At 41.6% G+C, this 72,089-nt stretch overlaps 1 protein-coding gene across 2 annotated transcripts; it reads left to right on the top strand.

The window, feature by feature from the left end:
* Nucleotides 1–43,677: 43,677 nt before the first annotated feature.
* Nucleotides 43,678–50,447, top strand: LOC131397856 (cytochrome P450 2A13). 2 transcript variants are annotated; one of them, XM_058530966.1, is made up of 9 exons: nucleotides 43,678–43,857; nucleotides 44,145–44,307; nucleotides 45,198–45,347; nucleotides 45,602–45,762; nucleotides 46,951–47,127; nucleotides 48,185–48,326; nucleotides 48,777–48,964; nucleotides 49,587–49,728; nucleotides 50,266–50,447. In XM_058530966.1, the coding sequence occupies exons 1-9, from the start codon at nucleotides 43,678–43,680 to the stop codon at nucleotides 50,445–50,447; spliced, it is 1,485 nt and encodes a 494-aa protein (XP_058386949.1). The 2 variants fall into 2 exon arrangements, with proteins under 2 accessions (XP_058386949.1, XP_058386950.1); XM_058530967.1 differs by lacking the exon at nucleotides 44,145–44,307 and having other exon boundaries at nucleotides 43,678–43,867.
* The last annotated feature ends 21,642 nt before the right edge of the window (nucleotides 50,448–72,089 follow it).

The following is a 72,089-nucleotide window of genomic DNA, read 5'->3' as shown; positions in this document are numbered from 1 at the left end:
GTCAGCACCTCGATTCAGGCTGATTGGAAGCCAGATCTCCAGGCAGCAGCTTTTAAAATATGCAAATATATACAGTCCTGTAGGACCACAAGAGTAAGTCCCATTGGCCACAAGAGCCAGGCAACCTAGTGACCCTGGGCAACAGTCACAAAAATCGAGGTGCCAGAGAATTGTACAAGCTCTTTTCCAGAAGATAGCCATCTGAAGTGAGGCAGTTAGAGAGCTTGAAGATGACATCCACTGGCATCCATCCCCACAGAGCACCACTGTAGGCCTCTAGATGTGTGCCAAACAAGAAGCCTGCCCCTCAGGTTGAAGCTCCAGGCCACAAAAATAGGCCTTTTTCACAGAAAGACTGGAGGTGTATTTCAGTCTGTTGTCTGCACTATGCCCTGGGAATAGTAATAAGCCAAGAACTGTTTCCCCTATTGTTACAGTCCCATGGGACCCACTAATGCAACCACACTGGCCACCAGAGCTAGGCAACCAAGGAGTGTCCCCTGGATGGCAGCCACAAATTCTGGGGCACCAAATATAAAAACAGATGCACACGAGGCATGTAAAAGCTCCCCTCCAGGAGATACTGGCACTCTGGAGCACAACAGAGGGAGAGTGCAAAGGTGGTGACCAGCAGCTTAAGTGAGGCAGAGATGGGGCACAAAGATTATGCCCTCCGGGGGAAGAAAGAAAGCTAGATTTTAAAAAAAGAGAGCTTAGAATTTAAAAAAAAAAGAGCTTAGTGGTTCAAAAAACATGAGCCTAGAGTTAAAAAGAGAGAGAGAGAGGACCTAGAGTTAAAAAAAAAGAGAGAGAGAGAGCCTACAGTTGTTTTGTTGAAAGAACCTAGAGTTTAAGAAATAAGAACCTAAGTTAGAAAAAAAGAGAGAGAGAGAGAGATGGCACCTGCCAGCCTTTGTTCCCAGAGAATACCCTAGCAGGCCTCCAGGTATGTATTAAATTAGATCCACATCCCTAAGGCTGACACTTGGAGATAAGCAAATAAACCTCTTTCACAGAAACTCTGGGCACTTTTCAAACAGCTGCCACTGCACTGATCTCTGGAGTAGATGAGTCCATGTATAAGTCCCTTAAGAACCATTTCTCAGTTTGCCTTATGAGTCTCACAGACATGAACCTGTTGGCTTTCAAAGCTGGGTGTTTGTGAGTCTTATTTCTCAGGTACAGGTCTTAAAAGTTGGGATGCCCAATGTGGGCTTCAGACCCTTTACTCCTGAGGAAGAAGCTCTGAGTTTTGAGTTCCCTCCTGATTGTCAGCCACTGAGCCTGGGGTGGGGTTTATAATGAGACTGTGTCTCAGCCTTTCCTACTCACTTTGGTGTTGCCTTTTTCCTGTTCAACCTGTGTGTAGGAGCCATTCAGCTAGTTTGGGGTTTTTTCACAGGAAATTGATCCATATGTAGCTGTATATTTGGTGTATAGATGAAAAGAGATGAGTTCTTTATTGATATTTACAAAGAAAAAGCTTTTAATTTAGTTGATTTTCTCCATTGATTTCCTGTTTACAATTTCATTGGTATATGCTCTAATTTTTATTATTTATTTTCCTCTGCCTAATTTTGATTTAATTTGCTCTTCTTTTTCTAGTTTCCTGAAGTGGAAGCTTAGATGATTGATTTTACATCTTTCTTCTTTTCTGATATATACATTCAATGCTATAAATTTCCCTCTAGGCATTGCTGTCACTGCATCCCAGAAATTTTGATATGTTGTGTTTTCATTTTCATTTATTTTAAAATACTTAATTTCTCTTGAGATTTCTTCTTTGATACACGTGTTATTCAGAAGTATGTTGTTAATTTCCAAGTATCTGAGGATTTTCCAGCTAGTTTTCTGTTATTGATTTCTAGTTTAATTCCATTGTTGTCTGAGAGCAGACATTGTATGACTTTTATTCTTTTAGTTTTGTCAAGGTGTTTTTTATGGCCCCGAATGTGTTCTATCTTGGTGAATGTTCTACATGAGCTTGAGAAGAATGTGTATTTTGCTGTTGTTGGTTGAAATAGTCTATAGATGTCAATTATATCCGGTTTATTGGTGGTGATGCTGACTTAAACTAGGTCCCTAGCAATTTTTTGCCTGCTGGATCTGTCCATTTCTGATAGAGCTATTTTGAAGCCTCCAACTGTAATAGTGAATTTGTCTATTTTTCCTTGCAGTTCTATCAGGTGTTGCCTCATGTATCTTGACACTCTGTTGTTAGGCACATACACATGAAGGATTATTATGTCTTCTTGGAGAATTTATTATTTTATTATTATGTAATGCTCCTCTTCATCCCTGATAACTTTCCTGGCACTGAGTCTGCTTTGTCTGAAATTAATATAGCTACTCTTGCTTTCTTTTGGTTAGTGTTGACATAGCATATCTTTCTCTATCCATTTATGTTTAACCTATACATCTTTATCTTAAAGTGGGTTTCTTGTAGATAACATATAATTGGGTCTTGTTTTTTTTTTTTTTTTTGTGAGGAGATCAGCCCTGAGCTAACATCCGCCAATCCTCCTCTTTTTTTTTTTTTGCTGAGGAAGACGGCCCTGGGCTAACATCTGTGCCTATCTTCCTCCACTTTACATGGGACGCCGCCACAGCATGGCTTACCAAGCAGTGCGTCTGTGCGCGCCCGGGATCCGAACCAGCGAACCCCGGGCCGCCGCAGCGGAGCGCGCGCACTTAACCGCTTGCGCCACCGGGCCGGCCCCTGGGTCTTGTTTTTTTATTCACTCTGACAATCTCTGTATTTTAATTGTTGTATTTAGACAATTAACATTCAAAGTGATTATTGATAGATTTGGATGAATATGTACCATATTTGTTACTGTTTTCTATTTGTTACCCTTGTTCTTTGTTTCTTTTTTGGTCTTCCACTCTTTTTCTGCCTTTTGTGATTCTAATTGGGCATTTTATATGATTCCATTCTCTCTCACTTAGTATATCAGTTGTACTTCGTTTTTTGATCGCTGCCCTAGAGTTTGCAGTATACGTTTACAACTAACCCAAGTTCACATTCCAATAGCACAATACTGTTCCATGGGTAATGCCAGTAGCTTATAATAACAAAAATAATCCTAATTCCTCCCTCTTGTCCCTTGTGTCTTTGCTGTCATTAATTTTGCTTATACATAAGCACATATGTATGGTGGTCTAGTTATTAAGACTTGTGTCTTTCACTGCCACAGCTTGGGTTTGTTTCCAATTCAGGGAAACACATCACCTGTCTGTTGGTTGTCATACTGTGGTGGCTGCATGTTCCTGTGATGGTGAAAGGGCTGCAACTGGTATTCCAAATACCAGCAGGTCACCCCTGGTGGGCAAGTTTCAGTGGAGCTTCCAGACAAAAACAGACTAAGAAGAAGGAACTGATCAGTCACTTCCAAAAAAATTAGCCATGAAAACCCTATGAATAGCAGTGGAGCATTGTCTTATATAGTGCTGGAAGGTGAGAGGATGGCACAGAAGTACTGGGCAGGGTTCTGCTCTGCTGTACACAGGGTCACTAGGAGTCAGAATCAACTGGATGGCACTAAAAAATACAATAAATATTCAAATACATTTTTACTATTATTATTTCAAACAAACTCTTATCTGTTATATCAATAAAAAATAAGAAAAGTTTTGATTTTAATTTCACTTAATGCTTCTCTGATGTTCTTCCTTTCTTTGTGTAGATCTGAGTACCTGACCCATATCAATTTTCTTCTCTCTAAAGAACTTCTTTTAACATTTCTTTCAAGGCATGTCTTCTGGCAATAAATTCCCTCAACTTTTGTTTGTCTGAGAAAGTTTTTATTTCTCCTTCATTTTTGAAAGATAATATTGCAGGATAAAGAATTATACTTTGGAGGTTTTTTCCTCTCAATACTTTAAATATTTCATCCCACCGTATTCTTGCCTTCACAGTTTCTGAAGAGAAGTCCGTTGTAATTCTTATCTTTGCTCCTCTACAAGTAAGGTGTTTTTTTCCACTGCTTTCTTGAAGGATTTTCTCTTTATGTTTGATTTTCTATAGTTTGAAAATGACATGCCTAGGTGTAGTTGTCATTTATCTTGCTTCGTGTTCTATCAGCTTCCTAGTTTTGTGGTTAGATCTGTGGTTTGGTGTCCACCATTATTTAGGAGAAACTCTCAGTCATTACTAATTCAGGTATTTCTTCTGTTCCTTTCTCTCTTTCTTCTCCTACTGTAACAATTACATGCATGTTTTACTTTTTGTAGTTATCCCACAGTTCTTAGATATTTTCTTCTGGTTCCCCCCTACTGCTTTTTGTTCTCTTTGCTTTTCAGTTTTTGAGGTTTCTACAGAGATATCCTCAAGCTCAGAGATTCTTTCCTCAGCCATATCCAGTCTACTAATAAGCCCATCAAAGATATTCTTCATTTATGTCACAGTGTTTTTGAACTCTAGCATTTCTTTTTGGTTCTTTCTTAGAATTTTATCTCTCTGCTTACATTGCCCATCTGTTTTTGCATGCCATCTACTTTATCCATTAGAGAGCTTGGCATATTAATCATAGTTGTTTTAAATTCCTGATCTGATCATTCCAACATCTTTGCCATATATGAGTCTGGTTCTGATGCTTGTTCTGTCTTTTCAAACTGTTTTGCCTTTTAGAGCGTCTGGCAATTTTTTCTTGATAGCCAGACATGATGTACTGGGTAAAAAGAACTGCTGTAAATAGGCCTTTAGTAATGTGGTGGTGAGGTGTGGGGTGGGGGAAGCATTCTATGGTCCTGTAATTAGATCTCAGTCCTTTAGTGAGTTTATCTCTCTGGACAGTAACCATCACAAGAGTTTTTCAGTTCCCTCCCCCCCATTGGGTGGGACAGGATGGCTAGAGTGGGCTGGAGTTGTGTATTTCCCCTTCCCTAGGTCACTTAGGCTCTGGTAAAACCCCAGTAGGTCAGGATCTAGTTAAATAGTTTCTCCTGAGGGCAGACCTTGTTAAGAAGAATAGGAAGCTCTGGTGTATTTCAAAATGGTTCCTTTTCTTCTCCTCTTGCCTGAAGCATGAGGATATTTTCCTCTGATTTTCACTGTGAGAACATGGTAGAGCTGCTGGAGATAAAACTCACAAAGGTGTGGAGACTCCGCATGACTAGGTCCCCCTGGAATTTTTATCTCTCTGACTTGCTCACAGTGAATCTCTAGTAATTTGTCAGTTACAGTTCATGTTTTCCTACTCTGGCACTGATGCTCAGGGAGGTTTCTACTCTGGTGGATTTTGATTCTCTATGTTTGCCTGTCAATGTCTCCATTTTGGGGACAACAGTTTGTCCTGTGACCTCACTTCTCCTTGGATCTAATAAGAGTTGTTGATTTTTCAATTTGTTCAGGTTTTTACTCATTTTCAGGGTGGAGTGGTAACTTCTATGATCCTTACAGGCCAGACTGGAAACCAGAAGTCACTCGAGAGATTTTCAAGTCTCTGGTCACTCCACATTCATTACTCAAAGAAGTCACAGGGCCATGCCCAAATCAAGGTGTGAGGACATACACACTGTTCATGTGGATGGTGGAAAGGAAGAAACAGATATTTCTTCCTTGGTAGAAAGAGTAACTTAATCTACCATAGGAGTTATTTTTACTTTCATCTCTATCTTTTCCTTTGTTGTTTAAATTATTTATAACAAGTGTATATCAGTTTAGCATCAGAAATAAATGGTTGTTTATTATAGATTTACTATAGGTGTTTAAGTATATCCATTTTGGTCCAGGAACACAATGCTTAATTTTTTGTGAAACCAATCATGTGTACAGATGAGTATACAAAAAATATACAATCTCTTTAAAGAAAATAAAATGAACATCTGTGTAATTAGCACATAGTATAGGAAAATGACAGGTTAGATTTCTCTCCTGAGATTAAGGGTGGAAAATGGTATCTGCATCTAAGATTTTGGAAACAAACACACCTCCAAATATTCAATAGCAAAAGCCAGATAAACCAATACAGGTGATCCTTGATAATTATTATTTAATATTATCTTGAGTAGAAAAAAGGAGGACCTCACAACTGGTATACATCTCTTGGTATTCAGAATCTTTGTCTAACTTTTTATATTTAAAAACGGCAGATTAGTTAGGTCTGGCAAAGACAAAGGTGTCATCTCTGTTCTCTAGCAAGACTTTTGAAAACAGTATGGTTAGCCTATTTGACAAATGGAGAAACTGAGGACCAGAGAAGCGTTAGGTGACTCATCCAATGAGGAAAAGATAGAGCTTAGACTTGAACCCAGATTGATTCCTAAATGCAATAGGCTACAATGATGTTCAACTGTCTCTGCACTGACCAAGAGATGTTCAGACCAGGATTGGAGCTGGGAGTAGAACCGGGGACTGAAAACATGAAGAGAAGGGAATGGCCCCAGTGGATTTTTCTGTGTGAATGCCATCCACCTTTACTGGAGATTATTGGTTATATAACCACTCCCTAGCTATATTGGTTATATAACCACCCCCTAGCTAAAGCAGTATCTTACCTGATGGCATTCATACCCAGAAAACTTAAATCCCAGGGCGTTTAGATTTCAGTATAAGCTCATTTTCCAGAATCTATTCAGGCAGAATATGATGTCCTGGACACAACCTCTTGACAAGCATTATGGAGCTAGAAGAGGCCTTCTCCATCTTTCTGGCACTCTGCTCCTCTTACTTTTTCCTCTTCACTGCCTAGAAACAGATCAACAAGGGGACAAAACTGCCCCCTTGTCTCACACCTCTACTCTTCCTGGAGAATTTGTTGCAAGTCCATCCTGCTGCCACTTCTCAGTCTTTGATGAAGGTGAGTCTGGCTACTCCTCTCAGACAGGGCTAACAGCAACTAATTCTACAGCCAGATACACTTAGAACCTTCTGACTTCTAAACCACAGACTCGGAAAAACAGACTTGCCAAACCAGAGTATAGAACCCCAGAATATCAAAATCTTTGAAACATAGACTCCTAGTATATTGGAATTTCTCACCCCCACAATCTCACAACTTTAGAATCACAGTACCCTAAATTCTTAAACACAAGGCCACCTACACTCAGGTCAACATTGATATTCAGTAACACGTAATCTTAGGATTGTAGATGTTTAATTAGCATTTCAGAGACAGAAAAATGGACTTTGGAGTTTAGTCCAAGTCTGTCATATTACGGATGAGGAAACTAAAGCTTGGGACAGAGTGGTGGAGGAAGGGACTTACCCAGGATCACAGGAGCCAAGGATTCTCTGCTTTCTTTTCAATAGTCCTTCCAACATCAGGACTTTATTCCTTTATCCCTCTTCTCTCATCTGTGTCCGCCTAAGTTACCTCCCTAAAATCTTGATTGGTCTATACATGGTACACCAATAATCCTCTTCTTGTTATGTCTCCTTCACTCCAAGCTCAGGAAGAAATATAGCCCAGTCTTCACCATGTACACGTATCCCTAGCTGGTAGTTGTTTTATGTGGGCATGAAACAATGAAGGAGGCCCCAGTAGACTGAGCAGATGAATTCAGTGGCCGTGGAGAATTGTGTTCAATAGAGCAACACTTCGAAGGTCATGGTAGGTACAACAACAATAATGAAATGTCTATATACACTTTCTTGTGTCTCAGCGTTTTTTTTTAATTACTTTATTGAGATCATATTGATTTAAAACATTGTGTAATTTCAGATGTACATTATTATATACCAGTTTCTGTGTAGACTGCAACATGCTCACCACTAATACTCCAGTTTATATCCATCACCATACATATGTGCCCCTTTACCCCTTTCATCCACCCCCTCACCCCCATCCGCTCTGGTAACAACTAATCTGTTCTCTTTATCCATGTATCTGTTTATCTTCCACATATGGCTGAAATCATACGGTGTTTGTCTTTCTCTGTCCAGCTTATTTCAATTAGCATAATACCCTCAGGGTCCACCCATGTTGTTGCAAATGGGAAGGATTCTGCCTTTTTTTAAGGAGTAGCGTTTCATTATACATATATTTATATACCATATATTCTTTATACACTCATCAGTTGATGGACACTTGAGTTGCGTTCAAGTCTTGGTTATTGCGAATAATGCTACAAGGAGCATAAGGGTGCATAAATTTCCTTGTAATGTTAATTTTATGTTCTTTGGGAAAATACCCAACAGTGGAATAGCTGGCTTGTATAGTATTTCTATTTTTAACTTTTTGAGAAATCTCAAATATTGTCTTCCATAGTGGCTACACTAGTTTGCATTCCCACCAGCAATGTATGAGGGTTCCCTTTTCTCCAGATCCTCTCCAATATTTGCTATTTTTTGCCTTGTTAATTATAGCCATTTTGACAGGCCTAAGGTGATATCTCATTGTAGTTTTGATTTGCATTTCCCTAATAATTGGTGATCTTGAACATCTTTTCATGTATCTGTTGGCCATCTGTATATCTTCTTTGCAAAAATGTCTGTTCAGATCCTCTGCCCATTTTTTGAGAATGTTGCTTGTTTTTTGGTTGTTAAGTTGTGTAAATCCTTTGTATATTTTGGAAATTAACCCCTTCTTGAATATATGATTTACGAATATTTTCTCCCAGTTGGTGGGAGGTCTTTTTGTTTTGTCGATGGTTTCCTTTGCCTTGCAGAAGCGTTTTAGTCTGATGTGGTCCCATCTGTTTATTTTTTCTTTTGTTTCCTCTGCCTGAGTAGACGTAGTATTCAAAAAGATGCTGCTAAGACCGATGTTGAAGAGTGTACTTCCTATATTATCATCTAAGAGTTTTATGGTTTCAGGTCTGACCTTCAAGTTTTTAATCCATTTTGAGTTAATTTTTGTGTATGGTGTAAGATAATGGTCTACTTCCATTATTATGCATGTGGCTGTCCAGTTTTCCCAGCACCATTTATTGAAGAGAGAGATTTCCCCTCTCCACGTGTGTTCTTGGCTCTTTGTTGAAGATTAGCTGTCCATAGATCTGTGGTTTTATTTTAGGCCTTTCAATTCTGTTCCACTGATCTTTGTTTTTGTGCCAGTACCATGTTGTTTTGATTACTATATATTTGTAGTATGTTTTGAAGTCAGGGATTGTGATGCCTCCAGCTTTGCTCTTTTTTCTCATGATTCCTTTGGCTATTTGGGGTCTTTTGTTGTCTCATGTATATTTTAGGATTCTTTGCTCTATTTCCGTGAAGAATGTCATTGGAATTCTGATTGGGATTACATTGAATCTTTAGATTGCTTTAAGTAATATGGACATTTTAACTATGTTTATTATTCCAATCCATGAACATGGAGTATCTTTCCATTTCTTTGTCTTCTTTGATTTCTTTCAATAGTGTCTTATAGTTTTCAGTGTATAGGTCTTTCACCTCCTTGGTTAAATTTATTCCTAAATATGTATTCTTTTTGTTTCAATTGTAAATGGGATTGTATTCTTGACTTCTCTTTCTAGTTAGTTCATTCTTAGTGTATAGAAATGCAATCGATTTTTGTAGATTTATTTTGTACCCTGAAACTTTGCTGTAGTTGATTATTTCTAATAGTTTTCTGATGGATTTTTTTTTATTATTTCTAATAGTTTTCTGGTGGATTATTTAGGGTTTTTGATATGTAGAATCATGTCATCCACAAACAGCGAGTTTTACTTCTTGCTTTCCAATTCGGATACTTCTTATTTATTTTTATTTTTTTGTTCCTGAATTGCTGTGACCAAAACCTCCAGTACTTTATGGAATAGGAGTGGTGAGAGTCAGCACTCTTGGCTTGTTCCTGTTCTCAGAGGGATGGCTTTCAGTTTTTTACCATTATGTATGATGCTAGCTATGGGTTTGTCATATATGACCTTTATTATCTTGAGGTATTTTCCTCCTATACTAATTGTATTGAGAGTTTTTATCACGAATGGATGTTGGATCTTGTTAAATGTTTTCTCTGCATCTATTGAGATGGTCATATGATTTTTACTCCTCATTTTGTTAATGTGGTGTATAACATTGATTGATTTGCAGTGTTGAACCATCCTTGCATCACTGATATAAATCCCACTTGATCGTGGTGTTTGATCCTTTTAATGTATTGCTATATTCGATTTGCCAATATTTTGTCAAGAATTTTTGCATCTATGTTCATCAAAGATATTGGTCTGTAATTTTGCTTCTTTGTGATGTCCTTGTCATTGTCATTAAGGTAATATTGGCCTCGTAGAATGAGTTAGGAAGTCTTCTGTTCTCTTCAATTTTTTGGAATAGTTTGAGAAGGATGGGTATTAAATCTTCTTTGAATGTTTGGTAGAATTCTTCAGAGATGCCATCTGGTCCTGGACTTTTATTTTGGGGGAAGTTTTTTTATTACTGTTTCAATCTCTTTATTTGTGATTGGTCTATTCAGATTCTCTATTTCTTCTTGATTCAGTTTTGGGAGGTTGTATGAGTCTAAGAATTTATCCATTTATTCTAGATTGCCCAATTTTTTTGGCATATTGTTTTTCATAGAATTCTCTCATAATCCTTTGTATTTCTGTGGTATCCACTGTATTGTCTCCTCTTTCATTTCTAATTTTATTTATTTTCACATTTTATCATTTTCTATTAGTGATTCTAAGGGTTTGTCAATTTTCTTTGTCTTCTCAAAGAACCAGCTCTTAGTTTCATTGATCCTTTCTACTGTGTTTTTGGTTTCTATTTTATTTATCTCTCCTCTGATTTTTATCATTTCTCTCCTTCTGTTGAATTTTGGCTTTGTTTGTTCTTCTTTTTCTAGTTCTGTTAGGTGTAGTTTATGATTTCCTATTTGAGATTTTTCTTTTTGTTGAGACAGGCCTGTATTTCTATTAATTTCCCCCTAGTACCACTTTTACTGCATCCCAGAAGAGTTGGTATGTTGTGTTTTCATTTTCATTTCATTTCATTCTCCAGGTATTTTTTGATTTCTCCTTTGATTTCTTCATCGAACCAATGGTTGTTCAGTAGCATATTGTTTAGTCTCCACATATTTGTGACTTTCCCAGCCTTTTTCTTGTAGTTGATTTCTAATTTCATACGGTTGTTGTCAGAAAATACGCTTGATACAATTTCAATCTTTTTAACTTATTGAAGCTTGCTTTGTTTCCCAACATATAGTCTATCTGAGATGTTTCATGTACACTTGAGAAGAATGTGCATTCTGCTGTTTTTGGGTGGAATGTTCTATATATGTCTATGAAGTCCATCTTATCTAGTATTTCATTTAAGGCCATTGTTTCCTTGTTGACTTTGAGTCTGGATAATTTTTCCATTGATGTAAGTGGAGTGATGAGGTCCCCTACTATTATTTTGTTGCTGTTACTTTCTTCCCTTAGGTCTGTTAACAGTTACTTTATATACTTTGGTGCTCTTGGGTTAGGTGCATATATATTCATAAATGTTATGTCCTTTTTGTGGAATGTTCCTTTTATCATTATATACTGCCCCTCTTTGTTTCTCATTGTCTTTTTTATCTTGAAGTCTGTTTACTCTGACATAAGTATGGCAACACCTCCTTTCTCTTGCTTGCCATTTGCTTAGAGGATCATCTTCCATCCCTTCACTCTGATCCTGTGTTTGTCTTTAGAGCTGAGACATGTTTCCTGGAGGCAGTATATTGTTGGGTCTTGTTTTTTAATCCATCCAGCCACTCTGGGTCTTCTTACTGGTGAATTCATTCCATTTACATTTAGAATTATTACTGATGTATGAGGGCTTAATTCTACCATTTTATCTCTTGTTTTCTGGTTGTATATTTTCATTGTTTCTCTTTTCTTATATTTCTGACTACCATTTCGGTTTGGCGGTGTTCTGTGGTGGTTTTCTCTTTATTTATGAGTTGTGGCTCTGCTCTTATTTTTTTGTTTAGTGGTTACCATGAGGTTTGTATAAAATATCTCATTGATGAGATAGTCCATTTTCTGATAGCCTCTTATTTCCATTAGTCTAAACAGGTCCCATCCCTTTCCTCTTCCCCTTCTGAGTTATTGTTGTCACTAATTATTCTTTTTTGTGTTGTGAGTTTGTGATTAAATAGAAGTGTTTATAGTTATTTTTTGATACTTTCCTTCTCTTTATCTTTTATGTTATAATTAGGTGTATTACCTATTCTGATATACAGCTGGAATTTTCTGATTCTATCTGTCTATTTATCTCCTTGCTCAAGGTTTTGTAAATCTTTGCTTTTGAGTTTCAGGTGGGAGGGCTCCTTTCAATGTTTCTTGTAAGGCAGGCCCAGTGGGAATGAACTCCCTTATCTTTTGTTTATCTGGGAAAGTTTTTATTTTTCTATTATATCTTAAGTATAGTTTCACTGGATAGCATATTCTTGGCTGAAAGTTTTTGTCTTTCAGTATTTGGAATATATCATTCCATTCTCTCCTAGTTTGTAAGGTTTCTTATGAGAAGTCCACATGCCTGATAGGGATCCCTTTGTAGGTTATTTTCTTCCGCCTTGCTGCCCTTAATATTTTTTCTTTGTCATTGACTTTTGCCAGTTTTACTATTATATGATTTGGAGAAGGGCTTTTTGCATTAATGTAATTAAGAGTTCTATTGGCTTCATGTGCTTATAAGTCCGGTTTTTCCCCAGATTTGTGAAGTTCCCAGCTATTATTTCTTTGAACAAGCTCTCTGCTCCTTTCTCTTTCTGAAATACCTACAATCCTTATTTTGCTTTTCCTAATTGAGTCAGATATTTCTTGAAGAATTCTTCATTTTTTAAAAATCTTAATTCTCCCTCTTCCTCCACCTGAAGCATTTCTATATTTCTACCCTCTAATTCACTAATTCTGTCCTCCATAACATCATCTCTATTTCTTATTGCTTCTAGATTATTTTTTATCTGATTAATTGTGTTCTTCATATCCAGAATTTCTGTTTGATTTTTTATTAGAGCTTCAATCTCTTTCATGAAGTTTTCCATCTGTACATTTATTACTGATCTCATTGTACTGTCTTTATGAGTTTTCTTATAACTCATTTAGTTTCTTTATGACAACTATTTTGAATTCTTTGTCATTTAGATTGTAAATTTCCATGACTTCAGGATTGGTTTCTGGAGATTTGTCATTTTCCTTCTGCTCTGAAGTGTTACTATAGTTCTTCATGGTGTTTGATGAATTGATCCTTTGCCAGTGCGTTAGTGGTAGTATCAGGTCTCAGATTACACCTGCCACTGCTGGGGCAGCAGGAGCTATTTTCTGATCCCACCCTGTCTGCTGCAAGTTGTACTGGTAGGGCTGCTCTGCATTTGCATGGGCTGGCCACAGCCACTTGGCAGGTCACACACACATGTGCAGATAGGGCCTATGTGCTCTACAAGTGGGTTGCTCTCATGCAAGTAGAACCACTATGCTCAGCTGGAGACCAACTTAACTGCTGTTCTAGACAGAAGTAGAGGGGTTCTTTCATGTGTGGGCCAGCTCTCCACTCATAGGAGTTTTAGCTGAGCTGCTGTGCTTGGTGGACAGGGCTCCTTCACAGGAGCTGAGCCACTGCCACACAGTGGGGAGCTTTCCCAGAGACAGGGTGCTGTGGCATGGTGGGCACTCCCATGGGCCAGGCTACTACTCCAAAAGCATTCACATGTGGGCCAGGCTGCCCTGCCTCCTCTTACAGTTACATCTACCACTGTGTGAGGACCCACAACTTGGATCATGGCTGCCAGGGAGGGGAGGGGTCCACTCACCTAGTTACACTGTAGGCCAAGGATCCAGTCTACCCACCTAAGGTGTATGGCTGCGTGGATCTTTAAGGCATCCTGTCGTGCTGTGTAGGGAATCCTTTGATGGTTAATGAATGTCCTTTTCGTTGTAACTTAGAGGGGAGAGACAGAGTGAACTCACTCTGCAATGATGCTGATGTCACTCTCAGATTTTTGATAAGTACTCAACATGCATTAGCATATTGACTCCTTCAAGTGAACTGTTAACAGTGTAGTAACATTTCAAACAAGGAAGCTGAGGGTAAGAAAGGTTAGGTAATGTCACATAATGGGTAAGTGGTAGAAACAGGGTTGAACCCAAACCATCTGGTTCCAGAGTGCCTGCTCTGTTATATCTGTTATCATTTTTCATAGATTAACTACATCATTCATTTAGCCAGTTAAACCTTCACAGCCAACCTTACTTCTAACCTTCCTCCATAAACACACACATATCTACACATAGGCCTCTGGTTTCTCCATTTAGGTAGATACCTGCCTTGTGTTACCCATACATTTTTCTCTAGTGGCCTACACCCTTCAATTCCAAATAATATCACATCATTCTCACCATCCTTCCATCCATCCCTCCATTCATCCATGGCTTTTCCCTCTATGCAGTCATCAATAAATCTATTAATGTTTCTATCCTTCTATTCTTTCAAACTTTTATCCATCCAATTCTCAGTCCTCTCATTTCACCTCTACTCATCCATTTACTCTTTAATCCATCCATATGTCCCTTAATCCAATCATTAACTGTTACTTGCATTCATCATTCCACCACTCTTTCATTAATTTTCAAATATCCACTCAACCATTCATCCGCACCTGGTAGTTTTTAAATGTTTCTTACTACATCATAAGTCCTTTAGTGTAGATATATTGATATCCAGTATGATCTTGTGTGTACATGCGTGTGCATGTCTAGAGAATCCTAGTGGTACTGAGAAAATAGAGACAGTCTCTCCATTTCATTGTACTCCTTATAGCATTCTATCCCTCCCTCCACCTTCTTATGCATCTACCCCATTATTTATCCAGTTCCAAATATGTCCTCTGAGAAGCTCTTCTTGATTTAATTCAATCATTCCTTGCCTGATTCCCTATCCTCCCACTTCAGTTTAGGAATTAGTCTCCCCATTGAGCCTGGAAGGTTGGAAGGGGTTTCCCCAAGAACAGAGTCTAAAGCTTTCATATTCTGGCACAAACCCAATCCAGCATAGAGTTGGGCACAAAAAGGAGAGGAGGCAGAAGCCTGACACTGAGATTCTGGCAGATGGAAGTCTGGCTAATGAAGAATGATGGAAGATTCTCCGGTGTTACTCTCTGACCTTCAGGACTTCAGTATGGGAATGCAGAGCATTGAGGAGTGGATCCAGGAGAGACTGGCTTTCTACTTGAGGAATTTCAGAAGACCAATGGTATGGATCCCAAGAGGTGGAGCATTACAAGAGTACTGGGTGTTTGCAGTGATTTCAGTCTCCAAAGGAAAGGACCAGGTGGGAGAAAGCTCTGTACTGGAAGAGGATGAGAAAAGGTTAATTTAGGATTCACAGATTTTTCAATCAGGGTCCATGTTAAAAGTAAAATGAAAGAGGCTTACAGGTCCTTAAAGTGTCCAGAAACTTTATTCCGTGCATGGCAGGGAGTCTGAGACTCTGAAATTGCATACAGATGCTGGCAACATGTGAGTTGTGCTTTTTTGTGGAGATAGGATCAAAGTTTCATTACATTTTTAAAGTCCACTCCCTTCTCAATGATAAGTTTAGAAACCACTGTCTTATATAGAGAAAAGATACAGAGGTTGGGTAATATGGAGATAAATAAATAAGTTAAAGAGAAATAAATTTTCTAAATCAAAGATTTCTCACCTGAACTCTGTGGGTGGCTTAACAGGGGCTACATGAAAGCTGTGAATGTCTATGTACCCACAATAATCATTTGTAAAATTGTATATTCATCAGTGTTTGTATTACTTGGGGGAAGTTATCCCAAATGCAATGAGCTAACACTAGCTCCCTGGTTTACAAATGGAGTAAATGATGCTTAGGGAAGAATTTTCTTAACAGCCCAAATGCCATCAGTGGTAGAGCTAGACTCAGAAATCAAGCATTCCTTTTTCTTTTTGTATGTTCCTTACCAGAACTTCTTTCCTGAAAGTATAACTCTTCCCCCACAAACACATACAAAGAATAACAACAAAAGATAACAAGAAGGCCCACTCACCTGTGTTGAGTGCTTACTACATGCCAGGCATTGTGCTATGCATTTTACACACATAATGATATTGAATCTTTATCAACCAATGAAATAGATACTAAACTAACTTGAAATGTGGGAAATCTAGACTCAGCACACAAAATTGATATGACACAGACATGCTATTAAGCATTCGAGCCATGACTCATATCTATGACTGAATGACCCCACATCCCATGCTCCTAATCTTTGCCTTCAACATACATAATTTACATGACCCAGGTACCCCCATCCAACCCACTTTCTTCCTGAGTCACACTGTCTACAAAGTCATCATTTCCATCACCGTTGGAAACTGTTTCCACTATGAGGACAAGCAGTTTCTGAAGCTGCTTCAGATGATCAATGAGAGCTTCATGGAGATGAGCACAATCTGGGCACAGGTACCCACCAGTCACCTCTCTACACAACCCGAATCTCAGTTAACTAAGCACCGGTCTAAACCTCACTTAATCCTCCCCACAACTCTGGGAGGCAAGTATCAATATGTCCTCAGTATCCAAGAAGCAAATGGTCTCATCCATTCTCAGACCCAATGCTGGACGTCGAATCCAGCTATTTGACTCCAGACTCAGTCCATGCTGGCACCTGGTGCCTATTGCTGACAAATCCCCTTCACCTATTTCCCACAGCTATATGACATGTATTCTGGAATCATGCAATATTTGCCAGGAAGATACAATCGAATCTACCACTTGGTAGAGGAGCTCAAGGACTTCATTGCCGATAGGATCAAGGTGAAGAAAGCATCCCATGACCCCCAAACCCTCAGGACTTCGTTGATTGCTTCCTCATCAAGATTCAGCAGGTACTGCTCTCCTTTCCCAATCCTTTCCTCTCACCTCATAGTGCCTGCCACCCTAAACCTATTTGTAAACGTGTTTGGGACAAAATAGCAATTATAGTTTTGCATGGTTACTTATATCAAGAGATAAAGTGTAGAAGTGTGAAAGTCTAAAGTCTTTGAATATGTTTAAATAAAATTTTGAATCTTAAAAAGTGAATAACACTCCGATGCACATGAAAGTGCTAATACCTCTTTGAGTTCCTGAATTCACTTCTTTTGGATACATACCCAAAAGCTGGATTGCTGGATCATATGGTAGCTCTATTTTTACTTTTTTCAAGAACCTCCATACTTTTCCCATCCTGGCTGCAACATTTTGCATTCCCACCAACAGTGTACAAGGGTTACAATTTCTCCACATGTTCAACATGTTGTCTTTTATTTTTCTGAGAATCATCATCCTAACAGGTGTGAGATTATATCTCATTGTGGTTTTGATTTATATTTCCCTGATGATTAGTGATGTTGAGTATCTTAATATACCTGTTGGCCATTTGTTTGTCCTCTTTGTAGAAATTTCTATCAAGACCTTAGCTCATTTTTAAATCAGGTCAATAGTCTTTTGCATTGAGTTGTAGGAGTTTTCTTACATATTTTGCATATCATACCCTTCTTATATATATGGTTTGCAAACATTTTCCCCCATTTTGTAGGTTGCCTTTTCATTTTGTTGATTGTTTCCCTTGCTGTGGAGAATCTTCTTGGTTTTACGTAATCTCACTACTCTACTTTTGCTTTTCTTGCCTGTGTTTTTGGTGTCATATTCATGAAATCATTGCCAAGTCTAATGTCATAAAGCTTTTCCACTATGTATTCTTCTAGCAGTTTATAGTTTCAGATCTTATCTTTAGGTGTTTAATCCAGTTTAAGTTGATTTTTGTCTATGGTGTAAGATAAGGATTCAATTTCATTCTTTTGCATGTGGATATCCAGTTTTCCCAACAACGTTTGTTGAAGAGACTATCTATTCCTCATTATATATTCTTTGAGCCCTTTTTGAAAATCAGTTGACTGTATATGCATTCATTTATTTCTGGACTCTCTCTTCTCTGTCATTGACCTATATGTCTGTCATTATGCCAATACCATACTCTTTCAATTACTGTAGATTTGTAATACATTTTAAAATCAGGAAGTGTGATGCCACCGCATTTGTTCTTTTTTTTCAAGATTGTTTTGACACTTTGGGGTCTTTTGTGGTTCAAAATAAATTTTAGAATAGTTTATTTTTATTTCTGTAAAGATGTCATTGGGGTTTTGTTAGAGATTGGTTTGAATCTGCAAATATCTTTGGATAGTATGGATAATTTTACAATACGTAGTTTTCCACTCCATGACACGAGATATCTTTCCATTTGTTTGTGTCCTCTAATTTTTTTCATCAATGTCTTGTACTTTTCACTGTACAAATGTTTCACCTCCTTAGTTAAGTTTATTCCTAGGTATTTATTCTTTTTGATGCTGTAAGTAGTATAGTTTGTATACAGTATAGTTTTCTTAATTTCCTTCTGGATAGTTTGTTATTAGTGTATAGAAACACAATCGATTTTTTATGTTGATTTTGTATCCTGCAACTTTACTAAATTTATTCATTTTAAGTTTTTTGTGAGGTCTTTAAGGTTTTCTATATATAAGATCATGGCATCTGCAGAGACCATTTTAATTCTTTCTGATTTGAATGCTTTTATTCCTTTTTCTTGCCTAATTGCTCTGGCTAGGATTTCCAATACTATGTCGAATAGAAGTGATGAGAGTGGGCTACCTTGCGTTGTTCCTGATCTTAGTGGAAGAGCTTTCCGTTTTTCACCATTGAGTATGATGTTAGCTGTAGGCTTTTCATATATGGCCTTTATGTTGAAGTTATATCTCTCTAGTCATAGTTTATTGAGAGTTTTTATTTAAAAAGGATGTTGAATTTTATAAACACTTTTCTTCATCTATTGAAATGATCATGTGATTTATCCTTCATCTGTTAATGTAATGTATCACATTATTTGATTTTCATATGTTGAACCTGCCTTGCATCCCAGGGATAGATCTCACTTGATCATGGCGTATAATCCTTTTTACATGATGTTGAATTCAGCTTGCTAGTATTTTGTTGAGGATTTCTGCATCCATGTTCAACAGGGATAATGACCTATTTTTTTTTCTTTTGATGTCTTTGATTTTCTCTCTGGCCGTTCTATGTATTATAGAAAGTAGGGTATTGAAGTCTTCTACTATTGTACTGCTGTCTATGTCTCCCTTCAATTCTGTCAATGTTTGCTTTACATATTTAGGTGCTGTGATTTTGGGTGCATTTTTATTTATAATTTTTACATTTCCTTGGTGGATTGACTCTTTTATCATTATATAATGTATATCTTTGTCTCTTGTGACAGTTTTTGAGTTAAAGTCTATTTTTTCTGGTATAGGTATGGCCGCCTCTGCTCTTTTGGTTATGATTTGCATAGGATATCTTTTGCCACCCCTTCATTTACCTCTTATATGTGTCCTTAAGTCTAAAGTGAGTTTCTTGTAGACAGCATGTAGTTGGGTCTTGTTGTTTTATCCATTGAGCCAATCTATGTCTTTTGATTGGGAAATTTAATAGTGATTGGAAGGATTTAGTATTGCATTCTGTTATTTGTTTTCTGTTTATCTTGTAGTTATTTTGTCCCTCTTTTCCTCTTTTGCTCTCTTCCTTTGTGCTTCATTGTTTTTGTTTTTATTGTATTGACATGCTTTGATTTACTCCTCTCTCTCATTTTGTGTGTAAATGCTATAGGTATTTTCTTTGTGGTTATCATGGGACTTACAATTAATTAACTCCTAACAATCTATTTAGCATCTTAACTTCAGTTTCATACAAAAACTTGACACTTTTGCTTCTCCTCCCACAGTTTGTGTTATTGATTTCTCCGTTTTCATTTATTTATATTGCGTATATATTAAAATATTTTAGTTATTTTTATTGGTAATATTTTTGTCTTTTAACTTTTATACTAATATTAAAAGTTATTTACTCATCACCATTACAGTAATACAGTACTCTGTATTTATCTATACATTTAACCTTTACCAACAAGTTTTATACTTTCTTATGCTATTCTGTTGTTTAGTATCCTTTCATTTCAAGTTGGAGAACTCCCTCTAGCATTTCTTTTAAGGTAGTTATAGTGGTGATGAAATCCTTCAGATTTTGTTTGGGAAAATTTTTTACCACTTTTGAAAGACATTTTTGCTGAGTGTAGTATTCTTGGTTGGTAGTTTTTCTGTCAACACTTTGACAATACTATCCCACTCCCTTAAGGCATGCAAGGGTTCTGCTGAAAAATCCACATGGTATTCTAATGGGGGTTTCCTTGTACGTGATGTCACTTTTCTCTTGCAGCTTTCAAATTTCTCTTTATATTTGAGTTGTGACTATTTGATTACAATGTTTCTCAGTGTGGATTTCTTTAATTTGTCTTATTTCATATTCTTTAGGCTTCTTGAATCGTACGTCCATTTCCTTCACCAGATTTGGGAAGTTTTCTGCCATTATTTCTTTGAACAAGCTTTCTGCATCTTTGTCTCTTTCTTCTCCTTCTGGGACTCCCATAATGCATATATTGGTCCAGTTGATGGTGTCCCATATGTCCCTTTACCTATCTTCACTCTTTTCCTTTTTTTTTCTTTCTGCTCCTCTAAGTGGTAATTTAAAATGACTTGATTTTGAGTTCACTAATTCAGATTCCTTCTGCTGGCTCTTTCTGCCATTGAACCCCTCTATTGAATTTTTCAGTCCAGTTTTTATATTATCCAGTTTCAATATTTCTGTTTACTTCTTTTAAAAATGTTCTCTTCCTTGAAATTGCCACTTTGTGCATTGTTTCCCTTGTTGAGAATTTTTGTGATGGATATTTTTAATTCTCTGTCAGGTCATTCATATATCTCAGGATATATGTATGGAGTCAGTTTCTGGAGTTTCATCTTGTTCTTCTGTTTGGATCATGTTTCTCTATTTCTTCATTTTCCTTGACTCTTTGTGTTGGTATCTACACATTGGAAAAAGTGCTACCTCTTCAGGCTTCCTGTTGGCTAATACAGAGAAGATATTCCCCAATCAACCTGGCTAGAGTTTCTGAGGGTGTCTCAAAACTTCATGCTACTCCAAACCACTGTCTTTGTTCTTAGGAGCCCCCATGCTCCTAGAGTGTTACAGATACCCTCAGCACTCTGAGACAGATGGGACAGAAGCACTCTGAGACAGATGTGACAGATTGGAGCTCCCTGAGAAGTTGGAATGCTGGATGAGCAACCCAAATCTTTCTCTCTCCATGGAAAAACTGGGAACTGTGTTTTTTCAGCCACTCACTGTGCCTTGAGCCAGGGAGAGGAGCTGTGGCAAGTTCCCACGTGCTTATTCAAACTGCCTCTTTGTTCTCTGAAGCCTCCAGGGCTTGACTGTATACTGGGCCCCGTCAGAAATCCAAGACATATGATACAAAAGCCAGTCTTGGGTAGCACTAAGAAAAGTTAGGATGTTAGATGTGCAGTCCAACATTTTCCCTCCTCTACAAGAAGCTGGGAGCTGGGACTTATCACCTGCTCACTCTATGCTGAACTGGAGCGAAGGTTTGTGGTGAGGGCTTGCATGGTAATTCAAACTGCCATTTTTTCTCTGTAGCCCCTAAGGAACTAGTATGTCAGACCCTGTCAGTGCTCCAAGACAAGTAAGATAGAAGCCAGCTCCTTGGTAGCACCCAAAATTTGGGACATTAGATGTGTAGTCCAACTCTTTCCCTCCTCAGGGAGAAACTGGGACCTGGAGTTTGTTTTTCTCCCACTCATTCTGCATTGAGCTGGTGGGGGGAGCTGTGGCAAGTGCTTGCATGCTAGTTCGAACTACTGCCTTGTTCTCTGTAACCCCCAGGGAACTAGCAAATTCCAGGCCCTGTCAGTGATCTGAGGTAGGTGACATAGAAGCCAGTTCCTCAGGTAGCAGCCAGAAGAGTTGGGACACTAGGCTTGTGGTCCACTTCCTTCTATCATCAGGGAGATTCTGAGAACTAAGTGTTCCCTCTTGATCATACAGCACTGTGCCAGGAGTAGGGATCGTGGCAAGATGGTATCTCCCTTTTTCCTATCAATTTCATATCTGTGGCTGGTTTTGCATTCATCCAGGTGCAGGAGTCGCTCAGCTAGTTTCTGGATTTCTCACAAAGGGAATTGATCCCTATGTTGCTGTTGAATTGATGGTTCTGGGGGGAAAAGTGGAGTCCAGGGCTTTCTATTCCTATTCTTCCTATGTCTTGCTGATGTCGCTGTCAAATCTTAAAACTTTCTCTTTTTCTTATTCTGTGGTTTTTTTAATTGAGATATAATTGACATATAACATTACATTAGTTTCAGGTGTACAAAATAATGATTCAATATTTGTCTATATTGTGAAATTATGACCACAATAAGTCTAGTTAGCATCCATCACCATACATAGTTAAAAAATTTTTTTCTTGTGATAAGATCTTTTAAGATCTACTCTCTTAACAACTTTCAAATATAAAATACAGTATTATCAACTATAGTCAGCATGCTATACATTACATCCACATGACTTCTTTATTTAACAATTGGAATTTGTACATTTTGACCACCTTCACCCATTTTGCACACCCCTGACCCTCAGCCTCTGGCAACCATGAGTCTGTATCTATGAGCTCTGTTTTTGTTTTTGTTTTTTTAGATTCCACATATAAATGAGATCATATGGTACTTATCATTCTCTGTTTCACTTGTTTCACCTTGCATAATACCTTCAAGATCCACCCATGTTGTCACAAATGGCAAGATTTCTTTCTTTTTATGGCTGAATAATATTCATATATATATATCTCACATTTTTTATCCGTTCATCCAATGATGGGCACTTTGGCTCCTTCCATGTCTTGGTTATTGTAAATAATGCTACAGTGAACATGGGGGTGCAGATTTTTTTTTGAGTTAGTGTCTTCATTTCATTCAGGTAAATAACCAGAAGTGGAATTGCTAGATCATATGGTAGTTCTATTTTTAATTTTTTCAGGAGCCTCCATACTGTTTTGCACAGTGGCTGCACCAATTTATGTTCCCACCAACAGTGTACAAGGGTTCTCTTTTCTCCATAGCCTCACCAACACTCATTATTTCTTGTCTTTTTGATAATACTCATTCTAACAGGTGTGAGGTGATATCTGATTGTGGTTTTGATTTACACTTCCCTAATCGTTAGTGATGTTGAGAATCTTTTCATGTACCTTTTGGCCATGTGCATGCCTTCTTTGGAAAAGATCTATTCAGATCCACTGCCCACTTTTTAATCAAAGTGCTTGTTTGTTTTTGCCATTGAGTTATATGAGTTCTTTATATATTTTGGATATTATCCCTTTATCAGATATATGATTTGCAAATATTTTCTCCCATTAAGTAGGTTGCCTTTTCATTTTGTTGGTTTCCTTTGCTGTGCAGAAGCTTTCTAGTTTGATGTAGTCCAACTTGTTTATTTTTGCTCTGGTTGCCTTTGTTTTTGGTGTCAAATACAAAACATCATCATCAAGACTGACATCAAGGAGCTTACCACCTACATTTGCTTCAAGGAGTTTTGTAGTTTCAGGTCTTATATTCAAGTCTTTAATCCATTTTGAGTTAATTTTTGTGAATGGTGTACGATAGTAGTCCAGTTTCATTCTTTTGCATGTTGCTGTCCAGTTTTCTCAACAACATTTATTGAAGAAACTATCAATTCCCCATTACATATTACTGGCTCCTCTGTCGTAAATTTTATGTGTGGGTTTATTTCTGGGCTCTCTATTCTTTTCCATTGTTAAAACTTCCTAATGATATGTGCCAGAGACTTAAAACTGAAGGAAAGTAGAATGATAACATGAGAGTCATGGAACTGAGAAAGTTTAAAGTCTAAGTGATTTAGAAGTGTAGAAGTGTAATACTTCTAATCATAGAATCTTAGAATATTTGAATTTTAGAAATTTATATTTTTATATAACAGACCATTAGCACATGGAAGTTTAGAATTACATATCCTCATGTCCTACGATTTTCAAATTTTCCAAGGCACTGTATTTTTACTCCTCCTGTTCTTCCTGTTGTTCACTCCACTTCAACCACTAGTCTCCCCCTTGCTGTTCCTCTCATACAGCAGACATCGTCCTGCTTCAGGAGGTTTGCTCTGGCTATCTCCTCTACCCGGAACATCCTCTCCAAGACACTCAGTTTACCCAGCTATTGTTTTTTCAAAAACTCCTTCCTTGAATATAAGGAGGGGAAAAGAAGACAAATACAGAAAATGATTAACATCCTCTTCATTTTCAGGATAAAAGTAATCCCTGCACAGAATTCAACCTCAAGAACTTGGTCCATACTACTCTCGACCTCTTCTTTGGTGGCACGAAATCAATGAATTCAACCCTCTACTATGGATTCTTGTGGCTGATGAAGCATCTTGAGGTGGAATGTGAAGGCTCCCTCGATCTGCTCCCCAGATGTCTCCCACTCCCCGCAGGAAGGAAGACATACTCTTGAAAACTTAAAATTGCCTTGAACTCTTTCAACTTTAGAACTTCAAGATATACTGAATACAGAATCTCAGATTCTCAGCACAGGGAGGTTATTTAATATAACCTTCTACTTAGTGTCTGATTCAAATAAAATCCATTTCCAACACGTGGTAATCTGGTCTGTTGGGTAACTGTGAGTGAGGAAACTAATTATCTTGCTTAAGAAAAAACCCCACTTTAACCCCTCTACCTTCTAACGCAGTTAAAAACAAACTGATAGCTTTCTCCTGGTAGAAATGCTGGGAGAGACTAATCCATATCTACTCAGTTTTTCTAGCCTTATCTTCATTGTCTAACTTTAATTTGCTAATTTATATAATCAAATATTTATTGGACACTTTCCTTGTTCCGGGAACTGTCCTGTTACTTGCATAATGGATTTTGTGTAATCCCTCTGGCCTTCTCTGCTACGAATTCTGACCTCTTCCAGCCAAGATCCATGAAGAGATTGACCAGATGGTTGGACCACACCAAGTTCCAAGTGTGGATGACTGGGTCAACATGCCCTACACAGAAGTTGTGATCCATGAGATACAGAGAGTGATCAAAACTGTACCCCTGGGAGTTCCCCCACAGTGTCACCCGGGACACTCATTTCCGAGGCTGCCTTCTACCCAAGGTGGAGTTGAACCTTCAATGTCACCCCCTCTCTCTCCACTCACCCTTCTCTCCTGGTTCCCTACTTCATACTCCAACCCTGATTTCTCCTAATTCCCCTCATCTTCATCCCAGGGCACCAACATGTTTACCCTGATTGGCTCAGTCCTCAACAACCCCAAATAACTCTGCTATCCAGATGCCTTCTATCCCCAGCACTTTCTAAATGAGAAAGGCCAATTCAACAAGAATGAAGCCTTTGTGCCTTTTTCCTCTGTTAGGCTTCTATGGTCTATGATTCCCCCAGGAACATGCTATATATGTCCCCCAACAATTGGTCTGTATTTTACGTTCATGTATGAATAGGAAGTTGAGTCATAGCATCATAAGCCATAGATAGAACCATAAAATCCTAGAATCACAGAATATTAGAATCATTGACTCTGATCATTAGGAAAATAAAAATTACAACAGTGAAAGCATTAAGCAGGGTCAGCAAATTTTTTCTGTGAAGGACTATATAACAAATATCCTAGGTTTTGCAGGACATATATTTTCTATTGTAACCACTCACTTCTGCTGCTGTATAGTACAAAAGTGGCCAAAACCAAAACCTAGATGGAGAGTGTCTAGGTTCCCAAAAGCCATTGTTTTAATGGACCCTGAAATTTGAATTTAATTTTCATGTGTCACAAAATACTATTTTTCTTTTCATATTTTTCAATCATTTTAAACTTTAAAGAACATTTCTAGTTTGCAGGCCCTACAAACAAGCAGCAGGGTGGACATTCCCCGCAGGCATGGTTTACCAACCCAGGGCATAAAATCTTAGCACAGTGGCACTTTAAACGTAATCTATGTGGCACCTGGAGTCAGTGCAGTGGTCAGGCAACAGGACCCCAGCCCACCACTTACAAATGGTGCAGCCAAGGGTGAGTTACTTCACCTGCCAGCTTTAAAATGAAGATTAATCTCTCCAAACCACTGGAAGGGCAACTCAATAAAATGCACTTGTTAAGTGTGAGCTTACTTTTTTTTTTTCCTCACCAGTATCTGGCATCAATTAGGTGTTTTATAAACCTTTAAGAAATTGAAATGAACAAAACCTTCAAACTCATGGATCCTGTAGAACTAGTCCATCTTGGAATCTGATGGAATCCGAGCCATCAGAGAAGTAGCTGTCATGTGTTGAGTCCCTTTAAGTGGCAGATCTTAGCTAAGGACTAAAGATAGGAACCCACTGAGTTTTTATAATTACCCTATAAATTGGATATTATCATGATCCCAAGGATGCTGAGGTTCAGAGAGTGGTAGGGCCAGAATGCTCCCCTCACCTCCATTATCCTGTGCAAGTGTGACCCATTTTCTGGCCCTCCTCTGTGCTCACAGGAAAGCGTAGCTGCCTAGGCAAGGCCATGGCCAGCAAGGAACTCTTTCTCTATCTCACCTCCATCTGTCAGAACTTCTCCCTGTGCCTGTTGCCTGCCACCCACCAACATAGACATCACACCCAGGGCCTCAGGCTTTGGCATCATCTCACCAACCCTAGAGCTCTGCCTGGTGGCCCATTGTGCACCCCCTACTGGGCACAGAAGGAAGTATCAGAGAACAGAGCTGTGTCCATGTGGACAGGCACACCCACCCTTCTCATTTCCCTAAATTCTCACAACAGCCCTAAGAGAAGGCACTATTACTATTGTCACACGACCACAGGTCAGTGGGTGGTCACTTGAAAATATGACCTGTACATCTTCAACATCCAGTAGAAAAGCAATACCCTGTCCAAGGTTTCAGCAATAACCTTGAGGACTTGCATTCTCGGGATTACCTCCTCCAGGGCTTTCTGTCTCCACCAAATCCTTGTTGTAGATTCTATGTCTTTATGATGTTCTTTTGTGTGTGTGCACTGATATTGACCCAAATGTAGTTCACAAGTCCTCTCCCTGATTATCATCTCCCACATAAAATAAAATAAAAGCAGCCAAGATATCAAGACTGTTTTGTGTAGCAGGCTCATAGTGTGTTGTGTGTGACATCACTGTAGGGCATAGAAAACAACTTAAGATGACCTTTTAGACATTCATGTTGTTAATTATCCTTCCTGTCAGTCCACCACCAGAAATTTCCCACCTGGTGGGCTGCCCTGTGTAACACTCCATTCTCAACCACCTTGCTATCTCATTGCCCCTCTCCTCCATCAAGTATGTCTCCTTCTACACCTACCTTCCTGGTGTAGAGGGAACTTTTTTCACAACTTCCAATACCAAATTCTCTCCACTCCCTCTCCTTGCTCAGCTGATAAAAGTCTTTCCTCATATCTTATTTTATTCAACAAAAATTTATCAAATATCCAATATGTGCCAGCACACTCTTCAGGTACTTGGGATTCATCAGTGAACAAAACAGACAAAAACTCCTGCCCTCAGGGAATTTCATTCTAGTGGGAGAGGTAGATAATGAAGAATAAACATAATAGATAAGTAGAGGATAGAGTCTGTTAGAACCTCAACAATTCCAGGATTGACATTTAAGTGGATGGTCAAGGTAAGTCTCACAAGGTGATGGAGCAGGAAGTCATGCAGATATCTGGGAAGGGAGTGTGTCTGGCAGAGAGATGAAAAACAGCAGAGTTGTGAAACAGGATGCTGTGTGTGTGTTCAAGAATCCACAAGGAGACACATGTCATGGCTAGAGTGAAGGAGGAAGGCGGTGTTTAGGAGTAAATAGGATGAGGACAGGGCATTAAGGGGCAGGTTGTGTGGGGCCTTGTGGGCCTTGGTCGGGACTTTTGCTTTTATCCCGAGATGAGTATTCCTGGTGAGCATAGGGTGACATATACTGACGTATTTTAAAAGGCAAACTCTAGCTGCTACATGGAGAATAGATAGAGGAAGGGGGTAGCAGAGGTACCAGTTGTGTAGGTGGGGAGGGGAGAATTGCCTGGATTAGGAATCAGCTATGAAGATCAAGCCAGTAGTGTTTTCTGATGAATTGGATGTGGAGTAGGAGACAAACAGGGCTATGGATGAGACCTCATCCTTCAGAATCTCTCTCTTTGCCTCACATCTCCCAGGCACATGAGTTCCCATAATAAATGGATTTGTAATTTTAGGACAATGAACTGACTTTGGCTAATTAAATACCTAAGGCTGCTGGCTATTGTAAAGTCATCAGTAAGTTCTTATTATTTTGTGAATTCTGGAGACCCAGGCTCAGAATATGAGTAGGAAAAAAAGGAGCCCCAACTGAGCTAACAGCCAAAACCTATCAGCTGTGGGCTAGTTAGCAGCTAGCTGCTACCACTGCCCCTTACTCTTTAACCGCAGGCATTGACCACCACTGCCATGGGGCATTTGACTCTTTGCTACCACTGTCAACAACTTCCTGATTGTATTTTCATTTTGTGTTACTTCTTAAAGATTCAAAATTCCAAGCAGGACTATCCAATTAGTCACAGGTTAAAGCCTTAGGGCACCTGGAAGCATGGTAAGTTGCAGGTTCATCTAATTTTAATTTACCATTGGATTCAATTTTGACAGGGAATCCGAGAACCATGAGAATGCATGGGTCTACAAGACTTTTCCTCTGCATTCCAGCCCAGCCTTCACTGTCTCTTTCTGGGTAATGTTTAAAGGTTGTAGTTCATGGAGAGAAGTGGAAGCCTGAGTAATTTCTCTTGGGGCTCTTCCAGAGTTCAGATCCTTCCACCAGCCCACACTGTTGTCTAAGTCTTAGCTTATTTCTTCTCATTCCTGCAAATTCTCTCCTCTATAGCAGGCCTACTCTTCTACACACCCACACTCCAACCAGGTGCTCTCCCTGAGGTATGGACACTGCTGCAGGTCTCTGCTTACCTACAAAAGGTGTGAGTTCAAATTTTGTCTCTTTTTTCTTGCCACAATGAGAGTAAAAATCTTTGACATCCTTCTGCAGTCTATTTTCCACTAAGTTTGAAATTTCGATTATTATGGTTTTCATCTTTAGAAATTGTTTGTTTCTTTTCAAATTTACCTTGGTTTTTTTTTGTAGTCTTTTTGCCTTAATTATGTTTTCAATTCTCCCATATGCCTCAGAGTTGTCACTGATCTGGTACTAATTTTTCTGCTATTCCTTGGTTTCAGATTCTTTGGAATGAAGATGACAGTGTTATTTTGAACAGCAAAACAATGTGTTATGTTGACATATGGGATAGATTTTAAGGTATTATTTTCCCCCCTCATGCAGAGCCCAGATAGACACAAAGTAGTTCCATCATCACTTCACTGTGTCACCAAGTGAATTTTTTTATTCTACCTTCTAACTAGTGGTACAGCCATGTAAGGATCTAGCCTTTCTGTATATGTATCAGCTAGTGATCACAGCTAAAAAATCTCCCTAAAACTTTGTGGCTTAAAATAACAAATTATCATTTCTCATTAATATATGCGTTGACTGGAAGGTTCTGCTGACCTGGGCTGAGCTCACTAATGGAGCTGCAGCCTGCTGGTGAATTGGCTGAGAGACAGGTGGTCTAGAATAGCCTTGGATGGGATGATTTGGCTCTCTTCCATGTGTCTCAACCTCCAGTAGGCTATACTAGGTATTTTCTCATAGTGGTAGCAGTGTTCTGAGAAAGGAAGTAGAAAATAAGAGGCACTTTTTCGCATCTTCGTTTTTGTCGTTTGCTATTGTCCTAGTGGCTGAGCCCATAGATGTGTAAGCCACAGATGGAAAGGCATGATCAAAGGGTGTTGGAATAGGGAGGCAGGAAATATTGGGATGTTAATGCACCCAATCTACCAAAATTGGAGTTTAATTTCTAAATTCCACATTATTGGTGCTTATGGACTAAGACAGGCATAAGGCTTTCTCTTCTATTTTTGAGTGGGTATTAAGAAACCAAAGAGCCTACTTTATTGAATATGAACATTTCCCCAAGGCAGCTGCAACAGCAAGTCCTGTGCTTATTAATCTTATTTTCTGCCCTCTCCCTCTCCCTATCTCTCTCCTCATCCCCCTCTGTGTGGTCCTCTGCGGCAAAAGTTGCAGGGATCCACAGTGGTTGCTAGGGCTGTTGGGGTCCTTAGTGGTGCCTGTGGGTGCACACAGGTACGGAGGGCTGGAGCAGGCGGCAATTGGGCTGGCAGGCGTGGTGTGCAGCAGAGTAGGGTGTGGGCTAAGAGAGAGAGGCAGAGTGGGATATTATTATGAAAAAGAGAAAGATTTGAATTGGCTAGCTTTGAAGATGGAGAAAGGAAACCACAAGCCAAGGACTGTTGATGAACTCTAGAAGCTGGAAAAGGCAAGGAATGGATTCCCACTAATGTCCTCAGAATGGTATTCAGCCCTGCTGTCACCTTGGCTTTAGCCCAGTGGTTCCTGCATTGGGCTTCTGACCTACAGAACTGTAAGATAATAAATTTGGGTAGTTTTAAGCTACCAAGCTTGTGGTACTTTGTTATGGCAGCAATGAAAAACTAATACACACAGAAAATGCATATTTAACTTTAGAAAAAACTGCCAAACTGTTTTTCCAAGTGGTTGCACCATTTTACATTCCCACCAGCAATGTATGAGCATTCCAGTTGCTCCTCACAGGTGCTCCACATGTGGTTTAAATTTTAGATGTTCTAGTGTATATATAAAGGTATCTTATGATTTAAATTTGCATTTCTTTGATCACTAATGATGTTGAGCTTCATTGTATATGCTTCTTGTCCATTTGCATATCTTCTTTTGTAAAGGGTTTGTTCAAATCTTTTGTACATACTTTTCATTTTGCATTTGGTTCTTATTATTGAGTTGTAAGAGTTAAAAAATATGTCCTGGGTATAGTTTTTTGTCTTCAAGCTCACTAATCTTTTCTTCTTCAGTGTCTAATCTGCTCTTAAGTCCATGCAGTGAACTTTCCATCTCAGACATTGCATTTTTCAGTTTAAGAATTTTCTTTTGTTTCTCTTTCATAGTTTCTATTTCTCTGTTCATTATGTGCACACTGTTCTTTAAATCTTCCAACATATTTAAAAATAGCTGTTTTAAAGTTCTTATCAGCTAATTCCATAATCTCCGACACTTCTGAGTCTCCTTTTTCTACAGGTACTTTACTTTCTCCTCCTTCTCCCATATCTTCATATTTCTAGAACATTTTGCTTTGACCTATGCTGGGAAGTTCTGACCTACAGAAAAGGGTGATCACAGAGCTCTTCAAGGATGCTGGGGCTCCCCTCAAAGATTTATTTGCTTACAGTTCTGGAAGCTAGCAGTTCCAGATCAAGGCATCAGTGGGCTGGGTTTCTTCTTAGGCCTCTCTCTTTGGCTTGCAAATGGACATCTTCTTGCTGCCCCTACTCTGCATCCCTGGGAACTGACCAGCACAACCATGGGACACTTGATCCATTACTGCCACTGTCAACAACCTCCTGATTGTATTTGTGTTTTGGGGTTATTTCCTCATAGTCAAAGTTCCAGGCAAGACTATCCAATCAGTCACCTGTTAAAGCCTTAGGGCTCAGGGTGTGGTGTGGAAGAGTAAATGGCCTCCCTAGCTGTTGTGGTGGGAGGCAAAACCTTGCCCATGATCAAGAATCTCACAATAGGGGATACCCCCAAAATTGGAAGGGATTTTGAGATTGGGTAGGCAAGAAACAACAAATGTCATTATACACAATATGTCCATTGGGTCTTTCAGGAAGCAGAGGCTGAGTTGGAGTTAGGAGGGCAAGTGTTTCATGGAGAGGTAATGCCTATGAAAGAGAAGAGTGGGAGGAAACAAAATAGGTCAGGAAAATTCTTCAGACAAGGATGCAGATGTGACACTTGTGAAAGGAAAGAAGAGAGAAAGGAAGATTGGGAAGGGAGAGACCCAAGATCCATACAGAGTTAATAGAGTCTCATTCCATCAAAAAAGTACATCCAGATTGAAGATTGCCTTTTAGGGGTGTCTCCTGTTGGGCACAAACAGTCATGCCCTGTACCCTAGCTGTCCTCAGTTCCTGGTTGGGGATTTCCTGGAAGAATGTAGACTCTGCTCCAAGCAGAGGTGGATCCTGAAGGTGCTGCAGCTGGAGACTGTCAGCTAACTGCACTCCTTGCAGGTGAATGGCAAGTTCTTTCTTGAACGGAGGTCTCAGCGGTATATCTCCATGCCTGCCACAGATGCAAACATACAAACATACATCATTAAAGCCTTGGCGCTCTTTCCATAACATAGTTTTCAGAGCTATCAACACACATAGCAAGCCTATAGTCCAACAGTCTTTCTTAGTTGCAAAAATCTTTTCTCAGATTTTCCTGTGTGTAAGTCTAATGCATGAAGTAGGGAAGAGAATTGCTATTCTCTCAAGGTAAAGCACAGGAGAGCTCTGGACTCTCAAAGATTCTTCACTTTCATTCAGGAGGAGAAATCCCCAGGGCTACCAGGCACCCAGCCATTCAAAACACATTCCCGTCCTCAATCCTGCACACTGTTGGGACCCGATGACACCAATGTGACCAAGATAGACCCAGTCACTGACCACATGGGGCTCACAGTCCAGTCCATTAATTACTGGTATCAAGGAAAACCAATAATAGATGGGGTTCATCTAACAAAGGCAAAATCCTGATTTATATAGCAGAAAGATAATAGAGGCAGGAGGAAAAACCAGATGATTTGGGAACCATGACCTTTTTTTTCTTTTCTTGAGTGGGCTGCTGATGAGCTGGCAGCTATTAGGGACTGGTTAGAGTGTTCTGCCCTTGGGCAGTTAGATGGATCATCAATAAAAGCAAATTGAATTCTTTATAGATTGCCCAGAAGATTTTGAGACTTTGTGGAGTGTGTGAAAAGCTCTCTCTGTTTATCTGTCATTGTCCTTAGCACCTTCAGGTTAGGTATTCAGCATTCTTATCAGAATTTCTCACACTGCTTCCCCATGAGACATATGTATTGTCAGTCTTTTCAAAATATGTGAATTTAGTGAGCAAGAAAATGTGACACCCTATGGTTTAAATTTTTATTTCTTTGATTAGTAATGAGACAAGACTTTTGTGTGTTGATCCTTTATATTTCTTCTTATATGAGTTGTCAATTCATGTCCTTGACCCAGGTACCTCCTCTACATTCAGAATTTTCCTCATGGATTCTATAAGTTTGTCGGACCCAGAAGATGCTGATCTTTATTTCTGGTTTTGGGTAAAGAGATTCTCATGATGTATTTACCCTTGAATTCAGATTTTTTTAAACAATGAAATTCCTTCTTATGACGTCAAATTCCTTCTAACTTTACTTTTGTGATTTTTCTAATTATCTCTACTTTTAGAAATATCTTCTCTTCTGTACATACCTTTTGACCTAACAATTACACTTCAAACAAGTGTGCAAAGATGGAAACACAAGAATGATTATTTCAACAATGCTTATCAAGACAAAAATAAGGTAAATAATCCATATGTGCATTGTTGAGCAGAGCAGCATGTGTTGGTTATCAATCCCAAGGGAGCAGAACACTGTGCAATGATTCCCAGTCCCAGGGAAGGACTCCAACTACACAAAGGATAGCAAAGATCATCAAAATGCCAACCACCAGGAATAGAAGTCCAAACGATTCTGCCCAATGCATCTTGGTATTGGAGCTGCCAAGGAAGATACAATGCAATCAAGCACTGGGTAGGACAATGCTTTAATTACATAGAGAAGAGACAAAGCAAGATCAGCTTCAATAGTGCTCATTCATCCCCCATGGCCAGCAGGTCTGTCTTAGCAGCTGATGCAGGGCAATTCACCTATGGTTCACCTCTCTTGTGCCACATGGAAGAACCCCATCCCCTCCATGTGGGGACAGATATAACAGTGGGATTGGCCAGGTGCTATATGATGCACATCCTCAAGCAGAACGAAGGAGTACTCATTGAGCTTAAACAGGGAAAGATATTCCCACCCAAGGTGCTAAGCCCTTCACAGGCTCTGTGGGCTCTTTGTTTCTTGGTAAGGAAGTGTTTTAGGGCCAAGAACCATTTTTATGTGGCCTAGCAGGGGTCGAAATACTGCACACATGAGATGGCCTTTTACAACATCCTTCTATAGGGAACTGGTACATCTTGCACAATGAGATGCTATTTACCCAATAAAAAGTCAAAATTTAAATTTAGACACATAAAGTGACATAAAATTTGTAGTTAAATATTTGTGTTATGAAAATATCTTCTGGAAATATTTGGACAATCATAATAGAAGACTCCATCTTTCTTACCAGGCCCTAAAGAAATTAACTGGTGTTTTTCCTTCAGCAGGAAAAAGACTCAGAGCTTGAGAAAGACATTAGTAAAAATATTTTAACAAAGTCTCTTTCATTTTCTACTTAATGTGACATTAAGCAAACATCAGATGTTAACTGTGCAACTTTCTTAGTTCTCTGCTGCTGAGGTTTCATCTCTCTGCTTCAAGGATCTGAGCATTGGAGACCCCTACCAACACAAGAGGGGTATGCATAACAGACTCATATTTAAAGGGAGAGGATGACTACCCCACTGCTCCCAAGGGGTGAGCTATCAAGATTCCCCTTTAACCCCTGAAATATATGACTTTAATGACACCTAATTACAAAATTTCCTTTCCCATTTTGGCAGAGGGAGAAAGAGTAGAGATGATACTTCCTCTTCACTCTAGATCTGCCCTGTCCAACATAATTGTCACTAGCCACATGAGGCAATTAGCACTTGAAATGCAGATAGTGAGACAAAATTACAGTTGATGAGCCAATGTTGACACACTGTTACTAACTGAAGTCCCTAGTTTCATTAGGGTTCACTCTAACATAGAAAGACAAATACTGCATGAGCTCACTTATATGTGGAATCTAAAAAAGTCGTACTCATACAAGCAGAGAGTAGAATGGTGGTTGCCAGGGGCCGGGGGGTTGGAGAAACGGTAAGATATTGGTCAAAGAGTACAAACAAATTATTCTTAGACAATACATTGTTACATTACATTCATTTTGTCTGTTTTTAAATTTTATGTAAATGGAATCATACTATATATATTCCTCTGTGATTTATTTTTTTCACTCATTATTATGTTTATGCAATTCCTCCATGTTGAAGCATGTGGCTGTAATTCATTTTCATTCATGGATGAATATGTTGTGTGAATGAATCCACTTTATGAAAGCACCACAGTCTATGTATCCATTCTATTGTTGTTGGACATATTGGTTTGTTTCATGACATTTTTATACATCTCCTGGGCAAACATGCTTGAGTATCTTCAGGGCATACACATTTAGGAGGGGGATTGTTGAGCCAAGTTTGCTCAATAAAGCCAAACTTTTTCAACATTATCATATCATTTACAGTCCTACCACCCGTGGAAAGAGTTCCCATTGGAATACATTCTCTCCATCAGTTGCTATTATCAGATACTTTTAGATTTTGCTGATTTGGTGAGTATCAAAATGGTATCTCAATTTGATTATAATTTGCGTTTCCCTGATTACTAGTTAGGTTAAGTATCTTTCACATGTCATTGGTCATTTACCTTTCCTTTTCTGTAAAATGACTGTCTTTTGTTATTATTGATTCTTAAGAGTTAGTTATATTCAAGGATATTAATCTTTTATCAGTTCTACGATTTGATTTGTTTCATATTTAACTTTATTCCATCCAGACTTCTTGGAGCAAATGGTACAAGGTAATGTCTACCTGTTAAGTTGTTCAAAGATGGAGGCCTTCTTTATACATCCAGTGTTTTTCTCTCGGCCGCTGACATCTTTTCTCTCTCAGCCCCTGACATCTTTCTGCCTGCCTCCTTGGGATCAGCAGAAAAAGGCATAAAAACATAAAGAGAGGGATAAAATGTTAACCTTGCTCATTCTCAAATTACACGGAGTGCCAACAACTTTGCGTCTCATTTTCCCAAGATTTTAAGGTCCCCACTCTCTAAAGTGAAATAAGTCAGAAGGAGAAGGTCAAATACCGTATGATTTCCTTCATTAAGTAGTAGATAATAACAACAATAAACAAACACGTGGAGACAGAGATTGGATTGGTGGTTACCAGAGGGGAAGGGGGGAGGGAGGAGGGTGAAAGGGATAATTCGGTACATGTGTGTGGTGATGGGTTGTAATTAGTATTGTGGTGGTGAACACGATGTAATCTATGCAGAAATAGATGTATAATGATGTACACCTGAAATTTTTACAATGTTATAAACCAATGTTACTGCAATAAACAAAAAATTAAAAAAAAAAAACTTACCTTAAAATCAAGGCTGACTCACAAATTGTTGAAATTCTTAAATGCAGCGCAGTACAAAGATGCCAAAAAAGAACTCAAACTCTTTAAGAGAGCCTGAAGCCATGCTGTCATCAAAAAGGAGTTGTTCAATTTAGTTAAGGATTAAAGTTAAGTGAGTGTGTCATTAGCAATTGAGCTCTACATGAACTGATTTCACTCAAACAAGCCTGTTCTTGTTCCTCTTAATGTTTCCAACACTTTTCCTGGTAGACTACAATATTGTGTAGTGATTAAGAGATCTATCTTTAGACAGACCTAGATTCCGGTCTTGGTTCTGCAGCTTCCTAGTTGGTGACCTCAGATTCATCATTTGTAAACTATAAATAACATAAGGTAAAACATAACCAATCTCACAGAGCTGCTGGGAAAATTAAAAAAAATATTGCATGTAGGCCACTCAGCATTGTTCTTGGTGCATGGCATTCAATAATCACTAGCTATAATAATAAATATAGTCATTATTATCAGCTGGCTTGTTATAAGATGCCATTTATTCCTTCCTGATTCCTTGTCCCTTCCCAAAGTAGGTACCTGGGCAGAATGTCTTTGACCTAAGTTCCTGGACACTTCAGAATGTAAACTCCGTAGGGTCATAGGTTGGACTGTTTTGTTGACTGCTATATCCTCAACACTTAGAACGGTGCCTGGCATATAGTAGGTGTTCTATTAATATATGCTAAATAAATGAACCACTTGTCCAAACTTTTTCTCCATTTTCCAATCCTACTCAGAATAGGTTCTCCTCTCAAGAGCACAGCTTTCCCTAACAGTCTCTCCAAAGAAGGTTACTCATTCGACTACCTCCAATGAGCCTCAGGGTCAGAATGTAGGGTCAATATCTCTTGCTTCTCAATACCACATTGACATCCCTGACATAGATATAATAGGTAATTTTAAAGCCTTGTCAGATAAATTCCAACCTTAGGGTCATGCCAAGGTCAGTCCTCATTAATTGCCTTTTCTCTTGAGTGTGGCCATATGTTCCTGTATCTTCATATGCCTAATAATTTTGGATTTTATCCTGATATTACAAGTGACACATTATAGACTCTGAATTCTGTTATGTTCTGTTGAAGAATATTGATTTGTTTTGTTTTGTTTCAAGGAACAGTTAACTTGGCTGAGCTCAAATGCTCAGCTCTGAAATCTCATTTCAGTTCTTTTAGCCTTAGCTGGCACCAGTTGGAATTTTCCAGCAGATAAGTAGTCCAACAATCAGTCATAAATTTGGACAGAGTTTATACATAGAATTTGTGGCTCCTCCTCTCTGAGTTTCTTCTTTTTGAGATGCTACCACCACTACCACTAGGTGCAGTAGTCACCCTGAACTCCATCTTCTGGTTCTTCAAGTCAGAAAAACTGCAAAGTTTCTATCTGGATTTGAGCCACCCCAAGGCACTTTCCAGGACCTGTCTTCAGGCCAAAAGCTACAATAAACAGGAAATTCCCTTCTTCCAACTCCTTTCAGTATCTGCCTGCTTTTATTCACTCTCCAGTGATTTCAAGGAATTAATTTTTTTAATGTTTTATTCTGAGTTTACAGTTGTTATTTTCAGGATGCTGGAGCCAATAGGAGCTACTCAACCATTACCAGAATCAGAAAGTCCTCAGAGCACTTCTAAAGTATGACCCTTATAAAATTACTTTCTTTTTTGAGTCTGTCTCTTTCATCCCTGTCTTGTATCAAACTTTTTCCCCTCTCCCTACTCCAAGTCCTGGTGGGAAGGAGGCACTTCATTGGTCATGGGTATGAGCTGTGCAAACAATAAGACAGAAAGAGCCTTGACTTTCTTCTCTTCTTTGGCCTTATCCTTCACTCCATTTCAGTCAACACTCTCACAGCCTCACCCTAATCATTGTCATCACTCTGAAATCTGAAACACAAATAAGTCACTGTCTGACCAAAACCCCTTGTTGTCCAGGCTCATTCACCATCTCATTGCCAATGGCCTCGGTGGTAACACTGGTTGACTTGGTCTTTGGTTAATGTTCCAAGGACAAGTAAACATCACTACCATCTATCCCCCACACTGGAGTCCTCCCTCACCCTTACCCCTGCACAGCCAACATAAAACCAAGTAAGAATTAGTTCTTCCATCCATATTTTTCTCCAACACACCCTCTCCTCCCCATCATCATGGTCCCATCCTCTCTCACCTGGATGCCTATAGAATCTACTTCCTTATCTCTCAGCTTGTAGTGTAATCTTCTCCAAAGATCTGAAGAATCTTTCTGAAACACAAATCTGACCATTTTGTTCCCCTGCTTAAAAACCTCTGTGGCTCCCCATTGTCTCAGGACAGAGTCCAAACTCCCATCCAAGTCACATAAAATGCAACAAGATCTGACTCCTGCTGAAGGCTCCAGCTTTGTCAGTGAACACAGCCCCAGATCTCTCCTCTCTAACAGGACTCAACCATGTTCCATGGGTCTCTGGCCTTTATACAACCTGATTACTCCACCTAGAACACTCCATACCAAACTCTCTCCCTATCTTTCCATTAAAAATGCCTACTTAGCCCTCTAGTGGCTTACCATGAACCTACAAGGTTGAATCAGGTGCCATATCTGGGCTCATACAAACCACCTGTACCTCTCCCGTCCCAGCTCACCTTCTGCCTGGGCCTTCTCATCCCACCCTGACCCCTCTGCCTGGACCTTCTCATCCCAGCCCTGACCCCTCTACCTGGGCCTTCTCATCTAACCCATGACCCATCACTTGAGACTCCCTCAACCTACCCCGACCCCTCTGCCTGGGCCTTCACATCCTATTGCTTTCCCCTCTACCTGGACCTCCCTCATCTCAGCCCTGACCCTTCTGCTTGGGCCTTCTCATCCCATCCCTGACCTCTCTGCCTGTGTTTACCCATCCCAGCGCTGACCCCTCTGCCTGTGCCCAACCATCCCATCTCTGACCTCTCTGCCTGGGCCTTCTCATCCCAGCCCTGATCACTCTGCCTGGGCCTCCCTCATCCCAGCTCTGACCCCTCCACCTGGATCTCCCTCATCCCAGCTCTGAGCTCTCTGCCTATGCCTTCTCATCCCCACACTGTCCATTCTGAGTTGTCACTGTCTTGTGACTAGCCTGCCTCCTCTCCTCTAGTGAAAACTCCATGAATGGAGAAGACAGGCCTGTGTGTCTTCAGCATCATTCAGCACAGTCTGGCAGAGAGTAAGGGGTTTAGTGGAGACTGGTTGAACGACTCTGTTAAATTTGTTGAATGGCTCGTGAGGCTGGCGGTGATATCGTGGGAAAGAGAATTTTCTGAGAGGATATTTAAATTGGTCCAATGGGAATGACCTACCTCGGAATGCTCTCAGGACACACTTGTCCTATGGAGGTGTTTTCTACCTACTGTAAACCTTGAAAACTGAGAGAGGTAATACTATGAAAAATAAGGGAACTACTTGTTTTTTAAGAAGGGAAATGGAGCTAGGCCAGGGCTGTGTTTGAAGACAAACATAGACAGGCACAAGCAGATGTCAGATGCTCACGTGTATACAACATGGCCCACGTGTCTACATACTACACCAGAATGCTTGCAAAAACATCCATATACTCATATATAGTCACCAGTTGCACATGCACACACATAGACTTGAATACACAGTCATACATCAGGTGGACATGCCCAAACAGGCATGTCCCAAAGCATGTACACATTACCCAGAGACACACACAGATATGGGAGTGCATTGAGGCACACTGGTGTAGACACGCACACACCCTGTCATGCACTCACACAGATGTACATGTATAGACATAAGCAGGTACAGATACCAACTTATGCACAAACGCACACTCCACAAAGACATGTGTGTGCATAAATTCATGTATCAACACAGACATGCTGAAATATACATGCACACAGACATGCATAGACACTCCAAGCATATACCCAGATGACACACACACAGTCATGTGTCACTTAATGACAGGGATACATTCCGAGAAACGCATCAGGTGATTTCATCGCTGTGTGAATATCACAGAATGCACTTACACAACCTAGATGGTACAGCCTACTATACAGCTAGGCTCTATGGTACTCATCTTAGGAGACCACCATCATATATGCGGCCCGTCATCAACTAAAACACTGTTATGCAGTGTGTGACTGTAAACAGAGGTATAAATAAGGAGAAATGTGACAGAGGCATCTAGGAGAACCCACTGGACAAAATGACACAAACATAAAGAGATCCAGAGGCACACAGAGGGTTGAAGGATAGGTTGACTTGCAGGGAAGGAGACAGAACAAGATGGAAAGAGAGTCAGAGACAAAGAGAGAGGGACAGAGAGAGAGAGCTGGGCAAAGTCTTCTGCAGGGCTTCATGTCCATCCAGAACAACCTGAGAGTCTACCCTTGACCCACTCTTCTTCAGGAACTGCCTAATTCACCATCTCTCCAGGTGGCCACCTAGAAGATCAATTTCTTATTCACAGCTCCAGGAGGTAAGGCTCTGCTGTGCTGAGGAAGCAATGGGGAGGGAAGTTTCCCAAAAACTTTCTCTCTCTTCCTCCTTTCCCAAAGTAAAAGCTTTGGGAAGTTTAGACCAAAGAATGTAAAAGCCAGAGGAGGTTTAGTGAAACTCTTATCTGTCTCCTTCACCCCTTTCACTAATAAAAAGAACAGCTAATATTTATTGAGCACTTACTGCCATGTACTTCATATGCGTTAACCCATTGACTCCTCATCAAAATAGCCTAAGAAGTAAGTAATGTTATTGGTCCTCTAAGGTTCAGAGAGGTGAGGTTACATGTTCAAGGTCACACAACAAAGAAGGGATAAAGTTAAGATTCCAACTCATGACTTATTCTTGCTCTTAACCACTGTACCATCAGTCTAGACAGGGAAACTGAAGCTCAGAGAGGAAAAGGGATTTTCCTAGATTCACCACCAGCTCACTCTAGAAGCCTATCCTGGGGTGCTATACACTGGCATGTGTCCTGCCTCTGGGGGATAAGGCGGGTGATGACAGATACTGATCTCTCACTCCACGTTCCAGGGTCATCAACAAGCCAACCTTGCTTGATCTCTCTGTCCCCAAGTACTTCTCCCAGTCTTACCCCCTCAGTCTCTCCCTGTCCAGCTTATGGCAGCCTTCTGAACACTCAGTGCCCTTTCTGGTGCCAACCTTATTGAGAAACAAACGCCCCAAATTTCTACCTCCCTCCTTGTCAAGGAACAAGGGGGAAGAGGAGGAGCCCAGGCATGCAGCCAGCCCAGGTGCAGGTTGGCAATGGGGATTAGGGGAATCGATACCTGCCAAGCCCATGCTAATCCTCCTTCCCTCTCCAAAACCAACAAACAACCTTCCTCTCTCTGCTTTGTTCTCTTCCCTTGTTCCCTCCCAACAGGACTCAGAGATCAGTGGCCTAGAATGCTTTGAGCAAGATGCCAGCCCTGGGAGTGCCAACCTCACCCACCTGCACTCGTCCAAGGTGAGAAGCGGCATCTGAGCAGTGTAATCCAATTATCAGAGCCTGCCCAGTGCCCAGCCGGGACCCCTCTCAGGTCCATGTAGGACCAGTGTCAGCACCCACCTGATGCACATGTCAGAGCCGGCTGGGACCAACCTCAAAGCCTATATGGTGCCTTTTGTCCTCCTGACGCCTCAATGGTCCACCTGGGCCTACTCTCAGAGCCCTGTTGGTACCAGAAGTGGCTCTATTAATGCTCTCCATGTAACAAGCTCAATGCCAACTTGTTTTCAATCCTAGTGTCTACAAGGGGGCAAACTCAATGCCAACATGACACCATTCCTTCCCGAGGCCAACCTGATGCCAACAGCAGAACCTGCCACTGTAATCTCTGTGTCCAATGTTGATACCATTCTCAACTCCCACCTGTTGCTAGACTTGGTCTCCACTTGGCACCAGGGTGGTGTAGGCCAGTCAATGAAGAAGGGAAGAAGGTTCAAATCCCAGCTCCCTCACACAGGTATGTGTGACTTCAAGCAAGTGGCTTTATGGAGTCTTGGTCTTCTGAACTACAAAATTAGGATGATAATGACCCAGTCCCATTGTTACAATGATTAAATAAAATCATGCATAGATGGACTTAATCTTCACAATTAGTGTTCACCAAAGTGTAACCATCCTTATTATTAAGGAAGAATGTCAAAGAGGGAAGGAGAGCAGGGGCACTTCTTTTTTCTCTACTCCCACCTTCAGCATCCTAGGGCCCATCTCTGTTCCTGAAACTGGAGTTTACCCAAATCACTCCTGCTATAGTTCCCTCTGCCTGCTAATAGTAACCCTGAAAAACCAGGAATCACTCCTAAGTGGAACATCACATATCCTCAAATGTGACCTTTTCTTCCCAAATACTCCCTTTCCACTGGTGGGAAAACCCAATCCCAGAAAGTGGGTATAAGAGCGCAAAGCAGGAGAGACAGGAGTCATACGTGGGCCCCCTGCCCAGTCTCTGTTTTCTGTCCTCAGTACACATATATAAAATGGGAAACATCAATAAGAATAATAATAACAATAATAACAGAAATGATACCGTCAACTTAGTGAGCTTCCCTAAGGATCTGGGTAGAGAACCAGTGGAGCTCTCTGTAAATTATAACCCTGAGACAGTTGGGAGTTTTTGGTACCACATTGGTGGTTGTCATCACTATTTCCCAAGTCCTGCCCAATCCCTCTGCCAACTGAGATCATACTTCTCTCCTGTTCTGTGGGAATTTCCACTGAAATGTGGATCTGGACTTCTATCTCTTTTCCCAACCCGAGACGGGAAGTTCTATGACACTATCCTGACCTTGCTTTGAGGTTCCGATGAGGATTCTGGGCATCAAGAGGTAGCAGTGTGTGAAAAACAACAGCAGGTCAATGCCGGGGGTCAGGTGCTGACTCTTTGATCCAGCTGCACACTCTCCATATCCTTCCCCTCCCAGGAACCCCACATCTACACCCTGGGGTCTTTCCTCACCTCAAGACCCTCAAATCTATTCCCAGGAATCTCTCATCCTGAGATCTTTAAACCTACATCCTTTGATGCAGAAGACCTCCAATTCCACAGTCATGCAAGCTGTCTCATTCCAGTATCCTTAAATCCAGATCCATGGCTTCTTCTCTCCTGAGACCCCAAAATCCACAACTTTGGGTCCCTTCACTCTCTGAGACCCCAAATCCAAAGAACAGGGCCTCTCCCATGCAAATATTCCAAAACATTCAGTTCTGGCATTTGTCTACTGCCCCCCTCACTAAAGTCCACATCCCTGGCATGGTCCCACTTGAGGGCCACAAATTCAGTCTTGGGCCCCATTCCCTATTAATCAGCCCAGCAGTCCCTCTCCTTCTTCCTTGCTGGCTGTGTCCCAAGCTAGGCGGGGAGCATGGTGAGGGTGTAGCGGTGAAATGAGACAATTACATAATCAAGACCAAAATCCACCATCTCTCCAAGGGAGTATAAAGGCAAACCATCCCAGCCGTCACCATTTGACAGTCACTCTCAGTGCCACCATGCTGGCCTCAGGGCTGCTTCTGGTGGCTTTGTTGGCCTGCCTGACTGTAACGGTCTTGATGTCTGTATGGAGGCAGAAGAAGCTCTGGGGGAAGCTGCCTCCTGGACCCACCCCGTTGCCCTTCATCGGGAACTACTTGCAGCTGAACACGGAGCAGATGTACAACTCCCTCATGAAGGTGTCATGGGGCAGGGAGATGGGTGGAATGGGGGGGGTGTGGGGGCCTTCCTAGTTTGTCTTGGGCTTTGTGGCAGGGGTTGACAAGGTTGGACCAGAGTCTTAGGAAAGGGGAGTTTTGAGGGTTCAGCATCAGAGTCCTAGCCAGGAAAGACCAGATCTTGGGATGTCCATCCCCTCGACTGTCAGAACCTGTGAGGAAATGCATCCCAGGATGTGAGGTCTGGGTACAAGGCCAGTTCGGAGTAGAGGCTGCTCCCTCTGACCACTCCCACCCTCCTCCATCAGATCAGCAAACGCTATGGGCCAGTGTTCACGGTCCACCTGGGGCCCCGGCGGATCGTGGTGCTGCGTGGCTATGAAGCTGTGAAGGAGGCTCTGGTGGACCAGGCTGAGGAATTCAGTGGACGAGGAGAGCAGGCCACCTTCGACTGGCTCTTCAAAGGCTATGGTGAGTGGGACCCCTAGTGGGGGAACGTGGGCAGGCTGACTTGATGTCCTCAGTGGGGTCCCCAGCCTTCTTCTCCCACCCTGCCTCCCCCACCCACTCAGGCTGTAGCAGAGTCTTACTCTCTCTTTGCCCCAATTCCTGTTGACTTCTACCTCTCCCTGTGTCTCTAAATCGTCTTAGAGTTTCTGCGTCTCTGCTCTTCCCTGCCTCTCGCTGCCCCATCTCCCTGTTCTCTCTCACCAGAGGTCTCTTCTTTCTCTGTGTCTCTTAGAAGCAGGATCTCTGCTTTGGAACCCTGGCCCCCTGTCTCCCTGTGTCTTTTTGTCATTTTATTCTTCTCAGCTTCTGTGCTTCACCATGTTTCTCTCTCCCTCTCTCTCTTCTTCCTCAATCTTAGAATCTCACATAATTTTTGCTTAAAAATCCCCATGCCTCTGTCTCCTTGTAAGAGTCTCTCATCTCTCTAGACCTTCTCTGTTTTTCTCTTCACATTTTTTCTCTCTTCTCTGGCTCAGTTTTAGAATCTTTCACTTTTTTATATCCACCTCTCAGATCTCCACCTATCTCACTTCCCCTCCTTCCCTCCTCTATATCCTCACGTGAATGTCTCTGCATCTCTCTTTCTCTGTGCATCTGTCTTATCTCTCTCCTTCTGATTCTTTTCTTCCAGCTCAGTCTCTCTTTCTGTATTTATCTGGCTCTGAGTTTCTGTCTCCCTATTTCTGTTATGTTTCTTTCTCTGTCTTGTCTCTCCTCAGAGTCTCTCCATCTTCCTCCCACTTCCTCTCACTCTGCCCACTTCCCTCTACTTCTCCGGAGCCCCTGGGGCTGGTCTATGGCCTGCCCCTGCCCATCTCTGCCCTCTCCCCTCTCCTAAACACTCTCTCCAGGTGTTGCGTTCAGCAATGGGGAGCGCGCCAAGCAACTCAGGCGCTTCTCCATCACCACCCTGAGGGACTTTGGCGTGGGCAAGCGTGGCATCGAGGAACGCATCCAGGAGGAGGCGGGCTTCCTCATCGAGGCCTTCCGGAGTACTCATGGTGAGTGGGGGGGACCCTGGAGTGTGTCAGAAGGAGGAGAAAAACATCCAAATCACTAGATTGGGATGCGCGTTCTGGCCCAGGATGGGGACTAGGTTGGGGAAAATCTTCAGGGCTCCCAGTTCTGGGATCTGTTGCAGGAAGTTGGGTTCATCACTTCAGTGCCCTCCTCGAGTTCTCAGACTGGCATCAGACCGCTGAGGTGACTCTCCCTCGAATTCCTGTCTCTCCCTGACCCCACCCCACCCCCCAAGGCACCTTCATCGATCCCACCTTCTTCCTGAGCCGAACAGTCTCCAATGTCATCAGCTCCATTGTCTTTGGGGACCGCTTTGACTATGAGGACAAAGAGTTCCTGTCACTGCTGCGTATGATGCTGGGAAGCTTCCAGTTCACAGCTACGTCTACAGGGCAGGTAACCCATCCCAGCACAGCTCTACCATGTCCTAGCACACCCTGCCAACTTCTCCTCCACTCGGAGACAGGTGCCTAAACTCCTAATCTCCTCCAGATAGGGTCCGTCAAATCCAACCCCCCACTCTTGGACAACTGAACCAGATCCAGGACAGGTGCCCAATACCAAGTCTCCATGGACACCCGGATATCTCAACAGATGACCCCACCCCCCCAAAAGCAGAACCAGAGCCTGCAGGCAAGATTCATGCCCCCAACCCAGCTCTCTCACCTGGGCAGGTGTTCCCATCCCAACTTACCTTAATATCTAACAGGTGCCCCCTGTTAAGAGAGTCCATCTTTCCACCTGAGTTTCTTAACATCCGGACAAGTGACCACCTCAGCCCACCCCCTGAATACCTGAACATCTGGTGCTACAAAAATCAGCTCATCAAAATCATTTGATATCTACACAAGTGTCCCAAATCAGTTGACTGGAATGTCTGGAAAAGTGTTCCCTACCCAGCCCACTAATATGTCTGAACATCTGGAGCGGTACCCCAACCAAGACCCCTAAACATGCAAACACCTGGATAGATTGTTCTGCAGACACCCAAATAACTACTCTCAAGCATTCTCAATCACCTTGAGAAGTGCCCTTTATTGGGCAATTTGAATATCTGAACACCTGAACAGGTATCTCCCTCTCTTTAACATCTGCGCATCAGCCCCACCTGCACATCAGCCCCACTTTACTACCCAAACACCTATACAGAAGCCTCCAATCCAGATACCTGAAATATCTGGACAGTTGTGTCCCACTGAGCTCACCTGAATGCCTAAACACCTAGAGAGGTGCCCCCCCCATACCAGTCCCACCTGAGTAGGTAAACACTTAGACAGGTGTCTCCCAACCCCACCTCACCTGAATATCTCAACACCTAGATGTGTGTTCCAATCCAGCCTCACCTGAATATCTGAAACCTGAACATGTGTCCCAGTCCATCTCAGCTAAATTCTTGGACAGGGGCCCTCACACTTAACTGATGTGAAAACTTAGACATCTATTCCCATTCATCCCCATCTAAACATCTAAACACCAGGACAGGTGTCTTTAACTCAGTGCATTCATTGCCCTGAGACGGTCCCACTTGGGTCCTGCCCACTGACAGCTGTCCTTCCCTCTCCATCTTCTCTCCCCCACACTCAGCTCTATGAGATGTTCTACTCAGTGATGAAACACCTGCCAGGGCCACAGCAGCAGGCCTTTAAGGAGCTGCAGGGGCTGGAGGACTTCATAGCCAAGAAGGTGGAGCAGAACCAACGCACCCTGGATCCCAACTCCCCGCGGGACTTCATCGACTCTTTCCTCATCCGCATGCAGGAGGTACACACCAGGAGCCAGGCGGGCAGGTCCAAAGTGAGACAGAGGGAAATCAGGCAGGGGATAGGGGAGAATAGAGGCCCATTCAAATAAGCTCCTATCACAATCCCAGTGACAATTAGCCATCACTGTTCCATCTACTGAGCACTTACCCACGGGCAAGACTTGTGCATGCAAATCATAACAGCAAGCTGTTCCATAACACTATCGTGTGCCAGGCACAGTTTTAAGGGCTTTATGGTATTCGCCTACTTAGCACTATTCTCCTACTTAGCACTCAGAACAGCTCTTGAAGGAGGTTCTATTATCACCCATTTTACAACTGAGGAAACTGAGGCCCAGGGAGTATATATGGCCTGCCTGATGTCACACAGTGAGCAAGAGGTGGGCCTTAGCTCAAACCCTGGTCTCTCTGACTCTAAGGATGGTGCTTTTAGCCATCATGCTCTCTTACCTCTTGTTCTCTGCTTATCAGATGCACCTGCGTGGACAGGTGACCTGGCTTTACTATGATACAGTGGAGGGTCCCCTCCTCCATCTAGATGTGAAGCTCCCTTCTGTGAAGAAAAGAGATGGGACATTATAGAGTCTGAAGTGCAAGGTGGAAGGATCAAGGGAGGGAGTCCTCCATAGCAAGCTCTAAGATTTTTAGTGAAGGAATAGGATGCTGTTGCTTAAAACTCTGTATCTGTGTCTCAGAAAAAGTGTATCTCTTAAGCTGTCTGTGATTCATTCTATCACGCCATCTCTGTCCCTCTTTCTCACTCACAGTCTCTCACTATCCCTCTCTTTCTAAATATTCCTACCATAAAAAAGTGACAACTAAACAACAATAATTAAAGGACAGATAGGCAGCTGTCAAAGAATGTGAGAAGAGCATTTTAGGCAGAACCAGCAACCTGGACAAAGGCTTGGAGACTGGAAAGGAGCCTGGCAGAACTAGGGTTCCTCTTCCCACCTTTGGTCTGGATTGAGGAGAGGTGGGTCCAAAAGAAAAACCCCAGAAAGGCCCTGAGAACATGGAGGAGTGGGCTCAGCCTGAAGCCCTCTCTCCCTGCAGGAGCAGAAGAACCCTAATACAGAGTTCTGCTTCAAGAACCTGGTACTGACCACGCTGAACCTCTTCTTTGCGGGCACAGAGACGGTCAGCACGACCCTACGTTATGGCTTCCTGCTGCTCATGAAGCACCCAGATGTGGAGGGTAAGGCTGGAGGGGGCAGGGAAGTGGGCGTCACAGATCCTCAAAAATCCTGTAAGCCCACTGCAATGTCCCCAACTCTCTCAGATCCCTGGACCCTCAGGCATGCCCTGCTATCCAGAGACTGGGTGATATTAAGCTGATGGGCACCATCCAAGTTTTGACAGCTGTTAAAATATTTAAAATATCTGAATTGATAAAATATCTCCTATGCTAAGCCTACCAAGTGCCACTGCCTTTCCAGACCATCCTCCAAGACCCCTACTTTGGGCCTCCCCTATGATTCTGGCACGACCAAGTGAACAGGACCCTGCACCAATAATGCATATGGCAGAAGTCTGTTTTGAATGGTCTACATCCATGCCACACATGGATGTACCATTGTTCATATTTGGACCATCATTCCTGCCTTGAGACCCCTAGATACCTAAACACATTCCCCTCCTCCCTCAGCCAAGGTCCATGGGGAGGTTGACCGGGTGATTGGCAAGAACCGTCAGCCCAAGTTTGAGGACCGAGCCAAGATGCCCTACACAGAGGCGGTGATCCACGAGATCCAAAGATTTGGAGACATGATCCCCATGGGCCTAGCCCGCAGAGTCACCAAGGACACCAAATTTCGGGACTTCATCCTCCCCAAGGTGCTGCCCTGTCCCACCTAGAGAGACTTCCAACCTGTGCCCTCTGACTCAGGACCCCATCACCCTTAGAAGCTTCCAGACCTTGTCTTACCCCCTCAATCAAAGACTTCCCCAACCACAATGTCCCTTAAACTTTCCCACTCAGAGACTCCTGAATCCCATATCTCCCCTAAACCTCTTGCCTCAAGGAATATGAACCCTCTGTCTCCAAAACATCCTGTCTCAAGAGACATGAACCTCATTTCTCTTAGACTTCCTACCTCAGGGACATGAACTCCATGTCCCCCAGCCTCCTGCCTTGAGGAGAACTGCTTGTCCTCTCAACGTTCTGCCCCAAGATACATGGAATTCATCTTTCTCAAACTTTCCTTCTCAGGGAAGAAACTTCCTGTCCCCCAAACCTTCTATCTCAGGAAACACAGACCCCACGTCACACAAACTTCTTATCTCAGTGACATGAATGTCAAGTCCCTCAAAGTTCCTCCCTCAGAGGGCCAGAACTCCCATGTCTCCCATTTCTGTTTACCTAGGACACGCAAATACTCCCTCCAACCCCCATGCACTTTCATCACACCCGTCCCCCATTTTGCCTTATCAAATCTTCCTCCCTTCTCCCCACCAGGGCACTGAAGTGTTCCCTATGCTCGGCTCTGTGCTGAGAGAACCCAAGTTCTTCTCCAATCCCCAAGATTTCAACCCTGAGCACTTCCTGGATGACAAGGGGCAGTTTAAGAAGAGTGATGCTTTTGTGCCCTTCTCCCTCGGTAAGAGACCATTATCTGCTGTCAAGCCACCACTCACACCAACAGGGGCCTCCTTCATCCCAGCTCTTCTCTCTGAGGTGTAGCATAATATCTTTCCCAGCTTGGAAGACCTTCATAGAATCTACCCTTTAGCCAACCAGCTGCAATCCCTAAAACAACCAAGGACCTGGGCCCAGGCAAAAGGAAAAGGACCCTCATACCCATTTCAGAGATGGGGAAAATCAAGGCCCAGAGTGAGTCAGAGATTTGTCCAAGGGCATTTAAATTCTTCATATTGCTAGGAAGGAGATGACAGCACAGCAGCCATATTTGAGTGTGTATCTGGGGGGAAGGGGCATCTAAAGTTCCCATTGCTACAGTCTGGTATGGCTCACCTCCATCCCAAGTACAGTGGAAATGGAGGCTCAGAGACAATTAGAGACTTCTCAGAAATTTCTCAGTTCAGGATATTCCAGACCCTCCTTCCTGGGAGAGTGCAGCTGGGGGTCAGTTGTGAAGCGAGGTGGTGGTAAGAGTTGGTCTCATCTTCTCCTTCAGGAAAGCGGAACTGTTTCGGAGAAGGCTTGGCTAGAATGGAGCTCTTCCTCTTCCTCACCACCATCATGCAGAACTTTTGCTTCAAGTCTCCGCAGGCACCCCAGGACATCGACGTGTCCCCCAAACACGTGGGCTTTGCCACCATTCCACGAAACTACACCATGAGCTTCCTGCCCCGCTGAGCCAAGGCTGTGGCAGGGCAGGGCTAGTGGGAGGAGCAAATGGGGAATTGAGGGACCAGGGCAGGGCTAATGGGAGGGGTGGGGCTAAGGATAGGGGAGGGACTGGGGGGAAGATAAGGGGGAAAGGTAGATAGGAGTGGAAGAAGAAACAGAATGGGCTTTGTTCACCTTGCTAGAGATAGATCTTTCAGAGCTGGGATGAGAGGAAGCGATGCCTTACACTATATTGTGAAAAAGAAAAATAACAGCTATTATTTATTGAGCAAGTACTCTGTGTCAGCTCTATGCTAAAAGCATTACACACTCATCTCAATGCTCACAAACATATGCGATGGGGAACAGTGTTCATGCCCATCTTACAGGTGACAAAGCTGAGGCTCAGATAGGTTAAGTCTCTATCTGAGGTACCACAGAACACAGTACATGCTCAGCAAGTACTTGAGCACAGATCTGTGCAGGGATGGCTCAACTTGACCCACAGTCCTTTGTGTAGACTCTTAAAGTGCACCCCTTCCTCAAGTGAAAAACAACTTAGTATATTACTACACAATCTGAACAGCTCTGTCCAGGGGATTTCTCCAGAGCACTGACGGACATCTGACCTGGCTTCACTACACACTTGCCCACACTCTTGCCCATTCGTGCACACTTTGGATGCCAGGGCATACTCCATGCCCCCCACCAGATAAGGCCCCTGTGTCCAATCAGAGTCAGACCTGGGGACAGAAGTCAGACCTCTTCATGAAGTGGGTGGGGGAGAGAAACACTTTCAGAGAACGCTGGGAGAACTTTAGTCATAGCACAGCCATGTACGTGTGTGTGTGTGCACATATGTGTGCATGCCGGTATGTGATTGCATGTTCCCCTGAGTGTGTGCATGAACTCATATTTCCTATGAGTTTCTGAAGGTGAGACTCTCTCTGATGGATCTGGGGTCTGTGGTAAGACCCAGATAAGAATCTCAGAATTATCTGCCTACTCTCAAATAAGTTAGCAAGAAGTGGCATACTTCTGAACATTCATACACATCAGCCTCAGATCTTTGTGTTAGATATAGATTCAGATGTAGCCATAGATATAAATGCTACACAGACCCTGCCCCCACAAAACTTGCCACACTGGAAGGACCAGTGATTGAGATCAAGTGAAGGGAAATCTGATCTTCTGAACTCTGCACGTTTCATAACAGGCTATGATTCTCAAGTTTCTCAATTCCTCTTATCCGTGTTTTGCAACATGATTTCCATTAATTGGCTGCTTCTTGCTCATTGGAGGGGGATTAGGATGGATCTATAGGACCATACTCTTTATTATTGCAAACACATTAACAATCCAGTATCAAAATCAAACCTCATCCATCCATGTGCATGTCACCTTAAGAGGCTTCTAGAAACCTCAACTGGGGGAATCTTAGAATTGTGCTGTAGAAAAACTGTCAAATCTTGGAACTGCAAAGTCCACAATTAATAATCTTTGATTCTCAGATTCCCAGAACTTGACAGTATTTGAATCACTGATGCTTGGAACTCTTGATGCTCATAATTTTAGAATCAGAGGTTCCCATGCACACACGTTTGGGAACTGCATCCCCAGCCCCTCTGGCAGCAAATGTCAGTTCTCTAAGCTGAATGTTCCTTCTGAGAAAGAGTCAAGAGAGGGGCTGGAGCTAGCTGGGTTCTGATAATGAGGCCCATCTCCCAGGGAAGATTGAGTGGCTAGCAGGTCTTTGCCCTGCAAGGGAGAGGAGAGGGGAAAAAGAGAACAAGTATTAATCCCCATAATCCTCAAACTTACACCTGGAAAGGAGAAAGCAGGATTCCATCAAGGCATTACCAAAGGTGCAGTCAGAAGTCACATTGTAGCCACCAGTGCCTGGATCACATCTGTCCAGACAGGACACTCTCAGCTTTGGTGCTCTGGAAAGGCCAACTACTCAAGTCTGCAAAGAGACAGTGCTGGGGAGGAGGTGGGAGCAGAAGCCTTGGATTCTGGTCCACGCTCTGCTGCTAACTCCTTGGGCCTTCTTGAGCCTCTTGAGCCTCTGGCCTCACCTTCTTATCTGCCTCCTTCCTCACAGGATTATGTGATTGTCGAAACAAGGCTCAGTGCTGAAGAGCTTTAAAAACTCAATGGCTGCAGGAATGGGAGGATGAAATGGTGATGCTTCTGGGTAACTCATTCTTCACCACCCTCTTCTGCCAAACCAAGACTCCCCAGAGTTAAAACATGCACACACACACACTCACACACACACACAGCTGTTCTTGCCATAGAACAATAGCAAGTAGCATGAGTGAGTATCTGCTATGTGCCCGGCACTATGCTGAGCCCCTTGTACTAGTTTCCTTGGATGACTGTACCAAAGTACCATAAACAGGGAGGCTTAAAACAACAGAAATGCATCATCTCATAGTTCTGGAAACTAGAAGTCCAAAATCCAGGTGTCAGCAGTGCCATGCTCCCTCTGAAACCTGTAAGAGAGTCCTTCCTTGCCTCTTCTTAGCTTCTGGTGGTTTGCTGGCAATCTTTGGAATCTCTTGGCTTGCAGCTGCATAACTCCAAACTCTGCCTTTGTCATCACATGCACTTTCCCTGTGTGTGCCTGTCTTCACATGGCCGTCTTCTTAGAAGGACACACATCATACTCCAGTTGTATGAAATTCTGGAAAAGGCAAAAATATTTTGTGGAAATTAATAAAAGGAATCTGAACAAAATTGGAGCCAGGAAGGCCTGTAGGGGGAGCTCTCATCCGTGTCATACATCCTCAATTACACCAAACAGGAAGAGAGGGAAGCTTGCATCTTGGACAGGAAGAAAAACTACTTTACTACTGAAGGAAGCTTTGTCTCCCCGCCCAGCAACAGCCCAGCCAATGAGAAACACCACAGCTCAGCCAATGAGAAGCTGTTGCTGCACTGAACTGCTACTTTCCCCCAACGGACTTTCCTTTACAACCGCCCCTTCCTACTCCCCATTTTCTCTATAAAGATAGCTCCCCTGCTTTGTTTGCTGGATTTGCCTATGATTTGCCATGGTATGCACATTCTGTATTGCAGTTCTTTTGGCTATTCCCAAATAAACTCATCTTGAGGGTAAAATAACAGGGACATTTGGTTTTTAAGTTGACAGTTGATACAGAGACCAGATCCATGGTTGCCAGAAGTTAGAGGCGAGCGGAGCATCTGAATACAAATAACAGCAGAAGATAACTCTTTGGGGTCTTGGAATTATTCAGTATCCTGTTTGTGGTGGTGGTTATAAGAACCTATGCATTTGTAAAAAGTGAATTTTACTGTATGTAAAATTGGGGGCGGGGGCAGCCCTGTGGCTTAGCTGTTAAGTGCACACTCCACTACTGGCCGCACCAACGCACCACTTCTCCCGCCATGCTGTGGCCGCATCCCACATACAGCAACTAGAAGGATGTGCAACTATGACATACAATATCTGCTGGGGCTTTGGGGAAAAAAAGGAGGAGGATTGGCAATAGATGTTAGCTCAGAGCCGATCTTCCTCAGCAAAAAGAGGATTGGCATGGATGTTAGCTCAGGGCTGATCTTCTTCGGAAAAAAAAAAGTGGGGGTGGGTATATAAAAAGAATAACCATAGGCCAGCCTGGTGGTGCAAGTGGTTAAGTGTGTGTACTCTGCTTCATGCAGCCCGGGGTTCGTGCATTCGGATCCCGGGCTCGCACCCACACACCATTTGTCATCCCATGCTGTGGTGGCATCCCATATAAAGTAGAGAACGATGGGCACAGATGTTAGCTCAGGGTCAATCTTCCTCGGCAAAAAAAAAAAGAAGAGGATCAGCATCGGATGTTAGCTCAGGGCTGATCTCCCTCACAAAAAAAAAAAAAAAAAAAAAAAGAGCAACCATGACATTCTTTTAAAAGAATGAGCCAAATATATAAGGCAGCTTTATGGAAAAAAAGAAAATTCTAGCTGCAGATGATTTAAATTGTCCCGTTACTTTGAGGTCACTTTGAACAGTCATGTGGCACTTCTCAATACTATCCATAAAGGCTTAATCATGGAGCCTAGTGAAACTGTGAGACAACAGACACTGGAAATTGAAAAGGCTTTCTCTTTCTTCTACAGAAAAGGCCCACTTCTGTAGAACTCATGGAAACCAAAGCCTAGGCTTTGATGCAATGCCATGTTAAGCATCTATTGAAAAAGCCTTTGCCTTCCAAGAGATTAAAAATTGTACTGGAAAAAATGCATAAGAAAATATCAACCATTTGTATTTCTGAGGTGTCTGTTGTAACCTCTCCTCTTTCATTTCTGATTTTACTTATTTGTGCCTTCTCTCTTTTTTTCTTGGTGAGTCTAGCTAAAGGTTTGTCTATTTTGTTGATCTTTTCAAAGAACCAGCTCTTGGTTTTATTAATTTTTTCTATTGTTTTTTTGGTCTCTATTTCATTTATTTCTGCTCTGATTTTTATTATTTCCCTTCTTCTACTGATTTTGGGCTTTGTTTGTTCTTCTTTTTCCCAGTTCCTTTAGGTGCATTGTTACATTGTTTATTTGAGATTTTTCTTGTTTGTTGAGATAGGCCTGTATTGCTATAAATTTCCCTCTTAGAACCGCTTTTGCTGTATCCCATAAATTCTGGCATGTCGTATTTTCATTTTCATTTGTCTCCAGGTATTTTTTGATTTCTTCTTTGATTTCCTCGTTAACCCAGTCGTTGTTCAGTAGCATTTTGTTTAATCTCCATGTATTTGTGGCTTTTCTGATTTTCTTCCTATAGTTGATTTCTAGTTTCATACCGTTGTGGTCAGAAAAGATGCTTGGTATTATTTCAATCTTCTTAAATTTATGGAGACTTGTTTTGTGGCCTAATATGTGATCCATCCTGGAGAATGTTCCATGTGCATTTGAAAACAACGTGTATTCTTCGGTTTTTGGATGGAATGCTCTGTATATATCTACTAGGTCCATCTGTTCTAGTGTGTCGTTTAAGGCCAATGTTTCCTTGTTGATTATAAGAGAATACTATGAAAAACTATATGCCAACCAATTCGACAATCTGGAAGAAATGGATAAATTCTTAGAATCATACAACCTTCCAAAACTGGCTCAAGAAGAAGTAGAGAATTTGAATAGACCAATCACCAGTAAGGAGATCAAAACAGTAATCAAAAACCTCCCCAAAAATAAAAATCCAGGACCAGACGGCTTCCCTGGCGAATTCTACCAAACATTCAAAGAAGACTTAATACCTATCCTTCTCAAACTCTTCCAAAAATTGAGGAGGGGGGGAAGCTCCCTAACTCATTCTACGAAGCTGACATTACCCTGATCCCAAAACCAGACAAGGACAACACAAAAAAAGAAAATTACAGGCCAATATCACTGATGAACATCGATGCGAAAATCCTCAACAAAATACTAGCAAATCGCATACAACAATACGTTAAAAAGATTATACACCATGATCAAGTGGGATTTATTCCAGGGATGCAGGGATGGTTTAACATTCGCAAATCAATCAACGTGATACACCACATTAATAAAATGAAGAATAAAAATCACATGATCATCTCAATAGATGCAGAGAAAGCATTTGACAAGATCCAGCATCCATTTATGATAAAAACTCTGAATAAAATGGGTATAGAAGGAAAGTACCTCAACATAATAAAGACCATATATGACAAACCCACAGCTAATATCATCCTCAATGGTGAAAAACTGAAAGCTATCCCTCTAAGAACAGGAACCAGACAAGGATGCCCACTCTCACCACTCCTATTTAACATAGTATTGGAAGTCCTAGCCAGAGCAATCACGCAAGAGAAAGAAATAAAAGGGATCCAAATTGGAAAGGAAGAAGTGAAACTGTCACTATTTGCAGATGACATGATTTTATATATAGAAAACCCTACAGAATCCACCAGAAAACTTTTAGAAGTAATAAACGAATATGGTAAAGTTGCAGGATACAAAATCAACATACAAAAATCAGTTGCATTTCTGTACACTAACAACGAAGTAGCAGAAAGAGAAATTAAGAATACCATGCCATTTACAATTGCAACAAAAAGAATAAAATACCTAGGAATAAACTTAACCAAAGAGGTGAAAGATCTGTACACCGAAAACTATAAAACATTTCTGAAAGAAATTGAAGAAGACACAAAGAAATGGAAAGATATTCCGTGCTCTTGGATTGGAAGAATTAACATAGTTAAGATGTCCATACTTCCTAAAGCCATCTATAGATTCAATGCAATCCCTATCAAAGTTCCAACAACATTTTTCACAGAAATAGCACAAAGAATCCTAAAATTTATATGGAACAACAAAAGACCCCGAATAGCTAAAGGAATCCTGAGAAAAAAGAACAAAGCTAGAGGTATCACACTCCCTGATTTCAAAATATACTACAAAACTACATTAACCAAAACAGCATGGTACTGGCACAAAAACAGACACACAGATCAATGGAATAGAATCGAAAGCCCAGAAATAAACCCACACATCTATGGACAGCTAATCTTTGACAAAGGAGCCAAGAACATACAATGGGAAAAGAAAGTCTCTTCAACAAATGGTGTTGGGAAAACTGGATAGCCATATGCAAAAAAATGAAAGTAGATCCTTACCTTACACCATACACAAAAATTAACTCCAAATGGATTAAAGACTTGAATGTAAGACCTGAAACTGTGAAAGTTCTAGAAGAAAACATAGGCAGTACGCTCTTTGACATCGGTCTTAGCAACATCTTTTCAAACATCACATCTGACCGGGCAAGAGAAACAATAGAAAAAATAAACAAATGGGACTACATCAAACTAAAAAGCTTCTGCACAGCAAAGGAAACCATCAACAAAACGAAAAGACAACCTAACAATGGGGAGAAGATATTTGCAAACCATACATCTGATAAGGGCTTATCTCCAAAATATATAAAGAACTCATGCATCTCAACAACAAAAAAACTACCAACCCAATTAAAAAATGGGCAAAAGACCTGAACAGACATTTCTCCAAAGAAGATATACAGATGGCCAACAGACACATGAAAAGATGTTCAAAATCACTAACTATCAGGGAAATGCAAATCAAAACTACAATGAGATATCACCTCACGCCCCTCAGAATGGCTATAATTAACAAGACAGGAAACAACATGTGTTGGAGAGGATGTGGAGAGAAGGGAACTCTCATACACTGCTGGTGGGAGTGCAAACTGGTGCAGCCACTATGGAAAACAGTATGGAGATTCCTCAAAAAATCAACGATAGAACTACCATATGATCCAGCTATTCCACTGTTGGGTATTTATCCAAAGAACTTGAAAACACCAATTTGCAAAGGTACATGCACCCCTGTGTTCATTGCAGCCTTATTCACGATAGCCAAGACTTGGAAGCAACCTAAGTGCCCATCAAGGGACGAATGGATAAAGAAGCTGTGGTATATATACACAATGGAATACTACTCAGCCATAAGAAACGACGAAATCCAGCCATTTGTGACAACATGGATGGATATTGAGGGTATAATGCAAAGTGAAATAAGTCAGAGGGAGAAGCTCAAATACCATATGATTTCCTTCATTAAGTAGTAGATAATAACAACAATAAACAAACACATAGGGACAGAGATTGGATTGGTGGTTACCAGAGGGGAAGGGGGGAGGGAGGAGGGTGAAAGGGATAATTCGGTACATGTGTGTGGTGATGGGTTGTAATTAGTATTTTGGTGGTGAACATGATGTCGTCTACGCAGAAATAGAAGTACAATGATGTACACCTGAAATTTATACAATGTTACAAACCAATGTTACTGCAATAAACAAAAAATTTAAAAAAAAAAGAAAGAAAAAAAAAAGAAAATATCAACCAAATCCAAATTGAGCTCTGGACAATACCCAAAACAGCTATTCTATGCTATTCAAAATGTCAAGGTTAAAAAAGACAAAAGCTGAGAATCTATTCCAGATTAAGGAAGACCAAAGACATAACAACTAAATATGCATGATCATGGATTGGATCCTGAACTGGGGGAAAGGGGCAATTGCTACAAAGGCATTATTGGGACAATTAATGAGCATTTAATATGGACTGTGGATTTGATAATAGTATGGTATCGATGTTAAAATCTCTGATTTTGATACTTGCTCTGTGGTTATGTAAGAGAATATCTAATATCTAACATATATATATATGTACAGAAAGAGAAAGAGATAGAGAGCATGTACCCTCACAGGAAAGACTATACCCTGTATATGTATGGACCCATCAGGTGGTCATCCATGAAAGCAATCTTTAGGAAGTAAAAAAGAGAGAGAAAAGGGAAAAAAACAGCCATTAGGTGGCCTGTTAAGGTCCATAGTCCTAAAAGTGGACTGCTCTCCAGGGCCTTTAAACATCTTTGCTGCTGCTGCCCATGCCTCTGTTGAAACAAAAATTCTGATCTTCAGGGTTATAAGGGAAAACATCCATGGAACTCCTGTGGCACAGTGAAGGGATTCATTCAAACTTGACTTAAGCCTTATAAAGCAACTATTGCCATAGGGGATGCCCCTAAGCCTGACAATATTGATTTGAGGCTCTCTAGAGTAAGAAATTTATAAATATGAGCAGAGTAGAGATGACCACCCACTCCCCTTAAGTATATTCAGTGATCAAAAAATAAAGGAAGGGAGGGAAGAGAGAGAAGAGGAAGGGAGGGATGGAAAGGGAGAGACAGAGAGAGAGAGACCAATCTGAATACGGGGGTGGGGGGGTGGAAACAAAAGCAAAAAAAACAAAAAAAAAAATCCCCAGTTTGACCCCAATAGAAATCCAAAATTTACTGAAAGAACTTACATAGCCAAAAGATAAAAGGGACTGGTTAGCTTTTGTGCCTCTACCACACAGGTTCTGAATTAGCTTAAATGTGTGTTGAAATTCATCAATTGGCAAGTGTTCATGATCTTAATCAATAGAGGGGCTCAAATTACAGTTATACCTGGGGATCCTACTAAATTTTATCAAGGTACTACATATAATCTTAAGGGAGTTACTGAATATAAAGTAGAAGAAAAACAAGTATGCCCATATTAGCCATTGGAAGTATTGTCTTGCCTAAATTCCCCATGTTCCTAGTACCCGTTACCCTAAAATATCCCATCTTGGGCATGGGTACTCTGACATGACAATAGTTATACACTGACAAACTGGATAACCTAAAAGAAATGGATAAATTACTACAAATATACAACCAAGACTGAATCATAAAGAAATAGAAAATATGAACAGACCTATATCTAGTAAGAAGACTGAATTAGTAATCAAAAACCTCCCAACAAAGAAAAGCCCAGGATCAGATTTCTTCCGTGGTGAATTTTACCAAATATTTAAAGAAATAATGTCAATCCTTCTCAAATGCTTCCAAAAAGTTGAAAAGGAAGGAACACTTCCAAACTTATTTGACAAGGCCAGCATTAGTCTCCTACCAAAGCCAGATAAGGACACTACAAGAAAAGGAATCTACAGGCCAATATCCCTGATGAACACAGATGCAAAATTCCTCAACAAATACTAGCAAACCAAATTCAACAACACCTTAAAAGGATCGTATACAATGACCTGTTATGCAAGGATGGTTCAACATATGAAAATTAATAACCATGATACACCACATTAATAGAATGGAGGATTAAAAAAACCACACAATGGAGAAAAAGTATTTCACAAAATTTAACAGCCATTCATGATAAAAATTCTGGGCAAATTAGGTATAGTAGGAAAGTACCTCAACATAATAAAGACCATGTAGGAGAACCCTACAGCAAACATCATACTCAATGGTGAAAAGCTTTTCCTCCTCTGAGATCAGGAACAAGACAAGGATGCCAACTCTCACCATTTCTATTCAACATAGTACTGGAAGTTCTAGCCAGAGCAACTAGGCAAGAAAAAGAAATAAAAGGCATCCAAATTGGAAAGGAAGAAGTAAAATTGTCTCTGTTCACAGATGACGTGACCTTGTGTGTAGAAAACCCTGAATATTCCACCAAACAAAACTGTGAGAACTAATGAACAAGTTCAGTAAAGTTGGGGGATATAAAATCAACATACAAAACTCAATTGCATTTCTATACACTAACAATGAACTTTCCAAACAGGAAATTAGGAAAGCAATCTCATTTACAATAGCATCAAAAAAAATACTTAGGAATAAACTTAACTGAGAAGGTGAAAGACTTGTGAAAACTATAAAACATTGATGAAAGAAATCAAACAGGACACAAGTAAATGGAAATACATCCCATATTCATGGATTGGAAAACTTGATATTGTTAAAAATGTTCATACTACCCAAAGTGATCTACATATTCAATGCAATCCTTATCAAAATCTCAATGGCATTTTTCACAGAAATAGAAAAAACAGTCCAAACATTAATACGGAACCAAAGGGATCCCAAATAGCCAAAACAATCTTGAGAAAGAATAAAGCTAGAAACATGAGACTTCCACGTTTCAAAATACATTAAAAATCTACAGTAATTAAAATAGTATGGTACTGTCATTAAAAACAAACACATAGACCAATAGAACAGAACAGATAGCCCAGGAATAAACCTTTGTGTGTATGGTCAACTGATCTTCAATTAGGGTGCTAAGAATACACAATGGGGAAAGGATGGTCTCCTCTACAAATGACGTTGGAAAAACTGAATATCCACGTGAAGAAGAATGAAGTTGAACACTTATCTTACACCATAGACAGAAAATAAACCCAAAATTAATTAAAGACTTAAGGATAAGATCTGAAACTGTAAAACTCCTAGAAAACACAGGGGGAAAGTTTCATGACATTTGTCTTGACAATTTATTGGATGTGACAACAAAAGCAAAAACAGACAAGTGGAACTATATCAAACCTATATCAAACTAAAAAGCTTCTACAGAGCATAGGAAACTATCAACACACTGAAAAGGCAACCTACAGAATGGGAGAAAATATTTGCAAACCATATACCTGACAAGGGGCTAATATCTAAAATACATAAGGAACTCATAACTCAGCAGCCAAAAAACTAACAACTTGATTCAAAACCGGCCTTAAGACTTGAATAGACATTTCTCCAAAGAAGAAATACAAATAGCCAACATATGTGTGAAAAGATGCTCAACATCACTAATCATAGGGAAATGCAAATCAAAAACACAATGAGATATCACCTCACACCTGTTAGGATGACCATCATTAAAGAAAAACCTGTATGTATGTCCTCCAGAACCTTCTCCTGGGAGAGGTGGGATTTCACACCTGGTGTCCCTAGGGCATTTGGTCAAAAGGTCATGATGACATCCAGCATGTAGTTTGTTTATTCTGCTCTGGGGTCATTGATCTGAGCAGCTGAACCTCGAGATAGAAGTAGAATGGGGAGCTGATCAGGCAAAAGAAGAGTTAGGCCAGAGAAACAGGGTGCTTGCAACAGAGTGATACAGAAAATGCTAGAGGAGCAGAGTCTTTCACAGCATACAGAGTGGGGACTCCCACATGGCTTCATGCAAATCCATGGAGAAGACAACAGACCACCAGTATCTCGATGTGATGGCTGAATGGGATGTGACAGAGAAAGAAGGAAATAACAGGAGAATTTGGGAAAAGGGTAAGCTAAGATGGAAGAAAATAGGCAGATGCAAAAAACCACAGTCCTTGAGGTGTGACTGAAAGACAGTTAGCAGAAGGGACTAACCACGGACTGGAGAACTATAAGCACAGTTAGATGGAGATATGTGGACACAGGCAACAGGATATAGCCAAGGGGTACATGGAGTGAGGTCAGCCAAAGGTGGACCCTGGAAAAGGATGGGACAATTGGGAAAGCTCTCCTATAGACAGTTGAGCAGGGGGCATGCAGTTGTTGTGGGTTAAATTGTGTCTCCCCCAAAATTCATATCTTGAAAGTCTAACCTCAAGTGCTTCAAAACGTGACCTTATTTGGAAATAGGGCCATTGTACTCATGATTAGTTAAGATGAGGTCAAAGTGGAAAGGGGTAGGCCCATAATCCAATATGCCTGATGTCCTCATAAAAAGGGGAAATTTGCAGAAAGATACACACACACAGGGAATGGCATGTGAAGATAGAGGAAAAGGTGAAAGTGAAGCTTCTACACAGAAAGATTGCCAGCAAACCACCAGAAGCTTGATCTCAGAATTGGAGCCACCAGACAACAAATTTCTGCTACTTAAACAATCAGTTGTGGTACTTATTTACAGCAGCCCTAGCAAACTAATACACCCAGCAGGATGGCAAGAGCAATGACTCAGTATGATGCTGAGGACTTCCCTCTCCCATCATATTCTTGGGACCTGATGCAAGAGGACAGTGTCCTGATAAGACCTGGGAGTAGTTGCTTGGTGGTGATAAAAAAGCATAAAGCACCTGGGTACTGCTGTGTGGCTGACCCTCTCAGGTTTTCTCCTCCTCCCCCTCTGGCCATTAGTTGTCAGCCCTGCAGTCCAGCATGTTGTAAGAAATATCCTTGGTGTGCACATGGAGAACTTGTGGAATTCCCTGAAGGAGGTGAGGGGGAAGCCAGGGAAGAGGGAGGAGAATGTGGGTACCTGCTCTTCTTCAACTTTCTCCAAACTGACAGTCAGGATAGCAGGGGGAGAGTAAGTGAGGAACTGAGGAGTGGGAGTTCTGGTCTCAGACAGGAGGATGATGGAGAGAAGATGCAATGGGTGTGTTCTGAAAACTTGGATCTTAGCCCAAGTCTGCCACTGGTACTTCCTGTGGAAATTCACAGACCAAAAAATAGACAAAATCTCTGCCCTCATGGAGCTTACGTTCTAGGGGATTGAGGAGTCTATGATTCTAAAGTTTCATGATTCTAAGATCTATTAGATCTAAGGGTAAATGTTTCCATGATTCTGTCTGTTACCCAAAGAAATAGTGATGATGTGAGTGTACTATTCTGAGATTCACCAACTCTCTCACTCATGATGTCTGCCACACAGGATTGCAGGGGCCACGAGGAAGAGAAGGACAACCTAAATGAGAGCTCTCCCCTTGGGTCTCCTGATCCTGTGTCCCCCAGCTCAGCCATTCAGGGGCCATAGGAATTCCCTGTTGTCCAAAAATGAACCATGGGGTCAGAACAGCTCTGGGACCTTCCACCTCAGCCCCACCCTGTTCCATTCACAAAAACCTCAAGGCACCTATTGAACAACTTAAAGGCAACAACCACGGTCAGATGGGGATAGTGAAAATGATGAAGAAATGTGGAAGGATGGAGATAGAAGGAAAGGCGGGAGAGACAGAGAAACACACAGGGAAAAGGAGACAGAGGAAGGGAGGGAAAGAGAGTGGAAAGAGGGAGCGAGGGATAAAGAGACAGGGAGAGAGAGAAGCCGTCCTATTATGTTCTCTCCAATGTCTTTCTGAGTTTAAGCTGTGTCTGTCACTTTTTCTCTCTCTGTCTCTGCCTCTCTATCTCTGTGTAAGTCACTCTCTGTCTACCTCTTTCTGTTCCTATCTCTCAGTGTCTCTGTCTCATCCTTTATGTCTCTCTGGCTCCATCTTTGTCTCTCTGCCTGTCTCTTTCTTAATGTTTCTCTCTCTATGACTGCCCCTTTGTGCCTCTGCCACTCTTTCTCCCTCTCTTCCTCCCACCCATCTTCCCTCCCTTTCTCTCTCAAGTCTGATTCCCTGTCTCTACTCCTCTCTGCTTCTTTTCCTCTCCTCACCTTCCCCTGTATCTGGGGCCTGGGGAAGGCATGTTCCAGATGGAGATGACAGGAACAAGTATCCCTTCCATGGCCACAACCTCTCCCTCTTTCATTTCAGGTGCTGCCTGCAACTGCCTTCACCATGAGCCTTTTGTGCACAGCCATCCTACTTTGGCTCCTGGCTCTTACCTGTCTATTCCTGATCCCTACTCAGGCACAAGGATCGACTTTCTGCAGGACTCAGACCCCTCCCATTCATAGGAAACCCGCTGAAGCTAGGCTCCCAGAGCATGCTGACATCCCTCACAGAGGCGCTGACCCCTTAGCTTGAGGAGGAGGGAATAAGGAGGCCAAATGTCACCTCTGTGTTCCTACCCACAGCTCAGTAAGGAGTACAACCCTGTGTACAGGGCTATACTCCTTGTACACAGGGCCATGTATCTTGGATCCAGGCAGCTGGTGGTCCTCAGTGGGTACCAAACTATGAAGGAGGCTCTTGTGGACCATGATAAGGACTTCAGTGGTTGGAGTGACTTCCTCTTATTTTCCAAGTTCAACAAGGAAAATGGTAAGCCTACCCCTCCTCTCCTCCCTCCCAGAAAACACTTTCTCCACTATTGCAATATGAAAGACTGAGATAGTTCTCCCGTCTTGGTGTCCCTCAAGGTCACTGATTCCTTTAGAGGCATTAGATGGCATGGAAACTGCACAGTCCAGGACCTGGGATGAAATTGTCCAAGCTTCACTGTCCCCAGACACCATCAATATCTTAAATTGTACTTTTGTTCTAATCCCCGTTTCCATTTCAAGCTCAATACCAATCTTATCAGTCTTTATTTTAACATCAACCTGATACTCAAATTCCATCTCAATTGACAAGTCAAATGATCCAGAACCAGTCCTGACTGTCCACCTAGACCTCGATCCAATCTGCATGATAAATTTCCGTAATCAACCTCATCCCAATCCTATTGGTCAAAATGAACTCATAATTTCTTCCAAATCCCTAGCTCCATCTTTTATCCCAAAGACTGTTTGGGCCAATTTGGCCCATCTCCAATACCTATTTTCCATCTAATCCTACAAACTCAATCACCCAATCCAACACATCAAATAACAACCCAACCTCAACCTAAATCAAAATTAAATCTCAGCACCAATATACCAAACCCATCCCATGCTCCAATATCATTTGAAAAAGTAAAAAATCTCACAGGAAGAGTGACATAAGCTTGGACTCAAAAAGAAAATCCAGTTCTGTCAGTAATCAGACTGGAAGGACAGACAGAGAAAGCCAGCTACGAAGTAAACAGGAAATATTGTTCCTCCCAGCATCATGCAGTAGTTGTAAAATGCTGTAAGGACCCCCTCTTTTGAGTGACTCCTGATGTTTTTTAACAATGACTCCCTAGACTTCTTCTTTATACCCATCTACTGCCTAGAATATGCAATTGTTCAATCAGCCACATCGCATGATTGATTGCATCCAATCCCTAGGTAATCTCCACTTCTCCTAATCCCTCTTTAGAAAGACCAACTATGACAGAACTTACTCCACTTACCTTAGACTCTTCTCAGAATTCTTCAGCATGAACCCGAATCTTACACAAGGCACTGCTCCCATCCCACTTAATGACCAGCACTCCATGGTTCTTCTGTAGTGTCCTTCCTCCCTGTATCAAATCAATTAACCTGATTTTGTCACACTACAATTTTGTCCCTGGTAGTCTTTGGCTGATTAGGCTTTAATACATTCTACCCACCCCCGTTGTATTACCAACCTTGCCTACTGAACACCATTCTGATTATCAGCTTCAAGACAATCTACTAATCCCATGCTTGATCTAACCTAATTCCCTTGCTTCTACCCCTTGTCAATCATGTCACCAAACCAAACTACACTGTACCAACTCCTTTGTAAACCCCAACCACATCCACCTCATATGCTAGGTCAAACTCTCGCTGACAATTCAATAGCTTGTCCTATTTGGAATTGAGAAAGCAACTATTACTGTGTTTTTCAAACTTTTAAAGCACACGTTCTTTATTCAAAATACTATGTTGAAGGTTACTATGAGGCTGAAAAAGACAGGTGCCAGGCTGAAAGTGAGGGACCTGGAGACCTTCATCCTAGGCTCACTTTCTTAATCCTGCAGAGTCTCATGGGGAACACATGCCACTACCATAGATGGCTTCCCGATATCTGACTAGCTTCAGAGATGTCTGGGGCCAAAACTCTTTCTATTAATATTGAGGTCACTTCCCCACTTTCATTTTATCCCTCTGGCTTGGGCATATGACTACAATTGTCCATGTGTATTGGAAGAGGGAGAGGAAGAAGGGAGACAAGTTCACCTTATTAAATTTGGACAGTAAAACATCTGAGAACATATATAGTATGTTCTTAAAAATAGACACCATCTAAGTTTTTCATACATAGTATAAAGAAACCAGCCTAGGATCTGTCGTTTACTAGCTGTGTACTCTTGGCAGGTAGCCTCCCTGATCTGACCCCCAGTTTACTATTCTGAGAAGACTGAGAAGATTCAATGAAATAATGTACTTCGTTTTTTTGAGGCCAGCAATTCAGAGAAAATTGGAACTTGCCCTCTCAGAACTCTTAGTCTAATGGGGTAAACAGCCCTGTCACTAGGCAGTGATATGCTGAACTTATCAAGGTTGTGAAGGGAAAACCCTGGTAGCTTTGGGAGCGCAGAGAGAAAGCCTGATGACTTGGAGGTCATGGAAGGCTTCCTAGTGTAAGGGACTTATACATTCTATGGTTCTCCAAGCAGGTTATCAGGAAAGGGAGACTCACAGGGCAGTGATCCCCAGGAATAAATGTCCATTGAGCTAGCTCACCCTCTTTTCTCTCAGGCATTACTTTCTCCTATGGCAGCACGTGGAATGTCCTATGAAAGTTTGGTGAACAGGTTCTGCATAACATCAGGTTGGAGAAACAGAGCCTTGAGAAGCAGATCCTGGAAGAAGTCAGCTTCCTGATGGTAAAGCTAAGAAGAACTGAAGGTCAGCCCTGGTCCTGGCTCTTTGACATTCAACTTTTTCTGTCAGAGTTACTCTGTATGGGAATGCAGGTTGTGCACTGCAGCACTCCCGGAAGATTCATTCACTTAGACTCCAATGTAAATAGCTTACCCTGGAGTGTTGCAACCAAGTATCCCAGTTTGTGGTGCTGTGTGCCCTTGATGTTAATGGCAAGGTATGATTGATGTGGTAGCAACTGTCATCTGGTCCTGTTATCTGTGAGTATAGTATTTGGAGTCCAGTATATATAATTGTGATGGAGATTATGATGATGGTGGTGAGGTGATGTTTATACTTTTGAACATGCACCATGTGTCTAGTCCTGTGCTAACCGCATCAGTTCATGTAAGCCTCACAAATATCAGTTATGCAGATGAGGAAACTGAAGTACAAAGATATCAAATAACCATCTTGAAGTCATAATGCCAGTTGGTGCAGGAATCAGGATCCAAACATAAGTTGAACTGGCACTAGAGTTCACACATAACCAATGCAGTACACATCTAAGGTATTATCTCTACACCAATACCCATTAAGACTTGAGTGATTGCTGCAAATCAGACACCATGCTAAACAATTCACACATATTGTATCATTTCACCCTCACCATAACCACTTAGGCAGGAACCATTACAGAGGAGGACACTGAGGTGCACAGAGCTTAAGTCATAGAGTCCTAAAGTCACACAGCCAGGAAGTGGTGGAGCTAGAATTCAAAGCCAAGTCAAAATCTGTGCTCATCCACATCTTGCTGGGTACTGATATGAAGAAAAGAGTTAAGAAATCATTCAAACAGCCTTACTGAATTTCTGCTTTTGGTCAAGGGGGAGTAACAGAGTCTGGATTTTACCTCCATGTGAAATAACTAGAAAAATGAAAAAAAATACATGAAATATCAGGAACCCAAGGGTAGCCCAAGAGTTGGTCTGAGTCGAGGAAACAGAGCTTGGAGTTTAGGGAGGACAATGTCTCTCAGAGAAGTTGACCAGAGAAGTCTTCTCTCAGAGAAATCAACCAGTGAGGAGAGAGCTGCAAAGATTGAGACCTCTAAACATCTGCAGAGAGTCTGCTTTGTGTCCAGCTGAGACTGCTCAGCATATGTGTATGAGGACCAGAGGGAAGGGAAAGAACCATGCAAAGGAAGCAGAAGGAAAAAACCTCATAGCTCATTCAGACTTGAGAGAGTTCCTGTTTCCTCTATCCAGGTGGAAGATATTATAGTATGGAACATTAGGTAGAGCACTCAGAAGGGTATTGCTTCAGTGATTGTCTAAAATTATCCATAGATTACAATATACTCTAATTCCTTCTAACAAAGCCTAAATCTAACCTCAAAAGGAAATATTGTTTCCAAGTAATTTAACTATATCTCATAATAGGGCTTAAGACTACTTATAGAAATAAAAACATATCCAGTACCCAACAGCGTCTGGCATTGAATCAAAAATTACCAAACATTTAAGGAGACAGGAAAATTTGACTGAATTAGTTATCATTGTGTAGCACATTACACCAAAACTAACCATCTTAAAAAAATTTATTATCTCACAGTTCCTGAGATTCGGGAATTCAGGAGCATTTACTGGGCAGTTCTGGATCAGAGTCTTCTATTCAGTTACAGTCAAGAGCTTGGCCAGAGCTTCAGTCATCTGAAAGTTTGATGGGAAGTGGAGGATCTGCTCCAAGCCCAATCATCTGGTTTACAGAAGTAGCCTTCAGTTCCACAGCACATGGGCTTCTCCATTGGACTTGACCACAATGTGGTCAAGCATGGCCTGTGGTATTGTACTGGATGGTTGCACAGAGACTTTTAACTGCAGGCTGAATTCTATAAGTTGTGTACTTGAGTTGTTTACAGAATTTCCAAGTGTTCTCTTGCTGAATAGTGTTTATGTGTCGTCTGTTCTGTCCTATTGCCTTGATTTGTTGTGTCATAATGCCAATTGTAATGTGTCCTATACTGTCTGTTTTATTACTATGTGTCATTTTGATGTTGCATATTACAGTGCAGTGTGTCATTTTTTGTGCCCTGTGTTCCAGAATATTCTAGCATATGTTATTATGCAGTGTGTATTTTGTTTAGTGTCATCGTGTCTTGTGAAGTGCTCTGGGCTTCCCTGTGACTACCCTTATTATTGAATTTTGTTGTGTGTTACAATACACGGTTGCTGTATTTTCTGTGTGTTTGGTTGCCATGTGTTGTTAGGTGTTTGCTGAGACCAGCTGGGTTACTACATACTTTTGAGGTTCTGTTAGGCTATATGTTGTGCAATCATGTACATTCTGTGTGCCAATTATATTTCTGTAGATTAGTTGTATGTGGTTTGAACTACATTTTCAGTTGCACAAATTCTGTTGTGTTGCACATTGGGGTTCCTGAGTGGTGGGGCAACCAGAACAGTGTCCCCACCCTCCTTATCCACCACTTGTAGGCCTTATCCACCACTTACACCACTTTACTTCAGAGTTGCTCTCTCTGCAACACCATCTGCTCCATGCTCTGCAGCTGCTTTGATTATGAGGATGAGCATCTGGTGACCATCACTTGGCTCCTCCAAGACAGCTTCCAGATCATTAACAGCCACTGGGGCAAGTTTGGCCATATGCTGCATGTCCATCTAGGATGGGTTGGGCAGCTTTGAAAATGGGTGGACAAAATGATTTGGTTTGGCTCAAAGAATTAAAGATAGAGATGCCCTATGATCCAGCCATCCCACTACTGGGAATCTATCCAACGAACCTGAAATCAACAATCCAAAGAGGTTTATGCACCCCTATGTTCATTGCAGCATTATTCACTATAGCCAAGAAGTGGAAGCAACCTAAGTGTCCCTCAACTGACGATTGGATCAGAAAATGTGGTATATATATACAATGGAATACTACTCAGCCATAAAAAAAAGACAAAATCGTCCCATTTGCAATAACATGGATGGGCCTGGAGGGTATTATGTTAAGTGAAATAAACCAGAAAAAGAAAGACAAACACTGTATGATCTCACTCATATGTGGAATATAAACCAACACATGGACAGAGAAAACTGTATTGTGGTTACCAGGGGCATTGGGTGGGCACAAGGGGTGAAGGGAGAAATATATATGGTGATGGACAAACAAAAATGTACAACCCAAAATTTCACAATGTTAAAAACTATTAAAACATCAATAAAAAAATGATTTGGTTTGGGAGTAGGGCAATCAAGATTGTGGAACAGAGAGTTTGGGGTGGTAGAGAGGACACCAAGGATCAGAGGATACTGGGATAGGGAGACACCAAGGTCAGCTATGAGGTGGTGAAGATTATCCCACAGTGCAGGAGTTGGAGACACCTCACTGGCCACCTCATGCACCTCACGTCTAACCTCCTGACCTACCCCACCCATTCCTCACCTGACACTCCAACACCTCCTTTCATGTCTCACCTCTCCACTCTCCCTGCCCCCGCTGGTTTCTACCTGACCCCAACCTTCCTTTTTGATCCTATGTGTTCCCACCCACTCCTCCCAACCCTGCCCCACCCCCAGATACAACTTCTCCCCAAGGCTCCTAGATTGTCTGCCTGGGCCACATCATTGTCTCTTCCATAACTTGGAGTGCCTGAAGGACCTCATTACTTACAGCATTTGTGAACATCAGGCCTCCTTTGACCCGAGCTCTCCCCCTGACTTCATCAACTGCTCCTCACCAAGATGGCACGCGTAAAAACTGCCTGGAAGTCTCATCTCTGGTATGACCTGGAGCCTGTATGCTGGCCCTGCCCCAAGAGAAAACCAGGAAGCCCAACACTAGGCTGGGAAAACTCAGAGGACAGGATGGGGGGTTCTGAGATGTTCCTCCCCACCAAACCTTAGGTGGAGCCCAAACACCTGGGTGCTTTGCCCTGGAAAAATCAGCCAACCTCAACCTCCTCCTGCTCCATCGATTAACACTCATTAAGAAGTCATTAATAAACCCTCTGAGATTTGACTTTCAGGTCTTGGAGTGAGATGTATCAGGCCCTCCCCCTCCACATACCCCAATTCCCCCAGTGGAAGGTTTAGATAGGGCAGACACTGACACCCAGGAATGTGTGTGCAAATCTCATGGGGTAATATTGAGGATGCTTGATCCCCAGACTGTGGCCACATACACCCTACGCCTAAGAGCATGAAAAACCCCTGATCCACTTCAACTTGTAGACCTTTGTGATCACCATGCACAATCTGCTCTTTTCCAATGCAGAACCATTGGGCATCATGCCTTCCTCGCTCTGCTAAAGTACCCAAAAGTGTAAGGTGCACTTCCAAGCCTGCCCAGGAGTCCTGCCCATGCAGTCCTGCTCTCAGATCCCACAATACACACAGACCCAGGTTCAAGCCTCCCACCCAGAGAGCCTTCCTAGCCCTACACACACACACACACACACACACACACACATACCCCCCTATAATTTCATTCTGCTACCTATTCACAGGGCCCTAATTTTGCTTCCAGTCTCCCCCACACACTCCTTCACCACTCACCAGACTCATCCATACTCCGAATTCTGCCCACTTCTGCAAAGGGTATCTGACTCAAACCTCCTTTCCCAGAAGCCCTGCCCAGATACTCATTTCTGGCCTCCAAAAATAGACCCATATCTCCTGGTCTCTGTCATCTGCCCACTCACACTCCCTTAAAACAATCGTAGTCCCTCAGCGCCATGACCCAACCCAACCTTTTTCCACCACTACCCTCTGTGAACCCACTAACCCAAGTAGCATTCCCTTCCCTCCCAGTCTTCCACAAATCCCAACAAGTTCCTATGGGCCCGCCTCCTGCTTGGAGAAACCAGAATACATTACTCCTGACTACCCCACATTCTCCCACACAAAGGCCCAGCCTCGGTGACAGCACCTCCCACCTCCAACACCCTCAGCCCTCGT

Source organism: Diceros bicornis, chromosome 34 (genome assembly GCF_020826845.1).
Source record: "Diceros bicornis minor isolate mBicDic1 chromosome 34, mDicBic1.mat.cur, whole genome shotgun sequence".
NCBI classification, from domain to species: domain Eukaryota; kingdom Metazoa; phylum Chordata; class Mammalia; order Perissodactyla; family Rhinocerotidae; genus Diceros; species Diceros bicornis.
This window is presented reverse-complemented; position numbering and strand designations above follow the sequence as displayed.

Bases quoted from the DNA above. Each gene is read 5' to 3' on its own strand.
- LOC131397856 (XM_058530966.1), top strand. From the start codon at position 43,678: ATGCTGGCCTCAGGGCTGCTTCTGGTGGCTTTGTTGGCCTGCCTGACT. The intron at 48,327-48,776 runs GTAAGGCTGGAG...CTCCTCCCTCAG, and splicing joins GAAGCACCCAGATGTGGAGG to CCAAGGTCCATGGGGAGGTT. The intron at 48,965-49,586 runs GTGCTGCCCTGT...TCTCCCCACCAG, and splicing joins GGGACTTCATCCTCCCCAAG to GGCACTGAAGTGTTCCCTAT.